A 72089-nucleotide genomic window follows, 5' to 3' on the forward strand; every position below is an offset into this window, starting at 1 on the left:
AGCTCCCATTTGTCAATTCTTGATCTTAGAGCATAAGCTATTGGTGTTCTGTTCAGGAAAATTTCCCCTGTGCCCATGTCCTCAAGGGTCTTCCCCAATTATTTTTCTATTAGTTTCAGTGTGTCTGGTTTTATGTGGCAGTCCTTGATCCACTTGGAATTGAGCTTAGTATAAGGAGAAAAGAATGTATCAACTTGCATTCTTCTGCATGCTAGACTACAATTGAACCAGAACCATTTGTTGAAAAGGCTATCTTTTTTTCCACTGGATGGTTTTAACTCCTTTGTCAAAGAACAAGTAACTACAGGTGTGTGGGTTCATTTCTGGAACTTCAATTCTATTCCATTGATCTACCTGCCTGTCGCTGTACCAATACCATGCTGTTTTTATCACTATTGCTCTGTAGTATTGCTTGAGTGACAGGATACTGATTCCCCCAGAAGTTCTTTTACTGTTGAGAATAGTTTTAGCTATCCTGGGTTTTTTGTTATTCCAGATGTATTTGAGAATTGTTCTTTCTAACTCTATGAAGAACTGAGTTGGGATTTTGATGGGGATTGCATTGAATCTGTATATTGCTTTTGGCAAGATGGCCATTTTTTTTCAAAGAACCATCTCCTGGTTTTGTTGATTCTTTATATAGTTATTTTTGTTTCAACTTGGTTGATTTCAGCCCTGAGTTTGATGGTTTCCCACCTTATACTCCTCTTGGGTGTATTGGCTTCTTTCTGTTCTAGAGCTTTCAAGTGTGCTGTTAAGCTTCTAGTGTATGCTCTCTCCAGCTTCTTTTTGGAGGCACTCAGAGCTATGAGTTTTCTTTTTAGCACTGCTTTCATTGCGGCCCATAAATTTGGGTATATTGTTCCCTCATTTGCATTAAATTTTTAAAAGTCTTTGATTTATTTCCTTATTTCTTTCTTGGCCAAGGTGTTGAGTAGAGCATTGTTCAGCTTCCATGTGTATGTGGGCTTTCTGTTGTTTTTGCTGCTACTGAAGACCACTCTTACTCCATAGTGATCTGATAGGAGGCATGGGATTAGTTTGATCTTCTTATATCTGTTGAGGTCTGTTTTGTGACCAATCATATGGTCAGTTTTGGAGAAGGTACCATGAGGTGCTGAGTAGAAGGTATATTCTTTTGATTTAGGAAGAAATGTTCTATAGTTATCTATTAAATCCATTTGGTCCAACACTTCTGTTAGTTTCACTGTGTCTTTGTTTAGTTTGTATTTTCCTGATCTGTCCATTGAGGAGAGTGGGGTGTTGAAGTCACCCATAATTATTGTGTGAGGTGCAAAGTGTGCTTTAAGCTTTAGTAAAGTTTCTTTTATGAAAGAGTGTGTGCCCTTGTAGGTGGAGCATGTATATTCCGAATTGAGAGTTCAACTTGGTAGATTTTTCGTTTGATGAGTATGAAGTGTCCTTCTGTGGCTCTTTTGATGACTTTTGGTTGAAAGTCTATTTTATTGGATATTAGAATGGCTACTCCGGTTTGTTTCCTGGAACCATTTGCTTGGGAATTTTTTTCCAGCCTTTTAGTCTGAGGTAATGTTTGTCTTTGACACTGAGATGCATTTCCTGTATGCAGGAAAATGTTGGGTTCTAATTACATATCCAGTCTGTTAGTGTATGTCTTTTTATTGGGGGAATTGTGTCCATTGATGTTAAGAGATATTAAGGAATAGTGATTATTGCTTCCTGTTATTTCTGATGAAATTTTTATGTTTGGGTGGTTGTCTTCTTTTGGATTTGTTGAAAGGAGATTAATTTCTTGCCTTTTCTAGTGTGTAGTTTCCCTCCTTTTGTTGGTGTTTTCCATTCATTATCCTTTGTAGGGCTGGATTTGTGGAAAGATACTGTGTAAATTTCTTTTTGTCTTTGCATACCTTGGTTTCTCCATCTATGGTAATTCAGATTTGCTGAGTATAGCAGCCTGGGTTGGCATTTGTGTTCCCTTAGGGTCTGTATTAGACTTGCCTAGGCTCTTCTGGCTTTCATAGTCTCTGGTGAGAAGTCTGTGTAATTCTGATAGGTCTACCTTTATATGTTACTTGGCCTTTTCTCCTTATTTTTTTTAATATTCTTTCTTTGTTTAGTTTACTTGGTGTTTTAATTGTTATGTGTCGGGAGGAATTTCTTTTCTGGTACAAACTATTTGGAGTTCTGTAGGCTTCTTGTATGTTTATGGGCATCTCTTTCTTTAGGGTAGGGAAGTTTTCTTTTATAATTTTGTTGAAGACATTTACTGGCCCTTTAAGTTGGAAATCTTCACTCTCTTCTGTGGGAAGCCATTAGAGACCCTCACTAACAGCCCAGAGGGCAGGCAGGGCAAAGTTCCTGAGTAAAAAAAAGAAGAGCCTCTCCCTATGATCTGCTGGTGGAAGGAAGTCCTGAGATAACTGAAGGATGCTCCAGACTATGCAAACATCAGATGTCTCCACTGGAGGACCCTTATCTCTTCCTGCTGAAACTGCCAAGATTGCCCCTCTCTCCTTTGTTCTTGCCTTGAGACAAGCTCTCTCTCTGAGAGCTTAAAACCTGTGTACCCCGGAATATTAAATGAAGCCTCGACAATTGAACCCCACTTGCCTGGCTTCCTTCTTTCTCTCCCCCTCTTTGACTTTCAGGTCACACCCCTTTGGAACCCTGAATAACTGGACCTGCTGGACGGGTCACTCTTCTATACTTATAATCCTTAGGTTTGGTCTTCTCATTTTGTCCTGGATTTCCTGGATGTTTTGGGTCAGGAGCTTTTTGCATTTTGCATTTTCTTTGACTATTGTGTCAATGTTTTCTATTATATCTTCTGCATCTGAGATTCTCTCTTTTATCTCTTGTATTCTGTTGTTGATACTTGCATCTGTGACTCCTGACTACTTGTCAGGGTTTTCTATGTCCAGATTTATTTCCATTTGTGATTTCTTTATTGTTTCTACATCTATTTTTAGATCCTGGATTGTTTTGTTCAATTTCTTCACCTGTTTGCTTGTGCTTTCCTGTAATTCTTTAAGTGCTTCTACCTGTTTACCCGTGTTCTCCTGCATTTCTTTAAGGGAGTTATTTACTTCCTTCTTGAAGCCCTGTATCAGCATCATGAGTTATAATTTTAAATCCAAATCTTGCTTTTTTGGTGTGTTAGGGTATCCAGGACTTGCTGTTGTGGGAGAATTGGGTTCGGATGGTGCCATTTTGCCTTGATTTCTGTTAGTAACATTCCTACATTTGCCTTTTGCCATCTGGTTATTTCTGGTGTTAGTTGGTCCTGTTGTCTCTAGCTGGTGCTTGTCCCTCCTGTGTACCTGCAAGCCTGTCTCAGCACTCCTGGTTGGCTGGGTCTCTACTGGCAGAGAGTGCTGTGGCACTGCCCAGCTCCTGGGTGCAGGTGGGGTCCTGGCAGACCCTGCCCCAGCTGTTCTGACACTTGGATGTTCCCTGTGTTCCTGGGTGTACCTGCTGTCTCAGTCAAAGGAGCAAAGATGGCGGCCACACCTCTAAACACAGGATTCTCTTTAAATGTGGGACTCCCTGCAGAGCAGATGTCCCCTGGCAGGACAGGTGCTCAAACAGCTGTGGTGCTGCCCAGCTCCTGGGTGTAGGTGGGACCCTGGCAGACCTTGTTCCAAGTGATCTTACACTTGGGTGTTCCCTGCATTCCTGGCTGTACTCTTCTGCTCAGTCACAGGAGCAGGAGCAAAGATGGAGGCCTCACCTCTAAATGTGGGACTCACTCTGTAGCTCCTATTTCTTCCCTTGTTTTTCAAACTCAATTATTCATTCAGTTTTTGTTTTCTTTATTACTTCTGCTTGTTTCCACTTTCAGATATTGAGGTGTTTTATGCACTCCTTGTACATTTTGATTGTGCTTTCCCATTTCTTTATGGATTTATTAATTTCTTCTCAAAAGGCCTGTATGATATTTATAAGTTTGAATGTAAGGTTATCTTTTTTGTCCTTTGGCTCTAAGTGGATAAAAAAGTAGAGAGCAGACATTTTTTGTCTCACACAGATTTCAAAGGATATATTCTGCGTTTTGCCATGTAGGATATAATGTTGGCCTTAGGTCTGACATATGAAGACTTTATTACATTCCAGCATGTTTGTTCAATTTATAATTTGCTTGGAATTTCATCATTTAAAGTATGTTGAACTTTGTGTGTGTATGTGTGTGTGTTTGTGTGTGAGGGAACACACAGGGTCTAGAAGGGGATAATTGGAGTCCTTCCAGCTGGAATCACAGGCAGTTGTGAGCTGTTTGATGTGGATGATAGAATCTGGTGTTATGGAAGAGCAGCAAGTATGAGTACTCTTTTTTCTTTTAAATTTTTTAATTCGATATAATTTATTTACATTTCAAATGATTTCCCCTTTTCTAGTCCCCCCACTCCCCGAAAGTCCCGTAAGCCTCCTTCTCTTCCCCTGTCCTCCCACCCACCCCTTCCCACTTCCCCATTCTGGTTTTGCCGAATACTGTTTCACTGAGTCTTTCTAGAACCAGGGGCCACTCCTCCTTTCTTCTTGTACCTCATTTGATGTGTGGATTATGTTTTGGGTATTCCAGTTTTCTAGGTTAATAACCACTTATTAGTGAGTGCATACCATGATTCACCTTTTGAGTCTGGGTTACCTCACTTAGTATGATGTTCTTTAGTTCCATCCATTTGCCTAAGAATTTCATGAATTCATTGTTTCTAATGGCCGAATAGTACTCCATTGTGTAGATATACCACATTTTTTGCATCCACTCTTCTGTTGAGGGATACCTGGGTTCTTTCCAGCATCTGGCAATTATAAATAGGGCTGCTATGAACATAGTAGAGCATGTATCCTTATTACATGGTGGGGAATCCTCTGGGTATATGCCCAGGAGTGGTATAGCAGGATCTTCTGGAAGTGAAGTGTCCAGTTTTCGGAGGAACCGCCAGACTGATTTGCAGGTTGTACCAATTTGCAACCCCACCAGCAGTGGAGGAGTGCTCCTCTTTCTCCACACCCTCTCCAACACCTGCTGTCTCCTGAATTTTTAATCTTAGCCATTCTGACTGGTATAAGATGAAATCTTAGGGTTGTTTTGATTTGCATTTCCCTAATGACTAATGAAGTTGAGCATTTTTTAAGATGCTTCTCTGCCATCCGAAGTTCTTCAGGTGAGAATTCTTTGTTTAACTCTGTACCCCATTTTTAATAGGGTTGTTCGGTTTTCTGGCGTCTAACTTCTTGAGTTCTTTATATATATTGGATATTAGCCCTCTATCTGATGTAGGATTGGTGAAGATCTTTTCCCAATGTGTTGGTTGCCGATTTGTCCTCTTGATGGTGTCCTTTGCCTTACAGAAACTTTGTAATTTTATGAGGTCCCATTTGTCAATTCTTGCTCTTAGAGCATACGCTATTGGTGTTCTGTTCAGAAACTTTCTCCCTGTACCGATGTCCTCAAGGGTCTTCCCTAGTTTCTTTTCTATTAGCTTCAGAGTGTCTGGCTTTATGTGGAGGTCCTTGATCCATTTGGATTTGAGCTTAGTACAAGGAGACAAGGATGGATCAATTCGCATTCTTCTGCATGCTGACCTCCAGTTGAACCAGCACCATTTGTTGAAAAGGCTATCTTTTTTCCATTGGATGTTTTCAGCCTCTTTGTTGAGGATCAAGTGGCCATAGGTGTGTGGGTTCATTTCTGGATCTTCAATCCTGTTCCATTGATCCTCCTGCCTGTCACTGTACCAATACCATGCAGTTTTTAACACTATTGCTATGTAGTATTGCTTGAGGTCAGGGATACTGATTCCCCCAGATTTTCTTTTGTTGCTGAGAATAGTTTTAGCTATCCTGGGTTTTTTGTTATTCCAGATGAATTTGATAATTGCTCTTTCTAACTCTGTGAAGAATTGAGTTGGGATTTTGATGGGTATTGCATTGAATCTGTATATTGCTTTAGGCAAAATGGCCATTTTAACTATATTGATTCTACCGATCCATGAGCATGGGAGGTTTTCCCATTTTTTGAGGTCTTCTTCCATTTCCTTCTTCAGAGTCTTGAAGTTCTTGTCATATGGATCTTTCACATGTTTGGTAAGAGTCACCCCAAGATACTTTATACTGTTTGTGGCTATTGTGAAGGGGGTCATTTCCCTAATTTCTTTCTCAGCCTGCTTATCCTTTGAGTATAGGAAGGCCACTGATTTGCTTGAGTTGATTTTATAACCTGCCACTTTGCTGAAGTTGTTTATCAGCTGTAGGAGCTCTCTAGTGGAGTTTTTTGGGTCACTTAGGTAGACTATCATCATCTGCAAATAATGACAGTTTGACTTCTTCCTTTCCAATTTGTATCCCTTTGACCTCCTTATGTTGTCGAATTGCCCGAGCTAGTAGCTCATGTACAATATTGAAAAGATAAGGAGAAAGGGGGCAGCCTTGTCTGGTCCCTGATTTCAGTGGGATTGCTTCAAGTTTCTCTCCATTTAGTTTGATGCTGGCTACCGGTTTGCTATATATTGCTTTTACTATGTGTAGGTATGGGCCTTGAATTCCTGTTCTCTCCAAGACTTTAAGCATGAAAGGATGCTGAATTTTGTCAAATGCTTTTTCAGCATCCAATGAAATGACCATGTGGTTTTTTTCAGTTTGCTTATGTAGTGGATTGCATTGATGGATTTCTGTATATTGAACCAACCCTGCATTCCCGGGATAAAGCCTACTTGATCATGGTGGATGATCGTTTTGATGTGTTCTTGGATTCGGTTGGCAAGAATTTTATTGAGTATTTTTGCATCGATGTCCATAAGGGAAATTGGTCTGAAGTTCTCTTTCTTTGTTGGGTCTTTATGTGGCTTTGGTATCGGCGTAATTGTGGCTTCGTAGAAGGAATTGGGTAGTGTTCCTTCTGTTTCTATTTTGTGGAATAGTTTGAAGAGTATTGGTGTTAACTCTTCTTTGAAGGTCTGGTAGAATTCTACACTGAAACCATCTGGTCCTGTGCTTTTTTTGGTTGGAAGACTTTCTATGACTCCTTCTATTTCTTTAGGCATTATGGGACTGCTTAGATGGTCTAGTTGGTCCTGATTTAATTTTGGTATTTGGTATCTGTCAAGGAAATTGTCCATTTCCTCCAGATTCTCCAGTTGTGTTGAGTACAGGCTCTTGTAGTAGGATCTGATGATTTTTTGGATTTCCTCAGTTTCCGTTGTTATATCTCCCTTTTCATTTCTAAGTTTGTTAATTTGGATACTTTCTCTGTGCCCTTTGGTCAGTCTGGCTAAGGGTTTATCTATCTTGTTGATTTTCTCAAAGAACCAGCTCCTGGTTTTGTTGATTTTTTGTATGGTTCTCTTTGTTTCTTCTTGATTGATTTCGACCCTGAGTTTGATGATTTCCTGCCTTCTAAGTATGAGTACTCTTAACCACTGGGCTTCCTCTCCAGTATTTGAATTTTGGACAGGATTTCACAGTGGAACACTGCAGCACTGGTTGGCTTAGAACTCACTCTATAGACCAGGTAGTTTTCACACTCACAGAGACTGGCCTTCTTTGTATCCAAGCTACTACTGATATTAAAGGCATGCTCTACCATGCATGGTCCCTAAATTATTTTGATATGCCATAGTGGATTTTCTGTTTATTCGACATTTTGAGTTTTCTTACTATATGTATTTCCAACATGTCCCCCAGCATTCCCCTAGATTTTATCAGAATCTGTTGTAGCATATATCCTGTCATGTCTAATTTGCTATCTAGGACTCTACATCTTGGTTAATTTGGGGGGGGGCTTTCAATCCTATTTATTTTCCAAAGAACTAAACTCTTGTTTGACTTATTTTTTATATTATTTATTTAGTCTCCATTACATTTGTTTCTGTCCCAAATGCTAGTATATCTTACCATATGATGCTTATAGTTGCTAGCTTGACTTCTTTTACTAAGAAACTAACATAGATCATTAGGTCATTTGTTTGAGATTGTGCTAGGCGTTTTCTTTTTTGTTGTGGTTAATGCACACACATTACCACAGATTTTGCTCTAAGAACTGTCTTAACTATATTCCAAAGGTTCTTATAAACTGTGTTTTTATTTTACTTGGCTTCTAAGATTTTAAAATTGTGCTCCTGAGATTTTTCAGCAACTCACTGATCATTCAAGAGCATAACAGTCATTCTCTAAGAACTTGTGTAACTTCTCCTGTCATTGGTTCTGGTTTTATTCTTCTGTTCTTTGGTGTGATATATGAAATTACCCATCCCCTTTCTTCCTAATTTTTAAGACTTTACTTTGGCCTAGAATATGACCACTTTTAAAAATTACATAACCTATTTATAGGAATATGTACTGTTGTCTTGTTGACAGACTAATCTATACATATCTGCTATGTCTATTGTAATTTGTAGTATAGTTTATATCTACAGCTTGTTAATTTTTCATTTGGGTGTCCTATCTAACAATGATACTGTAGTATTGAAGCCATCTTGTTTCTGTTCGAAGTCAGTTTTATTAATTTTTGTTTTAAATAATTTTATTTGTTCTCTTATTATGGAATATATCTGACCTCGGCTTCCCCTCCCTCCACTCCTCTCAGTTCTTTCTCCTCCAATGTCCCACAGGTCAAGCCCCCTTGTCCCCCCAGAAAAGAGGAGGCCTCCCATTGTTATCAACCTAACATAACACAATACTCAATAAGACCAGGAACAAACCATACATCAGGGTTGGTTGTGGCACCTTAGTAGGTGGGGAAAGGTCCTAGGATCAGGGAAAAGAGTCAGAGGTAACCCTACTTTGACTCTATGACCCACCCTACCAAATCATCAGTCAACAATAATTACATATACATATACATTACATATACAACAATAATTACATAGAGGGATGTCTTGAGATGTAACTATGGTTTGATGGTAGGAACCTTTCAGATCTAAACGATAATCAACACCCCATGCAAACAGGAAGGTTCAAAATAAACAGATTCTGCAGGCTGAGTGGAAAGAGGAAAAATGGCCAACTCCCCAGTTACTAAGAGGTTGGAGCAATGTGAGTCTGCACTGACTTCTCAGGTCAAGGTTCACTCTCCTGTCCAAGTGTAACTGTGTTGGATGAGTTTAAGTGCAAGCTCTTCCATGAGGTCACCCTCTCTGTGGCACTGCCATATTTCAGCAGTACCTTGGTAGGGATGGCTGGTCCCTGTGGAAGCTTCATACTGCTCCCTGAAGAGATTTCCACATCTTCATGACTTGCAACTTCATTAGTGGAATGTTACAGCAACTGGAGAAACTGAGGAAGAATACTTTTGCTGGTATTCTCATCTCTGCAACCCACAACAGCAGCTCCACTTCTGGGTGTGGGTCTTCCAAGGGTGAGAGATTGCCTTTCTGCTGAGACTAGATTGGTGTGTGGACTATGAATCATATACATGACAGACAGTGAAGTCTGGCACCACAGAACAACAAGACTGGTTTGAGAGTCCTTTTCCTGGCAACGGGTCTTCCAATGTGCGGGCAAAGCCTTCAGTGAAGACAACATTGTAAGCAAAGCCTTCAGTGTAGACAACATCATCAAGTGAACATCTCTGGCAGATGCAGGCTGTCTACTCTCACTGTGGTGGTGTGAATAGGTTTGGCCCCCTTAGACTCATGTGTTTGAATGCTTGGCCAACAGGGAGTGACATTATTAGGAGATGAATCTTTGTTGGATTAGGTGTTCTTGTTGGAGGAAGTGTGACACTTTATGGGTGGGCTTTGAGACCCTCCTCCTACCTGCCTGCACCAGTCTTCTCCTGGCTCCCTCCTGATCAAGACATAAAACTCTCAGCAAATTTTCCAGGACCATGCATGCATGAAAGATTCCATGCTTCTGGCCTTGATGATAATGGACTGAACCTCTGAACCTGCAAGCCTTGTTCATGGTGTCTCTTTACAGCAATGGAAATCCTAAGACACTCACCTTTCAGAGAGATGGAGACCATCAAAAGGAAATCGATCATTGACAATACACCACACACACACACACACACACACACACACACAAACACACACACACATTGACACACAGTCATACTCACACACATTTGTGTGCCCAAGAGTATTCATGATTTAAAAACAGTTGTGACACTTTGGTTGATAATGATTATCCTAAGAGGCATAGTTAGAACAATCTTGATGCCTGGGAAATCTCCCTTTGTGTGATAGAGCAGAGCCTAATAGTCTCCCTGAGCAAGATGGGCTGTCACTATTGCTTCTTGCTCTCTCCCAGAACTTGAAGGTCAGACCATGAAGACCATGTAGTAATTTCACACACACACACACACACACACACACACACACACATACACACACACCAATAAATTACCAGTTGATTGGAGGATGGGAGAACTTGAGGGGCAGGGGCATGACTGAAGTAGACACTGTTCCCCTTTATGGAGTTCTAAAAAATATGAAATCATTAAATTAGCCAAAACTAAAAACTGAAACTTTGAAGGAAACACAAAAAGTGTGCAGGGACTGTGAGGATTAGTTAGAAAGTGATGGAAAGTATGTTTCAAAAGTACCAGAGAAATTATGGAAAAAATTGGGGAAGTTGCAAAAGCTCAGCAAAAAAAATGTGGATTAAAATTATCACTAAAGCAGTGCAAAGAATGATGGGAAAAGGCAGTGGAAAATACCGTTTAATGTTAAGATATTTTGGGAGCAAAACCAAGTATGTCAAGCCATGACTACTCTATGATGCACCTTTGGAGCTCACTAGTTAATGGTATTTGCACACACGGAAGCACAGGCATGAAGGAAGAGCCTCATCTCTGAAGTAAAGGACGGTACACAGTCTAGACGTGGACACTGATTAAAAGAGACTCGGTTTTTCCATTAGACTGTGAGTTTCTGGAGGACAGGAATTCCTTCAGTCTCTGGACCCAGTAGGCGACTCCCAGTGAAAGGGGAAGGGTCACTGACTAAATACCTAACTCAAGTCCCTTGTGCTCAGGGAGGACCCGCAGCTGGGTGCAAACCCAAAATCTGACCCTCAGAAATAAGTCTGCATTTCGGGACCTGAGAAAGGAAGTGCAATCGGGAGTTCTCCTGGGACAGAGGCAGTGGGGTGGGGGAGGTGCACCCTAGCTGGCCCAGCCCTGGAAAGGAAGCACAGAGCTTGTGAAGCCTTGTTCCTTAACCCTGCTGTAAAAAGACTGTCCACCCACCTGTGGTCAGAATGTGAACCTTCTCAGGAGAAAACAGGAGTCACATGAACTCAAAAAGTCCAGTCAGGAGAGTCCTGGTTGGCTAGCCAGTCTGATTGGCCGAGTTCTGGACATGTGACCAATTAGGTCATAGATCAGAGTTACAGTTGGTGCGAGGTGGCTGAGACAGCTGGTAACTGTCGTGCTATAACTGAGGTTAAGTTTTCACTCCGGGACTCCAGAGGCAGACACAGTGTGCTCAGGCAGCGCATGACATCAGGATTTCAGGGAAGCGGCTCCTGTCTACTCCTCCAACCTTCAGGTGCAGCCTCGGCTCCCCAGCCTTGCTGATGATGTGGGTCGCTCACCTGCCTCCCCAGCTTCTCTGAACCACTTTGGTTGGGTTGTAGGCGCTGACCTTTTCTTCCCATGGCTTAGTTAATGGAGGCCTCTGGGCTGCAGGAATCTGGATTCTGAACCTCCCAGGGCGCCTCTCAGTGGACAGTCTGTGAGGACTGAGACACCCAGGGCCAGGACCAGCACCAGCACAAGCCCCGTGGACCACCCCAGGGAAGCAGAGCCCTGCCCTGGCCCATGTCCCCTGTTATGTCCAGTCTCCTGCAAGCCTGCAGATTCTGCATAGGAATGAGAACACAGCACATCTGTCTTTAGAGACTTGGCTGGTCACATGTAGCATTATCCTTGGTTCCACCTATTTTCTGGAGAATGACAAAATGCCACTCTTAAGGCTAGGTGCTTCATCTGTGTACTCTCCACATGCCTTTATGTAAGGATCTGCCTATTTCAAACTCACATTATATTCACGAGTGGACTGATCTTGATCATGAACATGAGCTTTTACGTGTTGTTCAACTATTGAAGTATCAAGGAGTCTAGGTAAGTTTTGTTGCATCTTTTAAATGAAAATATTGGCTTAGTTTTTGGTTTATTGTCAATTTAATTGTATGGGTGTTTCTGCATACATGTGAAGGTCAGGGGCCAATTTGTGAGGCCAGTTCTCTCTTACACCATGTGGGCTCGAGGAATAAAACTTCAGTCATCAGGTTTGGTGGTAAGCAGCTCTACCCACTGACACAGCCAGTTTTCTGTTTGTCTGGTTTTGGTTACAGGGTAACATTGGATTTCTGGAACACATTGGAAAGTGTCCCTTTCCTTCTGTTTTATGTAATTATTTTAGGAACACTGATGTTCTTTAAAAGTCTGGTAGAATTCATTTATAAATATGTCTGACCTTGGACTTTTTTTTGTTGATTTAGTTTTGGTTATTGAACTTTTAAGTTCATTGCTTGTTATTGACCTATTCAAGCATTTCATAGAGATTCGGAAATTTGCCCATTTCTCTGTGTCAAGATTGATTGGAGCATCTGTTTCCTATATCTGCTGAATAGAATCTTAGATCTGTTCTAATAGTTCTTTTTACATTTATTTATTTATTTTTTATTTATTCAATGTGTGTGAGTACACTGGTGCTCTCTTCAGACACACCAGAAGAGGGCATCAGATCCCATTATAGATGGTCGTGAGCCACCATGTGGTGTCTGGGAATTGAACTCAGGTCCTCTGGAAGAGTAGTTAGTGCTCTTAACCCCTGAGCCATGTCTCTAGCCTTGTTCTGATGGTTCTTAGAGCCTTTCTGTATTGCTACTGTATCATATTCATTTGTCTCTAGTTTTACTCTATCTTCTCAGTTGGTTAGTTTTGGTGATACTTCTTAGTTTCCTCTCTCCTTTCCAAGGCCCATGGTTTCCCATTGTGTGTTGTGGTCAGTGTCCATAGGGGGTTAGGTTCAGCTATCACCATCAGTGTGTTTTTATCAGGTACTGCTTTGGGGTTGTGTTTATTGTTATTTTTCTATGACCTTGAAGTGCACTGTGGGATCCTCTAACATCTCTCTAACTTTTCCATGTGGGAACTGTGAGCAGTAAATCTTCCTCCTGCCCTGCTTCTCTTGTGTGTAATATCAGGGTTTTCATCTCATTGCTTTGTCAGCTGGTGTTAGGATGGAAATTGTCAAGAGATTTTCAGGGAAGTGAGGAGAGTGGGTAATATGCAGCTGGACCTGGAGGACAGGCCCTCCACAAGTGTGACCTGTTGGGTCTCCTCAGGACCCTTGTCAAAGGCAGGTTTACATGGCTGTGGCCTCTCCACAGAGGTCTAGGCTGCTGTCAGGATCCTGGAGAGGTTGAGAACAATGACACAGATGACAGGACTGAAACTGGCATTAATCAATTAAACTTCTGGACCATCCAGACCTACATCATCACAACCAGAGAACACATGTTGACGGTGCTAGAACATGCTGCTGAGGGAGATCTGGTGAGCCACGCTGAGAAGCCAGACTGCCTACAGGAGGAACACACTCAGCACATCTTCACACAGATGGCATGTTAAGTTCCGTAAGCCATAAGAACAGCATTGCACACAGGGACATCAAACTGTGTGACTCTGGCTTGGCCATCAAAGTGCAAAAGTTCCAGGGTGGTGGTGGTACAGTGTGTCTCATATACAATTGCAGGTACCGGAACCTGTTAGACCACCCCGACCCCATTATCACCTGAGTTTCAGGGATATTCATCAGGGCTTTCTTGACATTCCACCTCCTGTCATTGATGCACATCTCCTGCTAGATGCACATCTTGTGGGACACCTACTGTCCTAGCATGTTCCCCAAGGTATAATGTACTGTTAAATAGCACTTGTACTGGTAGGTGCCAGGAATTACTGTACAACCTCCCCACTGCCTGGAACACATTCATAAGTATTGGGTCCTACGTGACTTCCCACTAAATACCACACTGACTGCTAGGTATTGGGCCATGCTCAACAGGCCCCCAACATATGCATCACATTAGTTCTTGGTATCCAGCCCTTACTGACCCCTGACAAACCTCACATTAACTGATAATCCTCAGGCCATGCTGGATACTCCCCTACCACTGTACCTTCAACACACTGCTATGTCCTGGGTTCCATTTGTCAGCCTTACCCTAATGAAGCTGGGTGTCAGGACCTTCTTAAGACATCAGCCCCCATCACAATGTTACCAGGCCTTGTTTGATACTCACATACCCCTGTCACAGACTATCATCTACTGTCATAGGCTCTGCTGTACACAGATCTGCAGCCTGACAAACACTGCTATAAAGCAGATGCTGCTGGAACCCTAGCCTCACTGTTGGGTGTTGGGCTGTGTATCTGACCCTGCTGGACACACTTCCTCACTCCCCTCATCACCTGTAAAGATGCTGCTAGGTTCCAGACTATACTGGTAAACCACTGTGCCTCACCGCACATACAGTGCTAGGTCTCACACCCTGTGAGACTCTCACCTCACATATAGTACTAGGAATCAGGCCCTGCTGTCCCTAACCTCCTAGGTTCACTGCTAAGGTTTAGTCCTGTTAGTCACTTGACTACTAACCTCAGGGAACTCTGAAGAGTCAGGGCACACAGGACACCCCTTGTCCTGCCACCACTGTGCCATGTATAGTATCAGGTCTTCCTGGGCCTACCCCATACACAAAGTGTGGAGGGACAGGCCCTAGGGATGCATGTTCCCATTTCCCAGTCAATTCCATCTGTACACATGCATGTTGTCAAGCCATGCTGGACACTGTCCTGCTGTTTCCCCAAAGAATCTCCTGAGAGAAATCCAGCCTTTCCCCAGCTGCTCAGTTTCACAATGTGCACAAATATATCAGACCCTATTGGACTCCCTTGATCTCTGTAGCAAACTCATACCCCCTGCCATTTGTCAGACTCTGCATGGCTTCCCTCTGTAGAACTCCATTCTCTGCTATGTTACATACTGCTGTGATTCATGAGTTGTTATTCATCCTCTGACAAGCCTTCCCTTCTCCCTTCAGAGCTCCATTCCTAGATGTAGTAGGCCAGCAGCAGTTGGTGGTATCCAGCCTCATATTACAGCTAGCTCGTGTGTGTGTGTGTGTGTGTGTGTGTGTGTGTGTGTTTGTATGTGGGTGTGGTGCTAGCATCGTTTGCCCTGATGGTTCTCATATCTACTGGATCATGTTGGAAGAGGGTGTCTTTCAGACATGACTTTGGGCAGTGGCAAAGTGCAGTGAGTTCACACATGTGCTTGTGCCATCAGTACTGTCACAGTGATTTTTGTTCAGTAAGGAGAAGCAAACTTGCTGTCAGTCACATTGAACACATGGCAGATGGTAGAGATGCTGACATGTTTTAGACAGTCTCTAGGGACTTAAGGCTTCAAGGATTGAATGCAGAGTTGTCTGAACTCCTGACCTTCCTGTAAAGGCAAACCGTTCTGTGTCCAGGTGGAGGAAGCCACAGTTGCTGGATTTTGCACGAACCGACCAGTCCTTCACAATTGCTCATGTATTCTCAGATTCTGGAGGAGACCGTTGTCATCTCTCTCTTTGGTCTGATCCATATGGATAATGGCTTTTCCTGGCCCAAAATGCATTTACAAGTGGGTTAGGAGATGCTGTTGGTACTGCTCATGGCTACTCAGTAATGATCAGTGAGGTATTTTAACCTTTCTAACAGAGTCTCTTTCCTGTGTCTCCAAGTGATGAAGGCGAGAAGGCCATCTCTGTGGTTGCTGAACCATGGGAGCAGGGAGCATCCTGACCAGGACTGAGAGGTTCAGGAAGGAGCCTGGCCTAACATATGGAGATGTATGGCTGGATGCCTATCAGATAACAATTTCTGGGTGCAAGTGCCTGTACCCTTCCTCCTGTTGCTGGAACTTAGCTGCTAGCTCTCTGCTCCATCAGCTTCCAGGAGCACCAGCCATGATGACGTGGTCAAGCTGGCCAAGCAAGGTGCCCTCTTCCCATCCTGGCTTGTATTTGGGACATGTCCTGGAACCTTGACCACCAGCACAGGTGAGCCACACGTGGGAAACAGTACACTTTGGCCCCTTTGCACATTTATCAGAGTTAATGGTTATGTCCTCTTCCCCCTGGAGACGCTGCCACAATCCTGAACAGGATGCAGACGTGTTTCAGCTGAGCCTTGAGGGGTGAGCACACCTTTGTGCCTGTCCCTTGGGTGGGACAACATGAGAAACATATTCCTGTTCCCTTTCCATGCTGAGGTGCATGTGAGGAATAAGTCCATCACCGCCCTGAAGTAGGCACAGCTGTGTAGGCCCTGCAGGTGATGTCACTGATGCAGAATAAATATAGGGAGCAGCATGGCCGATGCCTGCTCTGTGGGCTACACTGATTGTCTAAACTCGACCAACACCAAGGGCTCTCAAAGACAAACTAAGCAGATATGAGACAAAAGAGAGGAGAAAGGATTATTATCTGATGGTGGTGAGGAGAGCATTGACATTCTATTTGGAGCAGCCACATCCTGCTATAACAAAGCATGGGGACTTCACTCCAGGAGCCTGTGCATATGGTAGACCTGTGGGTTGGTTCCTGCGCATGCTCCATGGAGGAAGCCCCTAGTGTCTGAGCATGCTCAGTACAGGAGTTCACTAAAATAAGCACGCGTAAGGAAGATGTTACTACCCTCCTCAGCACGCTCAATTTATGTTCATGCAGCACATACCTCAAAAATTTAAATGACAGAAGAGAGGACATTACCTTTTAACAGATTCCAGAAGGTACGGTCCTCACAATGTGGCTAAGAATACCACAGAGTGCAGCTAAGAACACCACAGTGGACACTGAGGCTTGTTGCCTGCCCCTGGGTACAGGGCACCCCTGGAACAGTTTGAGGATTGAAGCTGTTTCTTGTAAACTTGTTGTTCCAGGACTGCTGGGAAGTTGTGAACAATTCACTCAGTGCAATCAGGAGCCACTTATGAAAACAATATAGAATTACATAGTTGCTTGTCCTTTTGGCCTTCCTGCCTGATCTCCTTCCTATAATCCAATGGTTTTCAACCTTCCTGACTCTGCAACCATTTAGTACAGTTCCTCGTGTTGTGGTGACCCCTCCAAACATAAAATTACTTCATTATTACTTCCAAATTGTAAATTTTCTACTGTTATGTATCATAGGTAAATACCTGATATGCAGGGTTTCTGATATGCAACCCCCAAAGATGATGTGACCCACAGGCTGAGGACCATCACTCTAAGCAGCTCTAGCAGGGCCATCAGCTTGGTCCTGAACCCCGAGAGGGCCTGGTGTCCAAGGGTGGTGCCCATCTCCCCGCCACAGGCTCTGTCCTCTGTGATGACCTGTCTACACTGCTGAAGTGTGAGGGGCAGGGATATTCCCAGGTCCACCTCCTCCTTTGCCCTGGGTGGAGCCTCCATGTGTGTGGTGACAGATTGTGTGTAGAGGGCATTAGCCAGGCTGTGCACTCACTGTTCTTGTGTTAGATAGGAGGCTAGTTCCAGGAAGGAGCTGCAACCTAGGCCCCCATATAGGACCTAATTGATAATGGTTGTGTTTGCTCAGGGCCCACAATACAGGACTAAGTTAAGGGTCGCAGTCCACTGATGGTCAAGAGTGAATGGCAGTGCAGTGTTAGACCCCAGGTTCATCAGCATGCGTCCAAACAGGATGCAGAGGAGGAGGTAGACAGCCTCAAGACCCTCAGGTGCTTTCTGGTTCCCCTTCCTCCAATAAACGTTTCACCTCTGGGTGTACTTAGATCCCTGTGCATATTTTTGTAATATATACATATATTCATATATTGCATTGTAATATATATTTTATGACATAATCATATATAAATATTTAGACTTACTTCATGGTAAAATGGGATTTCAAGAGAAGGACACATAGGTACTTCATGTGCCCACTCTGAGGGAAGCACTGAACAATTTACAGAGACAGGAGAGGAGAAGAGAGGAGTGAATCCATTCTGCTAGGTCCACTTGTTTTTTAAGTGTGTACTTGATTTCCTGTGCTCACTCACTAAATTCTGCGTGTGTGATCTCACACTGAGTCTCATCTGGGTTTCCTCTTTCAGGAGCACAAGAACCCAACCAGCTGCAGGGTGGAGAGCAGAGACAACTGGAGCCCTCCCCATAACACTCGTGCACTCCGTCTGCAGGCTTCAAATGGCTAATCTGTGATTCTAGACACAGGACAGGAGGAGACTGAGAGGTGAAGGCTGGCCACCTGCGTGTTCTGCCAGGGCAGTGACCTGCAAATGATGTTCTGATGACTAAGTTGTAAGCTAGTAATTGGTGAAATCTAAGGGGATCTTTGAAAGTAGAAAGTGTGTGCATCTGGAGCATGCTGGGAACATAATTTTAATAGTAATGTTATTTCCATAACCTGTAAGACTATTTAATAGTTGTAGTTATTTTATTTACTTAGGTTTTTAAATTTTGTTTGATGATCTTGCTGGGATTTTCAACATAGTGATTCATGTCTTCTAGGAATGAAACTTCTGCTGGTAGTCCCTCCTTACTTCCCTCCCCTCCCCTCCCCTCCCCTCCCCTCCCCTCCCCTCCCCTCCCCTCCCCTCCCCTCCCCTCCCCTCCCCTTCCTTCCTTCCGTCCTTCCTTCCTTCCTTCCTTCCTTCCTTCCTTCCTTCCTTCCTTCCTTTTCACACATCTGCCTCCTTTTTGCAGTTCTCGACGTCTCCAACCTCCCTCTCCTTCCCTGGATATTACATAAAACCATTTTTCTTTATCTTGGCCTGGTAGCAATGCGAACATTCCCAAAACCGAGGAAGATGACGCTAGAGAGTTGTGATGTTATTGGCCAACCTGAGCTGCATTAAATACAAAACAAAACAACAAACAAAATAACAATCAAACAAACTCCTTCTCAAGAGGATTCCTTTTTAAGTTTATCACTCGTCCCCTCTAAAGCACATGGTCATGACTGTTCACTGGTGTAGTTAGCCTTGCATTTTTCTTTTTAATAATTTGTTTCATTCTCCAGCTCATGTTCCTTACTCACGTGCTTCCTTTTGTCCTCTATAGATATTTTATTGTGTTACCTTAACTATTTTGCTGCTTTTGTACCCACTGTGACTAGATGCTCTAATTATATACCCAAATCTATTTCAGATTAGTAGTAATCTAGCTTTGATAAAACAGAAAAACTGCTTCAAAACAGCTGTTTTCTTTCCCCGCTCTGGCCATAATGACCATTTTTATTACATATCTGTGATGGAAACACATCAACACATTGTTTCATCACTTCATAGGACCCCAAATACTCTTCTGTCTGTTCATTTCTACACAGACCCTATCACTCCAGTCCCTGACATTTATCTGTTTGAATTTGATGTACCATCTGGTTGCATTTCCTTCCACACTGGGACTTTCCTTCCCCACTGTGACTTGTAAGGCAGTCACAGCCCATTCTTTCTTTGTCCTTTGCTGGGTCAAATTACCTGGAGCCTGCACAGCTGGTCACAGAGTCTGATGCAGGTGTGTCTTTAAAGACTGATGGTCTCCAGGTGTTCTTGCTCTCTGACTATACTGCATGATTGCTGACAACTTCTAGAAACTCGTAAAAATATTCTTCCTCATTGTGAGGGTTAAAAACAACTAGGTTAGGCAATTAACACATGCAGCACAAGGGCAGGGCATTAAGTAAAGTAGCCTTTGGTCCTTCTCTACCCGAACGTCTCAGATCTAACTCCTAGACTTCTAGTGGAGTCCCAGAAGAAAGGGATTTTAATCTTTATTTGAAAATTCTATATCTAAAAAATTCTCTGAGAATCCATAATCTCTAAAAATTTCTCCAAAAAAGGTCTGAAGAAAGAAAGATTCTGTTTTCTCCGTATCCTTAGCACTTAAGTATCTTTCAGAATGTATGATCACGTGGTAAAGAGTTCACCACAAGTTTACACATAAATCACAAATTGAATAAAAATTTTGCAACAGAGAATGTTTACATGCATATCTGTAAAGAATAATTCTCTGGCTAAACATTCATTATCTGTCACAAGATCAACAGGTTCATTGAAAGTGAAAAACCATAATTGTGTGACTAAGTTGCTATTGAAGTTTTCTACAGATCAACCCAGTCAATTTCTTCTGTCCTTGCACCTATGAGAAATTGTTAGTTCCATTTTTATAAGCATTGGTTAATTGTTTTATAACCTCCTGAAAGGACTTAGTAGCAGTCCCACTATTATTGATCTTATTAATTCCTAATATTAGGAATCCATTATATGTTCATCATTAAAAATTAAGAAATCATCTATTTGTCCATATACCATCTCTACAAGTTAGTACATTTTTGTTGCTCTGCAGAAATGTGCTCAAAAGAGTGGGCTAATGCCTACTGCTTGTTATATAAATTTAATAATAACCAAAAAGCACTTAAATAGCAGGAATCTTTACTCCAGTGTAATCTTAGCCTTGCCTATAGAAGCAAATCTGACATCCTTTACAGTTCATGAGGAAACCATCTCAGGAAGATCACCTGCTAGGTTTTAGCTTCTCCTAGATGGCTCCTGCCATCAGTGGCTTTATGTCCAACTTCTGGCTGCTGTCTGTCCCAATTTCACCGTATCTGAATGAATGTTTATGTCCCTCAGGATTCTGTGTCAACAGCTGCCCATACCAATCTTTGTTTTAAGTTGACCTGGGTCACAGACACGCTGGTCAGCAAGACTTGGCTCCTGCTCGTCTCCAGTTCCCCTGTACTAACATGGATGGCTACTCCCTTTGGGAGTGGGGAGCTGGTCAAAGCCCATTCCTCTCTTCATTTGGTTCAGATGATGGTCACAGGCCCTCTGACATCAATGTCTGACCACAGTTTGTCTCTAATACCACTGTATGTGAATGGATGGTTGTGCTCCTCAGGGCTGGTGTGGCCACAGCTCATTCTGCTTGCTGTTCTGCTATGGTGTGAGTCATAGAGACCCTCAGATGTGTGGGTGAGGCACCCAACTGGGATGTCAGTGATTCCAATTACACCCTTTACCTTTGATGGGTCCCCTATGTTATTCACTAGGATATGGATCAGAACACTCACGAGGGCTTGCAGTTCAGTCAGTATGGATGGCCTTTTCTCTTGTTAGTGAGTCCTGTGTCTGATCTGTAGCTGGTACTATGCTTTTCTTTTTCAAAGAATTCCCCTTCTGCTTATATTTTGTGTTGAGGTTTTCATATTGTAAAGCATTCCTTGTAATGTTTTTCAAAGAGGTATTAGGAGAAGACTCTCCTTTACCTGATATATACATATATATATATGTATGTATATATATAAAGAGAGGGAGGGAGGGAGAGAGAGAGAGAGAGAGAGAGAGAGAGAGAGAGAGAGAGAGAGAGAGAGAGAGAGAGAGAGGACTGATTCCAGGTCTTGGCTGTATCCTTGAGTCTGGTTGAGCTCTGAATAGAAGGCCTTACTCTCCAAAGCCATATGCCTCTAGATCTTTTTTTGAAAAGCATCTTCTTTTATTGAAAAAGGAAGTAAAAACATTTTATGATAAAATTGAAGATTTAAATGGAAAATAATTCTGATAAAATAGAAGAGATATATAGAAAAACATTAAAATTGATGATTTTCATGGAAAATTAGAGAGTAAAATGGTAGACATAAAAACATTGCTAAATTAATTGAAAATGGAAGTAGAAACATTTTATGATAGAATTGAAGATTTATGTGGAAAATATTTCTGATAAAACTTTAGAAAAATGTAGAAAACATGTTAAAATTGAATATTATAGAAAATTTTATATAGATATAATAATGGTAGGCATAAAAGTATTTCTAAGTTGATTGAAACTAGAACTATAAACATTTTCTGATAAAGTTAAAGATTTACGTGGAAAATATTTCTGATAAAATTGAAGAAATATATAGAATAACATGTTAAAATTCAAGATTATCATGAAAAATTATACAGATAAAATGGTAGGCATAAAAATAATTCTAAGTTGATAGAAAATGGAATTATAAATATTTTCATGTAAAACTGAAGATTTACATGCAAAGTATTTCTGATGAAATTCAAGAAATACATAGAAAAACACGTTAAAGTTGACTATTTCATGGGAAATTATACAGATAAAATGACAGACATACAAAACCTTTCTAAATTAATTGATGATGGAATTAAAAACATTTTGTGATAAAATTAGAGATTTACATGGAAAATATTTCTGATAAAAGAAATATATAGAAAAACATGTTAAAATTGAAGATTATCATGAAAAATAATGTGAATAAAATGGTAGCCATAAAAACATTACTAAATTAATTGAAAGAGGAATTATAAACATTTTCTGATAAAATTGAAGATTTACAGGAAAAATATTTCTGTTAGTCTATATGTCTTTTTATTAGAGAATTGAGTCCATTGATGTTATGAGATATTAAGTAATAGTGATTGTTGCTTCTTGTAATTTTTGATGTTATTTTTATGTTTGTGTGGTTACTTTCTTTTGGGTTGGTTGGAAGATTACTTTCTTGCTTTTTCTAGGGTGTAGTTTCCTTCATGTTGGTGTTTTCCATCTATTATCCTTTGTGAGGCTGGATTTGTGGGAAGATATTGTGTAAATTTGGTTTTATCATGGAATATCTTGGTTTCTCCATCTATGGTGATTGAGAGTTTTGCTGGCGATAGTAGTCTGGGCTGGCATTTGTGTTCTCTTAGGGTCTGTATAACATCTGCCCAGGTTTTTCTAGCTTTCAGTCTCTGTTGAGACGTCTGGTGTAATTCTGATAGGTTTGCCTTTATATGTTACTTGACCTTTTTCCCTTATTACTTTTTTTTTAATTTTTTTATTCAATATAATTTATTTACATTTCAAATGATTTCCCCTTTTCTAGCCCCCCCACTCCCCGAAAGTCCCGTAAGCCCCCTTTTCTTCCCCTGTCCTCCCACCCACCCCTTCCCACTTCCCCGTTCTGGTTTTGCTGAATACCGTTTCACTGAGTCTTTCCAGAACCAGGGGCCACTCCTTTCTTCTTGTACCTCATTTGATGTGTGGATTATGTTTTGGGTATTCCAGTTTTCTAGGTTAATAACCACTTATTAGTGAGTGCATACCATGATTCACCTTTTGAGTCTGGGTTACCTCACTTAGTATGATGTTCTCTAGCTCCATCCATTTGCCTAAGAATTTCATGAATTCATTGTTTCTAATGGCTGAATAGTACTCCATTGTGTAGATATACCACATTTTTTGCATCCACTCTTCTGTTGAGGGATACCTGGGTTCTTTCCAGCATCTGGCAATTATAAATAGGGCTGCTATGAACATAGTAGAGCATGTATCCTTATTACATGGTGGGGAGTCCTCTGGGTATATGCCCAGGAGTGGTATAGCAGGATCTTCTGGAAGTGAGGTGCCCAGTTTTCGGAGGAACCACCAGACTGATTTCCAGAGTGGTGGTACCAATTTGCAACCCCACCAGCAGTGGAGGAGTGTTCCTCTTTCTCCACACCCTCTCCAACACCTGCTGTCTCCTGAATTTTTAATCTTAGCCATTTTGACTGGTGTAAGATGAAATCTTAGGGTTGTTTTGATTTGCATTTCCCTAATGACTAATGAAGTTGAGCATTTTTTAAGATGCTTCTCCGCCATCCGAAGTTCTTCAGGTGAGAATTCTTTGTTTAACTCTGTACCCCATTTTTTAATAGGGTTGTTCGGTTTTCTGGAGTCTAACTTCTTGAGTTCTTTATATATATTGGATATTAGCCCTCTATCTGATGTAGGATTGGTGAAGATCTTTTCCCAATTTGTTGGTTGCCGATTTGTCCTCTTGATGGTGTCCTTTGCCTTACAGAAACTTTGTAATTTTATGAGGTCCCATTTGTCAATTCTTGCTCTTAGAGCATACGCTATTGGTGTTCTGTTCAGAAACTTTCTCCCTGTACCGATGTCCTCAAGGGTCTTCCCCAGTTTCTTTTCTATTAGCTTCAGAGTGTCTGGCTTTATGTGGAGGTCCTTGATCCATTTGGATTTGAGCTTAGTACAAGGAGACAAGGATGGATCAATTCGCATTCTTCTGCATGCTGACCTCCAGTTGAACCAGCACCATTTGTTGAAAAGGCTATCTTTTTTCCATTGGATGTTTTCAGCCTCTTTGCCGAGGATCAAGTGGCCATAGGTGTGTGGGTTCATTTCTGGATCTTCAATCCTGTTCCATTGATCCTCCTGCCTGTCACTGTACCAATACCATGCAGTTTTTAACACTATTGCTCTGTAGTATTGCTTGAGGTCAGGGATACTGATTCCCCCAGACTTTCTTTTGTTGCTGAGAATAGTTTTAGCTATCCTGGGTTTTTTGTTGTTCCAGATGAATTTGATAATTGCTCTTTCTAACTCTGTGAAGAATTGAGTTGGGATTTTGATGGGTATTGCATTGAATCTGTATATTGCTTTTGGCAAAATGGCCATTTTAACTATATTGATTCTACCGATCCATGAGCATGGGAGGTTTTCCCATTTTTTGAGGTCTTCTTCCATTTCCTTCTTCAGAGTCTTGAAGTTCTTGTCATACAGATCTTTCACATGTTTGGTAAGAGTCACCCCAAGATACTTTATACTGTTTGTGGCTATTGTGAAGGGGGTCATTTCCCTAATTTCTTTCTCAGCCTGCTTATCCTTTGAGTATAGGAAGGCTACTGATTTGCTTGAGTTGATTTTATAACCTGCCACTTTGCTGAAGTTGTTTATCAGCTGTAGGAGCTCTCTAGTGGAGTTTTTTGGGTCACTTAGGTAGACGATCATGTCGTCTGCAAATAATGATAGTTTGACTTCTTCCTTTCCAATTTGTATCCCTTTGACCTCCTTATGTTGTCGAATTGCCTGAGCTAGTACCTCAAGTACACTATTGAAAAGATAAGGAGAAAGGGGGCAGCCTTGTCTGGTCCCTGATTTCAGTGGGATTGCTTCAAGGTTCTCTCCATTTAGTTTGATGCTGGCTACCGGTTTGCTGTATATTGCTTTTACTATGTTTAGGTATAGGCCTTGAATTCCTGTTCTCTCCAAGACTTTAAGCATGAGAGGATGATGAATTTTGTCAAATGCTTTTTCAGCATCCAATGAAATGACCATGTGGTTTTGTTCTTTGAGTTTGTTTATGTAGTGGATTGTATTGATGGATTTCCGTATATTGAACCAACCCTGCATTCCCGGGATAAAGCCTACTTGATCATGGTGGATGATCGTTTTGATGTGTTCTTGGATTTGGTTGGCAAGAATTTTATTGAGTATTTTTGCATCGATGTTCATAAGGGAAATTGGTCTGAAGTTCTCTTTCTTTGTTGGATCTTTGTGTGGCTTTGGTATCAGCGTAATTGTGGCTTTGTAGTAGGAATTGGGTAGTGTTCCTTCTGTTTCTATTTTGTGGAATAGTTTGAAGAGTATTGGTGTTAACTCTTCTTTGAAGGTCTGGTAGAATTCTGCACTGAAACCATCTGGTCCTGTGCTTTATTTGGTTGGAAGAATTTCTATGACTCCTTCTATTTCTTTAGGCATTATGGGACCGTTTAGATGGTCTAGTTGGTCCTGATTTAATTTTGGTATTTGGTATCTGTCAAGGAAATTGTCCATTTCCTCCAGATTCTCCAGTTGTGTTGAGTACAGGCTCTTGTAGTAGTATCTGATGATTCTTTGGATTTCCTCAGTTTCCGTTGTTATATCTCCCTTTTCATTTCTAAGTTTGTTAATTTGGATACTTTCTCTGTGCCCTTTGGTCAGTCTGGCTAAGGGTTTATCTATCTTGTTGATTTTCTCAAAGAACCAGCTCCTGGTTTTGTTGATTTTTTTGTATGGTTCTCTTTGTTTCTACTTGATTGATTTCGGCCCTGAGTTTGATGATTTCCTGCCTTCTACTCCTCCTGGGTGAAATAGCTTCTTTTTGTTCTAGGGCTTTCAGGTGTGTCATTAAGCTGGTAATGTATGCTCTCTCCATTTTCTTTTTGGAGGCACTCAGGGCTATGAGTTTTCCTCTTAGCACTGCTTTCATTGTGTCCCATAGATTTGGGTATGTTGTGTTTTCATTTTCATTGTGTTCTAAAAAGTCTTTAATTTCTTTCTTTATTTCTTCCTTGACCAAGGTATCATTGAGTAGAGTATTGTTCAGTTTCCACGTGTATGTGGGTTTTATGTTGTTTCTGTTGCTATTGAAGACCACTTTTATTCCACAGTGATCAGATAGGAGGCATGGGATTAGTTCGATCTTTTTATATTTGTTGAGGTCTGTCTTGTGACCAATTATATGGTCAATTTTGGAGACGGTACCATGAGGTGCTGAGAAAAAGGTATATTCTTTTGTTTTAGGATAGAATGTTCTATATATATCTGTTAAATCTATTTGGTCCAAAGCTTCAAATAGTTTCATTGTGTCCCTGTTTAGTTTCTGTTTTCCTGATCGGTCCATTGAGGAAAGTGCAGTGTTGAAGTCACCCACAATTATTGTGTTAGGTGCAATGTGTGCTTTGAGTTTTAATAAAGTTTCTTTTACGAAAGAGGGTGCCCTTGCATTTGGAGTATAGATGTTCAAAATTGAGAGTTCTTCTTGTTGTATTTTTCCTTTGACCAGCAAGAAGTGTCCCTCAGTGTCTCTTTTGATGACTTTGGGTTGAAAGTCAATTTTATCTGATATTAAAATGGCTACTCCAGCTTGTTTCCTGAGACCATTTGCTTGTAAAATTGTCTTCCAGCCTTTTACTCTAAGATAGTGTTTGTCTTTGCCCATGAGGTGTGTTTCCTTTAAGCAGCAAAATGTAGGGTCCTGTTTATGTATCCAGTCAGTTAGTCTATGTCTTTTTATTGGGGGATTGAGTCCATTGATGTTAAGAGATATTAAAGAATAGTGATTGTTACTTCCTGTCATTTTTGACGTTATTTTTTAAATTTGATTGGTTAACTACGTTTGGGTTTGATGAAAGGTTGCTATCTTGCTTTTTCCAGGGTGAAGTTTCCCTCCTTGTATTGGTGTTTTCCTCCTATTATCCTTTGTAGGGCTGGGTTTGTGGATAGATATTGGGTAAACTTGGTTTTGTCATGAAATATCTTAGTTTCTCCATCTATGGTGATTGAGAGTTTTGCTGGATATTGTAGTTTTGGTTGGCATTTGTGTTCTCTTAGAGTCTGCATGAGATATGCCCAGGACCTGCTAGCCTTCATAGTCTCAGGTGAAAAGTCTGCTGTGATTCTGATAGGTCTTCCTTTATATGTTACTTGGCCTTTTTCTCTTACTGCCTTTAATATTCTTTCTTTGTTTAGAACATTTGGTGTTTTGATTATTATGTGACGGGAAGTATTTCTGTTCTGGTCCAGTCTGTTTGGAGTTCTGTAGGCTTCTTGTATATTCATGGGCATCTCTCTCTTTAGGTTAGGGAAGTTTTCTTCCATAATTTTATTGAAGATATTTGCTGGCCCTTTAAGTTGTAAATCTTCACTCTCATCTATGCCTATAATCCTTAGGTTTGGTCTTTTCATTGTGTCCTGGATTTCCTGGATATTTTGGGTTACAAGCTTTTTGCATTTTGCATTTTCTTTAACTGTTGAGTCCATGGTTTCTATGGAATCTTCAGCATCTGAGATTCTTTCTTCTATCTCTTGTATTCTGTTGTTGATATTTGCATCTCTGTCCCCTGATTTCTTCCCAAGGCTTTCTATCTCCAAAGTTGTCTCCCTTTGAGTTTTCTTAGTTGTTTCTACTTCTGATTTTAGATCCTGGATGGTTTTGCTTAGCTCCTTCACTTGCTTGTTTGTGCTTTCCTGTAATTCTTTAAGAGATTTTTGTGTTTCCTCTTTCATGACCTCAGCCTGTTGACCAAAGTTCTCCTGTATTTCTTTAAGTGTTTTTTGCGTTTCCTCAGCATTGGCTTTTGTATTCTCCTGGATTTCTTTCAATGATTTTTGTGTTTCCCTTGCAAGGGCTTCTAACTTTTGATCCATTTTCTCCTGTATTTCTTTAAGTATGTCCTTCATGTGTTCCTGTACCAGCATCATGACCAGTGATTTTAAATGCAAATCTTGTTTTTACTGGTGTGATGGGGTATCCAGGACATGCTCGTAAAGGAGAATTGGGTTCAGATGTTGCCATATTGCCTTGATTCTGTTAGTGATGTTCCTGCGTTTGCCTTTTGCCATCTAGTTCTCACTTGTGTTTCCCTTGCAAGGGCTTCTAACTTTTGATCCATTTTCTCCTGAATTTCTTTAAGTATGTCCTTCATGTGTTCCTGTACCAGCATCATGACCAGTGATTTTAAATCCAAATCTTGTTTTACTGGTGTGATGGGGTATCCAGGACATGCTGGTAATGGATAATTGGGTTCAGATGTTGCCATATTGCCTTGATTCTGTTAGTGATGTTCCTGCCTTTGCCTTTTGTCATCTAGTTCTCACTGGTGTTAGTTGGTCTTATCAATGCTGGACTCACCAGTCCAAGCTGCCCCTTCCCAGGTGGCCTCTGGGTGCACACCAGGTCTCCTGCACTTTCTGGAGACCGAGTGCTGTGGCCCAGGCTGTTCAGATCCCAAAGCAGGCACCTGAAGGCTCCTGCTGGGGCCTGCTGGTTTCACTGGAGCACACTGACTTCTCCCCGCTGGCCGCCCGGAAGCCCCTCTTGCCTCTTGCAGGACCTGGAGATGTGGTGTTGCTGCCCAGGCTGATCTGGATCCGGAAGCGGAGAGGTCTGAGGGCTACCGCCAGAGGCCTCCGGACTGGAGCCTAAGCTCTGTGTCACAGGAGCAAGCTGTGCTGTGAGCTCCCAGACTGCCTCTGGGTGCTCACCAGATCTCCCGTACTTCCTTGAGACCGAGTGCTGTGGCCCAGGCTGTTCAGATCCCAAAGCAGGCACCTGAAGGCTCCCGCTGGGGCCTGCTGGATTCACCTGAGCACACTGACTTCTCCCCGCTGGCCCCCCGGAAGCCCCTCTTGCCTCTTGCAGGACCTGGAGATGTGGTGTTGCCACCCAGGCTGATCTGGATCGGGACTCTGTAGGCTTCTTGTATATTCATGGGCATCTCTCTCTTTAGGTTAGGGAAGTTTTCTTCCATAATTTTATTGAAGATATTTGCTGGCCCTTTAAGTTGTAAATCTTCACTCTCATCTATGCCTATAATCCTTAGGTTTGGTCTTCTCATTGTGTCCTAGATTTCCTGGATATTTTGGGTTACAAGCTTTTTGCATTTTGCATTTTCTTTAACTTTTGAGTCCATGGTTTCTATGGTATCTTCAGCATCTGAGATTCTTTCTTCTATCTCTTGTATTCTGTTGTTGATATTTGCATCTATGTTCCCTGATTTCTTCCCAAGGTTTTCTATCTCCAAAGTTGTCTCCCATTGAGTTTTCTTAGTAGTTTCTACTTCTGATTTTAGATCCTGGATGGTTTTGCTTAGCTCCTTCACTTGTTTTTTGGTGCTTTCCTGTAATTTTTTAAGAGATTTTTCTGTTTCCTCTTTCATGACCTCAGCCTATTGACCAAAGTTCTCCTGTATTTCTTCAAGTGATTTTTGCTTTTCCTCCTTATTGGCTTTTGTATTTTCTTGAATTTCTTTCAATGATTTTTGTGTTTCCCTTTTGTAAGGGCTTCTAACTTTTGATCCATTTTCTCCTGAATTTCTTTAAGTATGTCCTTCATGTGTTCCTGTACCAGCATCATGACCAGTGATTTTAAATCTAAATCTTGTTTTACTGGTGTGATGTGGTATTCAGGACATGCTGTTAAAGGAGAATTGGGTTCAGATGCTGCCATATTGCCTTGATTTCTGTTAGTGACATTCCCGCATTTGCCTTTTGCCATCTCGTTCTCACTGGTGTTGGTTGGTCTTGTCAATGCTGGACTCACTAGTGCAAGCTGCCTCTTCCCAGGTGGTCTCTGGTGCACAGCTGGCCTCCTGCACTGCCTGAAGACAGGGTGCTGTGGCCCAGGCTGTTCAGATCCCGAAGCAGACACCTGAAGGCTCCCGCCAGGGCCTGCTGGACTCACCAGAGCACACTGACTGCTCCCAGCCAGCCTCTGGATGCCCCTCTTGCCTCTTGCAGGACGTGGAGATGTGGTGTTGCAGCCCAGGCTGTTCTGGATCCCGAAGAGGCGATCCGAGGGCTCTCACCAGAGGCCTCAGGACTGGAACCTAAGCTCTGTGCCTCCAGAGCAAGCTGTGCACTCCCAGTCTGCTTCTGGGTGCACACCAGGTCTCCTGTACTTCCTGGAGACCGAGTGCTGTGGCCCAGGCTGTTCAGATCCAGAAGCAGACACCTGAAGGCTCCTGCTGCCAGGACCTGCTGGACTCACCAGAGCACACTGACTCCTCCCAGCCGGCCTCCGGATGCCCCTCTTGCCTCTTGCAGAACCTGGAGATGTGGCTTTGCAGCCCAGGCTGTTCTGGATCCCGAAGCAGCAATCTGAGGGCTCCTGCCAGAGGCCTTAGGACTCGAGATTCTTTCTTCTATCTCTTGTATTTGGTTGTTGATGCTTACATCTATGACTCTGGATTTCTTTCCAAGGTTTTGCATCTCTAGAGGTGTCTCCCTTTGTGATTTCTTCATTGTTTCTACTTTCATTTTTAGATCCAGGATGGCTTCATTCAATTCCTTCACTTGTTTGTGTTCTCTGATATTTCTTTAAGGGATTTTTGTTTTTCCTCTTTAAGGGTTTTTACCTGTTAACCTAAGTTCTCCTGTATTTCTTTAAGGGAGCTATTTATGTCCTTCTTGAAGTCCTCTATCAGCATCATGAGACGAAAAGTTAAATTGAACTCTTGCTTTTCTGATGTGTTGGAATATCCAGGACTTGCTGTGGTGGAAGAACTGGGTTCTGATGTTGTCATTGAGGCCTTGGTTTCTGTTGGCAGGGTTCTTGTGCTTGCCTTTCACCATCTGGTTGTCTCTGGTGCTGGTTGGTCTTGCTGTCTCTGGCTGGAGCTTGTCCCTCCTGTGGGCCCCTAAGCCTGTGTCTGTACTCCTGGGAGACCAACTCTCCTTTCTGGCAGGGTCTGTGCACAGAAAGCTGTGGAACTACCCAGCCCCATGTTGCAAATTGCGGCTGGAAGACTTCTGTCCCAGCTGATCCACTGATCATATATCCCGTGTACTCCTAACTATTCCCTGCCATTGAGAAGGTGGAGACCTCACCTTTAAGCTCAGAAGTGAAAACACTGCTGGGGATCACTTTATCCTGGCGGGCTGTGCAAAGAATGCTGTGGAGCTGTCTGGCTTGCTGAGGCAAATGGCGGCCGGAAGACTTCTGTCCCAGCTGCTCCACTGATCATTTGTCCTGTGCATTCCTAGCTCCCATTTTTTTTTCTTAATGGGAGGAGAATAGGCCTCATCTTGCCTTTCCCTCATCTTCACAAGCGTAGGCCAGGGGAGTCCAGCTGGGAGGCTGCAGTGGAGCCAGGCTGTCAGCCATGTTTGAAGTGTCCTAGGGATCACCATGCCTCTGGTTATCCTCTTCCTCAGGGAGTCCTGTTAGTCCTCTGGGTCTGAAAGTTAGCATAGCTCTGTGCGAACCCCAGCTCTCTGTCCTGGGTTTGCAGGGAGCCCACAGGCCTGTCCTGGGCAAGAACATTGATGACCTGGAAGAGCCTGGACTTCCTTCCTGTGCCACATTTATCGAGAGAAACCAGGTCCAGAGCAGGGGAAGGACTCACCCTGGGTCTCTTAAATTGCATGTCTAGATGTAGCCTCCTGTTGCAGACTCATCTCACTCCTGACTTCCTGGAATAAAAGTGTGACAGTGTATTCCACACCAGCATCCAGTGCTGCCAATGCCAGGGGAACCAGAGATCTGCCTGCCAGGGCACCAGAAAGCTCTTCACTTACATGTTGCAAAATTTTAGTTTACAACAACATCCAGGTGTTGTTGCTGCCAGGTCCACCTCTCCTGATCCAAAGCAGGCTTCTGCACACTAGCAAGCAATTCATATTCCTCCCATCTCTTAATTAAAGAAAAAGAGAGACAGAACCAGGTCCCCCAGTAATCTGCACTCCTCAACATACACACATTTGAGGTCTACTCTCTGCTCTCTCTCAAGGCAGTCTGACAGTCTGATGGTCTGGAGATCCCACACTCACATCTGCTGGTTAAGAGCCAGGCCTGTTAAAGAGTCTTTCCTCAGGGTCCGTAGACAAAGAGATGTCTGGGACAGAATTCTATATATGGATCTTCCTGGATTCCTAAAATCCAAGGCAAACTTACTGAAGGCAGAATTGGATTGCCTTATGTGACCCCAGGCTAATAAGCAGGTATCAGAAATCCCTGGGGACACAGTGACAGTTTCTGCTGTATACACATTAACTCTACTGTGTTCCCAGGTCCAAGGGTCATGCAGAAAGGTATGCCAGCCTGAGAGAGCTCTAGATGCATCCAACAATGGGAATGCTTCCATGGTAACTGTCATTGTATTTTGTTATCTTGAATTATGCATGTGTGCACGCGCGCATGTCTGTGTGTAGAACTTTAGCTCCTACATTGCACTATTTTTAGAGGACAATGTGTCTGCTCTTTTCTTTTCTTTTTTTATTCGATATATTTTTTATTTACATTTCAAATGATTTCCCCTTTTCAGCCTTCCCCCCACTCCCTGAAAGTCACATAGCCCCCTTTCTTCCCCCTGTTCTCCCGTCCACCCCCTCCCACTTCCCTGTTCTGGTTTTGCCCTATACTGCTACACTGAGTCTTTCCAGAACCAGAGGCCACTCCTCCATTCTTCTTGTACCTCATTTGATGTGTGGATTATGTTTTGCATATTCCAATTTTCTAGGCTAATATCCACTTATTAGTGAGTGCATACCATGATTGATCTTTTAAGACTGGGTTACCTCACTTTGTATGATGTTCTCCAACTCTATCCATTTGTTCCAGAATTTCATGAATTCATTGTTTCTAATGGCTGGATAGTACTCCATTGTGTATATATACCATATTTTTTGCATCCATTCTTCCGTTGAGGGATACCTGGGTTCTTTCCAGCTTCTGGCTATTATAAATTGGGCTGCTATGAACATAGTGGAGCACATATCCTTATTACATGTTGGGGAATCCTCTGGGTATATGCCCAGGAGTGGTATGTGTCTGCTATTTTCAATGACCCTGATGGAGAGGATTTCCCACCAGCTTTGTCCCATTTGGTTTTTTGTTTTTAGTTTTTTGTTTTGTTTTTTTGAAGTTTCAATTCTTTCATTTTGCACTACTTCCTATCTAGCAGCAGGTGGCAATAAGAGATAGCCAGACACTAGCCAAGATTGGCAGTGAGGTTTAGACCTGGTGCTGCCACAGGACGGATGCAAGTAAGGCAATAAAAGGATAAAAGAAGATTCAGGAGAACCCCTAGGGGTGCTGGGCAGAGGAGGGTCAAGCAGGCTCCTGAGAAGACTTCTGTAAGGACAGCTGTTCTCCTCTCAAACACGGAGCAGCAGCAAGGAGAGATTCCCCACAACACAGTGAAAATGAGGAGTCTGCGACCTCTCTATGTGATGGATTCTGGGCAGCTACGGGTGTTTCTCAACAGAGGAGCAGAGTTTGGTTGTTCTGAGGGCCACGTGACAGTGTCCTTTATGTTCTGTGAACCTGGCTGGAGATGGAGCAACCTCCCAGAGCTGTGGGGGAAGGGAGCTTCCCCTGAGTGGAGAGAAGCTGAGCCTGGGCTGCAGTCTCGCTAGTGAGGTGGGTCCCCCACCTGCCTGCGCAATGTGTCAGGACCACCGGATGGGTTGTAGGCACTGAGCCTCTCTTCCCTCTGCCTGGCTAATGGAGGCCTCGGGGCTGCAGGAGTCTGGATTCGGAATCTCCTAGGACCCTGGGTAGCACTCACTGGACAATCTCTACTGACTGAGACACCCAAACCCCTGTCTAGCACATGCCCTGTGGACCAGCCCAGTGAATCAGAGCCCTGCACACTTTCATGTCATGTTTTATGTCCAGGCTCCGCCAAATGTGCACATTGTGCCTAGGACCACATTTGTCTCTAGAGATTTGCATTGTCACATGTAGCATTATCCTTGGGTGCACCTATTTTCTGGGAAATGACAAAATGTCATTCTTAAGGCTAGGCGCCTTTTTGTCTTGTATACTCTTCACATGTTTTTAATTTACCCACCTATGTATTTCAAACTAATCCTATATTAGTGAATGAATTGATCTTGATCATGAACATGAATTTCTCAATGTGTTGTTGAATAAATGTGAAGTATCAAGTACTCTTGCTGAGGTCTTCGCATTTTTAACATGGAAATATTGATGCAGTCCTTGGTTTACTGTAGTTTTAACTGTGTGTGTATGTGTGTGTGTCTGCACACATGTGAAAGTAAGAGGACAAATTGTGGGGCCAGTTCTCTCCTTCCACCATGTGGGCTTGAGAAATAAAACTTTGGTCATTTGCTCTGGCGGTCAGCAGCTCTCCCCTCTGAAGCACCTATTTTCTGTTTGTCTGGTTTTGTTTACAGAGTCACAGTGCCTTTGTAGAGCAGATGGTGAAGTTTCCCTTCTCTTCCATTTTATGGAATTCTCTTAGGAACATTGGTGTTAACAGACCGGGAGATTTCATCCACAAATATTTCTGGTCTCGGGCATTTTGTTAATTTGTTATTATTATTATTATTATTTGTTCAACTTTGTTGATGTCACTGAACATTTCATATGTATCTGAAAAATTTCCCATTTCTCTGTGGTTCAAGATGGATTTCTGTATAAATTTCCTCTGCATTCCATAGATTCTTACATCTGTTCTAATGGTTTTTAGAGCCTTACTGTATCTGCAAAAGTATGTCCAAGTGTCTCTGGTTTTACTCTGTATCTTCTCATTTGGTCAGTTTTGGAAATGCTTCCTCAGTTTCCTCTGTCCTTTCCAAGGGCCATGTATTTTGTGCATTTTATTTGTTTTATTATAATTTGGTTTTTGGTTTTATTCATTGTATGTTATGGTACCTTGGTTAGGTTCAGCTTTTACCTTCAGTGTGTTTTATCAGCTACTGCCTTGGGGGTTTGTGTGTGGTTATTTGTCTATGAACCTGAAGTGCCCTGTGGGACCATCTCACCTCTCTCTCTCTCTCTCTCTCTCTCTCTCTCTCTCTCTCACTCACTCACTTTTCCATTTGGGAACTGAGAGTGGTAAATCTTCCTCCCAGACCTGCTTATCTGTGTGTAATATCATGGTTTTTCACCTCAGTGTTTTGTCATCTGGTATTAGGATGGAAATTGTTAAGCAACTTGCAAGCAAGCGAAGAAAGCAGGCAATGAAATAGCTAACCCAGAGGCCAGGTCCTCCAAAAGTGTGACCCTTTTAGATATCTCATCATCTTCAGGATCCTTGGCAAAGGCAGATTTCCAGAGCTGTGCCACCTCAAGGAGATGCAGGCCACTTTCAGAATCCAGGAAATGGGTGAGGAAAATGACTCAGGGAGTCAACTGGATTGAAATTGACATCATTAAGCTTCTGGATCATCCAAACATCATGAAGCTGTTTCACATCATCAGAACCAGAAAAAGATCTTTATGGTGCTGGAATGTGCTGCTGAGGGAGATCTGGTGAGCCACATTGCAAAGGCCAGCTGTCTACAGGTGGAGCAGTCCCACCACATATTCACACAGATTGTGTGTTCTGTTCACTAATTAATGAGAACAGCATTGCACACAGCAATATCAAACTGTGTGAATTTGGCCTGGCCATCAAGTCACCTCTGGAGAGAAGTGCAAGGGTGATGGTGGTATAGTGTGTGGTGTGGTGAGGAAAGATTCCCAACATATTATGTGTGGCAGGGAGGAGCTCTCCAGCTGGATCTGATCATAGCACTGCATTGTCACCTGCAGTTGACTGTGGTATGCAACAGGGCCTGATATCTTACAATCTTATATATGTACAGAGCATGCATCTGTCACACAGTTAACAACATACAGACATTGTTAGCTTACGAACACTTAGGACACTCACAAAACAAATTTCTAGATATCAGTCCTGCCTAGACAGCATCTCTTCTAATGTGGCATGTACAGTGCCAGGTACCAGGACCTGCTAGACCTCCTGACCCCAGTGCCACCTGATACAGGGAAAGGTATCATGTCCTGCTGGACATCCCACCTTCTGTCATTGACCCACATATTCTGCCAGATTCTCATCTTGCCCACAACTTCTGCCCTGACATAAGAAAGCAAGTAAAACTCTTCCTTTCTTCTTGTACCTCATTTGATGTGTAGATTATGTTTTGGGTATTCCAGGTTTCTAGGTTAATATCCACTTATTAGTGATTTCTTACCATGATTCACCTTTTGAGTCTGGGTTACCTCACTTAGTATGATGTTCTCTAGCTCCATCCATTTGCCTAAGAATTTCATGAATTCATTGTTTCTAATGGCTGAATAGTACTCCATTGTGTAGATATACCACATTTTTTGCATCCACTCTTCTGTTGAGGGATACCTGGGTTCTTTCCAGTATCTGGCAATTATAAATAGGGCTGCTATGAACATAGTAGAGCATGTATCCTTATTACATGGTGGGGAATCCTCTGGGTATATGCCCAGGAGTGGTATAGCAGGATCTTCTGGAAGTGAGGTGCCCAGTTTTCGGAGGAACCACCAGACTGATTTCCAGAGTGGTTGTACCAATTTGCAACCCCACCAGCAGTGGAGGAGTGTTCCTCTTTCTCCACACCCTCTCCAACACCTGCTATCTCCTGAATTTTTAATCTTAGACATTCTGACTGGTGTAACATGAAATCTCAGGGTTGTTTTGATTTGCATTTCCCTAATGACTAATGAAGTTGAGCATTTTTTAAGATGCTTCTCCGCCATCCGAAGTTCTTCAGGTGAGAATTCTTTGTTTAACTCTGTACCCCATTTTTTAATAGGGTTGTTCGGTTTTCTGGAGTCTAACTTCTTGAGTTCTTTATATATATTGGATATTAGCCCTCTATCTGATGTAGGATTGGTGAAGATCTTTTCCCAATTTGTTGGTTGCCGATTTGTCCTCTTGATGGTGTCCTTTGCCTTACAGAAACTTTGTAATTTTATGAGGTCCCATTTGTCAATTCTTGCTCTTAGAGCATACGCTATTGGTGTTCTGTTCAGAAACTTTCTCCCTGTACCGATGTCCTCAAGGGTCTTCCCCAGTTTCTTTTCTATTAGCTTCAGAGTGTCTGGCTTTATGTGGAGGTCCTTGATCCATTTGGATTTGAGCTTAGTACAAGGAGACAAGGATGGATCAATTCACATTCTTCTGCATGCTGACCTCCAGTTGAGCCAGCACCATTTGTTGAAAAGGCTATCTTTTTTCCATTGGATGTTTTCAGCCTCTTTGCCGAGGATCAAGTGGCCATAGGTGTGTGGGTTCATTTCTGGATCTTCAATCCTGTTCCATTGATCCTCCTGCCTGTCACTGTACCAATACCATGCAGTTTTTAACACTATTGCTCTGTAGTATTGCTTGAGGTCAGGGATGCTGATTCCTCCAGACTTTCTTTTGTTGCTGAGAATAGTTTTAGCTATCCTGGGTTTTTTGTTATTCCAGATAAATTTGATAATTGCTCTTTCTAACTCTGTGAAGAATTGAGTTGGGATTTCGATGGGCATTGCATTGAATCTGTAGATTACTTTTGGCAAAATGGCCATTTTAACTATATTGATTCTACCGATCCATGAGCATGGGAGGTTTCCCCATTTTTTGAGGTCTTCTTCCATTTCCTTCTTCAGAGTCTTGAAGTTCTTGTGATACAGATCTTTCACATGTTCTACACATCAAATGAGGTACAAGAAGAAAGGAAGCCCCTTGTTCATGAAAGACTCAGTGAAGCAGTATTCAGCAAAACCAGAACGGGGAAGTGGGAAGGGGTGGGTGGGAGGACATGGGGAGAGAAGGGGGCTTACGGGACTTTCTGGGAGTGAGGAGGCTAGGAAAGGGGAAATCATTTGAAATGTAAATAAAAAATATATCAAATAAAAAAAATAAAGCTGAAAAAAAAAAGCAAGTAAAAGCTTATCAGCTTAGGTGTCAGTAGAATTCTTCCCAAGGGGAGACTTAACACCTACCTTTCTTCCTAAGTTCCCAGTGACAAACTCTGAAAGGATCCACTCTGGGAATCAGTGAGTGCATAGACTTTACTTATAGAACATAGTTTATGAGTTACCTACGGAGGTGAGGTGTTCCTCCCTGCCAAGTTATACCAGGAAAGTTATTATGCAGTGAGGCTGACATATTCCACATATCTACAGAGATAGAGGTCCCCTCCCCTAGTCTTCCCTGGTTTGTATACTCTAGCCCCTCCCCCAGATCAAGATCTCTGTCTTGATCCTTCCAAACAGAACTCAAATTTTGCCCCTTGAATCCATGGCCCCTTTATCCCAAGTAATCGTTACCATAAGGGGTGCTTCATTGGCATCATTTGGAATCTTTCTTAAAAAGAGCATCTGTTACTCTGCTCCAGAGAACCATGAGTCCCTCAGTCTTCCATACATCTGCTCGACCTGGCTCTTACACATTCCAGAAACCTCAGACGAACAAGATAAAGCCTAAACTCACCATTTCCCCATCTGACTGTCTCTGTCTTTCTGTCTCTTTGTCCCTCTGTCTCTGTTTCGGTCTCTGTCTCTCTTCCACTGTCACTTTCTCCCTCTGTCCCATTCTATCTCTTTCTCACCTTCTTATCTCTGTGTCTTTCTCTGTCTCACTTTCTATCTCTCCCTGTTTCTTTCTGTGTGTCTATCTCTGTCTCAATCTCCAATCTTTGTCTCTCCTGCACACACATAGTCTCTCTCTTTCTCTCTCTCTCCCTCTCTCTTTCTCCCTCTCCCTCACTCTCGCTCTCTTTCTCCACCACCCCTTTGTGGTTCTGAGTGACCTGAAACTGGCCATGTAGACACACTGATCTCAAACTCACAGAGATTCATCTGCCTCAGCCTCCTGAGTGCTTGGAACACCACTACACCTGGCTTCTCAATTGACATTTAAAATACCTTATATTTTGGCCACTTCTCAGCCTAAGAACTGGGCTCCCTGTATTTAGCCTAACACTGAATCTATGTATGCTCCCCATACCTTAGAATTATTTCCTTTGCCCATCTACATCTGAGTAGCAACCCACTACACCATATAGCAACTCTTCATTGACTCTACCAGTTGGACTACCCACCACAAAGACCACGCACTGGTTATCTCTCCTTGTCTACCTCATGCATCTTTCTCAGAGCTTTGAAAATTGGATAAACCTGCTCAGTGTTCCCACAAGATTTTTAGACAGCTAAATTACCCACAATCCTCTTCCTGCTGTGTCTGTCTACCCAACTCTAAATTCCATAGCTTTTCCTAGTCTTGAGTCTTTGAGGGTATTCTCTCAAATGAAAAGTCTTATTTGCAGGACATGGTCCATCCTTGATTTCCACAGGGTGCTTAAACTTCTCCCAATTTTCACTCCTTGTTCTCTTTACAGCCCAGGTCTGCAGGGTGTGTCCCTCTAACAGCTCATTAACTGTACTGTGTCATTCTCGTCCTTCCCACCTCTCAGCTGTTAAGTACAGGGAACCTCCCAACAGCTGTCTGGAATCAGCTCCACTTCCCCTGGAGGATCCTCTCTGTCCAGACTGTCCTTTTCTCTGAATCCCTACTTTGCATCTACTTTAGAATCCCAGCTTCTAAAGTCTTCCTTCAAAGTCTTTGTGAAAAATCTATTCTCAGCTTTGTATGGTGGCATATTCCTTTAATCCCAACATTTGTGAAGCAGAGGCAGATGAATCTCTGAGTCTAACATGGCCTACATAATGAATTCCAGGAGAACCAGAACTCTCCTATAGAGTGAACATGTCTCAAACAAAAACCAAACAAGTAACCAAACAAGCAACCAACCAACCAACAAACTATGGACTGGGCATTGTGACCCAGGCCTATAATCCCAGTACTTTCCAGGCAGAGACAAGAAGAGGAAGAGTTCAAGGTCATCCACAGATACATTGAGAGTTCTCGACAACCTGGGCTACTGAGACCTACTGGGTATCTTTCTCAATTTCTCTCTACCTTATGTCTTAGACAGAGGTTCCCAGCAAACATAGAACTTGCTAACTTGATTAGACTGTGCAGCAATCTCCATAGAGTGCCTTGTCTTACCTCCTCTGCACTGGAATCACAGGTTTATAGCTATAGATTTGTGCATGTGGGCATCCAACTTAGGGTCTCATGTTAATGCAGCAAGAACTTTAATGACAAAACTGTCTCCCTAGCCCCAGACCTAGTTTTCCTTCTTTTCTTTCAATTGAATATATTCTTCATTTACATTTCAAATGTTATACCCATTCCCGATTTCCCCCCTCCCTGAAAATCCCCAACCCATCCTCCCACCCCTGCCTCCAAGATATGCTCCTCCACCCAAACCACTCCCATGATCCGCACTGTTCCCCACAAGCACCAAATATAATAAAAGTCCCTAAACCCATCGGTTAATACTACAGTTTCTGAAGAGTTCAGAGCCTCAAGGGGCCACAAAATGAACCAGCCCTTGTGTCAGTGGAACCTCTGCATACCTGAGCTGGAGCCCTAGAAGCACACAAGCTATTAATCGAAGCATACAGGGAGGAAGCAGGTCTGAGGGCAGTCAGACAATCAAACAAGGGATTGTGAGCATCTGTCAACTTTGTAATGAATAGGGAAATCTGGGTACATTAAAATAGTGTGAAACTACTTAATACAAAGATTCAGATGTGTCTCTACTGAGCAAGGACACATCATCCTATGATGCAGTGTCAAATGGACGATGCCAGACCGAGAGGAGACCGAGTGTGAGCCGGCCAGGCTGCTGCGTTGAGCAGTACAGGCCCAGTGAATCAGCATTCTACTTACAAAAGGAGATTCCTAAGTCAAGGTGGCATCCCTTGTGTTTGGTAGCCGTGATGATGGAGGAGCACATGGGCTGTGAGGGGCTGACACCATCCTGCACCTTTACGCTGGACGTTGGTGTACTTGATTGTATTGTAGTAACAAATTGACATCACATATATGTTTTGCTAGATTTTCTTTATTTTACACTAAAAACAAATATATGAAGAAAATATAAAAGAAGTAGTGGAGATGAGATCTGGTGAAGCAGTGGGGGATGAGAAATGGCTTGTTTCATTTGGGGCTTTGCAGGAGGGATGCAGAATTGAAAAAATATTGTAAGAGAGAGAGGAGGTTGAACTTTGACAGACAACGGATGCAAATAGGGTCTGTGGTCTCCTCAGAGCTCACAGGATTGTAGAGTAGGAATGTAGGTTTCCAAATTATCTACAAAGAAACCTTCCACCAGGAAACAATCTGCCAGCTTACAGGCACTCCCTACACCAGAGTGGCACTGGTGCAGCATCACGTGAGCTGCGTGTCCACATGTCAGCAAAGTGATGGCCTGGACAGTATGGTCCAGGTCTCCAGGGAGGGCACTGAGTGGACTCAATGCCATGTCTGGTTTCTCTACAGGCTCTGCTGTGTTACTGGGCAAGGCTGTGTGACATGGCCCTCAGTAATGATCCATGGTCACACACTGCAGTTTCTACTGGACTGTGCTCTAGTCAGACAAGAAGGCAGACTGTGGACAGCCACTGTCCTATCACCCAGGCTGAGGTAAGTGGTGATGGGGGCTCAGCCTGCATCAGAGTGAGTAGGGGCTCCTGGGATAGGTGTTCTTTATGTTTGTCCTGGAGATGCAGGTAGAGATTCTCCTACCTTGGAACTGGGGATGAAAGTTTGTGATTGTTATCTCTGCACATCATTCTGTACAGTGATGCATACATCAAGGTGGGACAGTGAAGGGAACACATTGGGCCACAGACCTTTACACGGTTGACTCATCCTGAAAAATTGTACCATTTTGTTGTCTCTGTTATGACAGAAGGATCAATACTAACTGGACAGCGATGGGACTGTGTAGGGCTGACACCTCAAAGTGACCGTGCCTTCCCATGTGCCCTGTCCCTCGATCAACCACACTGAGGCTGAAGCAATGCTGACCTTCCCCTGCTCCATCACTGTAGGACAGAAACCACTGTGCTCAAAGGCAGGAGCATGAACCAGGAAGCAGCTCGCATCTGGGAAGGAGCCATGAGCAGGGAGGGAAGAGCTCCAGGAAGAAGAAGAGATTCCTTGCAGGGACAAAGCAAGTTTATTACCAGGAGGCAGGGGGGACACAATGGCTGGGCAGATGGGACATCTTCTAGAAAATCCTGGTGTGTGAAGGCAAGGATGGCCTGAGCCACCTGCTCCTTGACCTATTCTGGTCAGGTCTACCTGGGGCCAAAGGCTCGCTGGGCACCAATTGAAGGCCAGAGGCAGTTGGTTCCCCTGTGCTTGACTGGATAGTTCTCTTTGGGCCTCAGAAAGCAGTCACTGCACATTTCTTTCTTTGTACTTTGGTGTGGGTCAAAGTCAACACCTGACTGCTGTTCATCTTCAATTTCTCTGTATCCGAATGACTGCTTGTGCCCTTTGGGGCTTCTATGTGGACGGTGGTCCATTACAATATTTGTTATAATTTTACCTGGGTCAATGTCTCTCTTGTCTGCAAGACGAGATGCCTGCTTGTCTCCAATTCCCCTGTACCCACATGGAAGTTCTTTTCCCTTGGACATGTGGAGCTGGTCAAACCCCTTTTCTCTCTTGTCTTTGTTCAAATTTTGGTCACAGACTCTCTGGACTTCAGTCCTTGTCAGCAGTTCATCTCCAGTTCCTCTATACGTAAAGGGATAGTTGTTCTCCTCAGGGCTGGCGTGGCCACAGGTCCTTCTGCTTGCTGCTCTGCTACGGTGTGTGTCATAGAGACCCTCAGATGAGTGGGATGAGACACCCAGCTGGGATGTCAGTGATTCTCCTTTACACACATCTACCTTTGATGTGTCCACTTCAGGGTTCTCAACGATACAGAACAGTATATTCACAAGGGACTGCAGTTCATATATCATACTGCAGATGACCGTTTTCCTTGTTAAGTCTTCCTGTGTCTGCTCAGCCGCTGCTGGGGGGCGATCATTCCCTAAAGAATACCCTTGCCTTGTATAGTTTGTGCTGAGGTTTCTTTCTTGTACAGTACTCCTTGTGGTGTTCTCCCAAGAGCTTTTACAAGTAGCCTCTCCTTTTTCTGCTATCTGAGTCTTGGTTGTATCCTTGAGCTGTGTGGAGCTCAGAATAGAAGGCCTTACTCTCCCAAGACTTTCTCCCTGGCTTATGGCTCTAGATCTTATAGTACTCTGCCTCCCTTCATGGGGCTGAACCCCCTTGAGACCCTTCACTTTGATCTTATCTTTCAGGACTCTGTTGTCTTGAGTATCCACCCTCTCAGGTCTCCTCATGGAGACATCACATAAGCCCTGGGAAGTCTTGGGCTTTTGGTATGTATTCTGGAAGATGGGCAGAGAGTTCTGTGAAGGCAAGCAGACCTCAGCAGAGTATACTGTACTGGGGCCATCCGGATGATGTCTCACAGGCCAGGCATCTGGCTGCTTGTCTGAACTCAAATTCATCTTACTGTACCCTTGTGTTTTTCGAGTTGCGTCCTGTGAGTGTTGTGGGGTAGGTGTTTGGAGATGAACTGGGCTTCTGTTGGACTGTAAAGACCCAAAGACTCCGGGACTGATACTGATGTCCTGGCTACTGTGAATCTCACTGGATCCCAGACTCACTTTCCATGTACAAGGTGGCTCTTCTTTCGCTTCACCTTTTTTAGTTTGTTTGGCTGCTGAAGGTGGGACCCTTTCTCCAGGCCTTACCATTGTCAAAATCTGGGTGTGATGTGCTGTGTCCACCTCCTGAAAATTCTTCTGTGGTACATGCTTGGCCATTTTGGGATTGGTATTTGGTTGTGGGCTGCCTTTTCCAATGCCTCGGATAGTCCTGCTCCGGTGGGAATTTGCTGCCTGGATGTAGGAAGCAGGTCGCTGAACACTCAGGTATCTCAGCAGTGGATCTGGATAGGCCTTTGAGGCCCCATGGCTGGCAGCAGGTGGAGGGGCTCTTTGGGTCTCCTGAACCTCTGCAGGTATAGATCCAGCTCTCTGTAGCCTGGCAGTTGATACATAATCTATCAATGTCCCTCCTGGATCTTGGTGATGCAAATTTTCCAGGACCATGGTAGCCTTGGAATAGTATTCAGCCTTGGGATCACAGATGGGTGAGGAGGGATGCGCAACCTGTGGAAGATTTGGGGCTGGGACCCCTGGTGAAGCAAGATCCCTTGCCTCAAATATCTGCAGATATGGATCCATTCTGCGTTTTACCGGAAATGCTGTGATATTTGGTGCCAGCCTTTTTTCAGTCTTGGTGTTAAGCATGGAACGAAGCTCACCAGGGTTCATGCAGGACAGCTTGTCTGTCCTCAGGGCAGGTTTCATGGGTGTCAGCCCCTCCCCAGGGCTGCTGCTTGAAGTGCAAGGCACCTTTTTCCCCCCAAAACCAAGGAACTTCTTGATGGTGTTATACACATTACCCTTTGCTGTGTCCCTCTTTAAGGGCAGCCCTGTGGGTACAGACCCCATCATTCTGCTACATTTGTAGTTTTTGGAGTTGAGGATGGAGGGCTGGTCAGGCTTGGAGAGTTGAGGTCTGCTCATGGAATAATGATCTCTGTTTGCTGGGAAATGTCCCTGAAACTGGGTCAGTTTCCTGGATGGGAGGAATCTGTTGGGGGCTCCTTGCTGTTCTCCCACATTAGTTGTCTTGTGTATATTCTGTGGCTCTTCATGGTGCTGGAGTATCTGGTAATGCTCAGGATGGATGGAGGCTGACCTGATAGGTTTAGTGGGCAGGATGCCCCTGGGCAAGTTCCCAGTGGGTGTGCTAATGGGTTTTTGATGTTTTTGGTTATCATAACCTTTGGTGTAATAATTTGAATGCAGTCCATGTTTTTGGGATAGGCTTTCAATTGGTAGGGATGACTGTATCCTTCTCTCAGTAGGATAGGACACTTCACAGGCCCTACTCTTGAGGCAAGGAGGTGTTTGTTTTGGGGTAGAGCTTGGGAGGATTTTCTTTTTTTGGACCTGTTTCTCACCTATCAATTTTGGTGTCACACGTTGGTGAGGTAATGGCTGGTACCTGGAACTCTTTGGAGTTTCTTTAGCCTGTGATGGAGCTTGGGCAGGGCCAGGTGCATCAATAAACCTCACAGATTTATGTTTTGCCATGTGAGGGCTTCTGAAGACATGGGCAGTAGCAACAACCGATTCAGAGACAATAGAGGATATGCCCCAGAAAAGTCTTTTGAAGTTGTGCTGCATAATGTCCTCCAGGACCTTGAGGTAAGACAACAGGTGAGGGAGTTGAAGGCATTCCATTTTCTGATTAGGGTACCAAAAGGGTTTTGGTGTGGAGTCCTTGACAAGTTGCTTGGTGACACTGCCAAAGACAGGAGACAAAAGCATCATCACCAAGCAGAGTATCACGTGGCCCCTAAGTCTTTGTAAGTATGGTACTTACACTCTTATACTCCCCCCCCCCTCCATGGCCCTTAGTGTCATATCCACCAGGGCTGTCTTCCAATCCCACACTGCATAGCAGCTTCAGTATGAAGATCCCTAGACCCTGAGCTCACATTCTAGTATGCAAAATTCTATAAGACAAAGATTTCTTACTTTTTTGTAGGTTGTGAAGGAGTCTTGGTCTCTTCCACATCTTTCCCTCCATCTCTACAACCTGGAGATAGTTATGTAGGATCAGGATGAGAATCAGAACACAGCGGACTGATGAATCTCTTTTATGGCTGCACATGCTTGGACTCTAATGCTCAAGCACCATATTCCAAGGACACTGAATGTGAGCAAGGGGGATGGAGGGACCTCATCTCCACATTTACACTTTGCTTGCTTTTCCCTCAGCCGTTGTAAATCCACTTACAACATTCTAATGGCCATGGGATTAGTTATGGAAAGAGAATTGCCTATGAGAAAATTGAAGCTACCTGCTGTTGGGTGGACCTGGGTTCCCCCATACATGGGCTCAGCATCACTCCAGTGCCTTGAACAACACTCCCGTGTGTAGCACCCATCCCAGACCAACCACAGCTCCTTTCTATCCTCAAACCTGGGGATTCCCTAATTCTACTTTCCTTCCCAGAGGCCCCCTCTTCTTTCCTGCATCTCATGTCCTCTTCACTAAAGTGCAGGCCACAGGGAATTTCTCTCCACAGGACTGCAGAAGCCTACCTTTTCCAGCAGCAGTTTTCTTCCTGGTCTTCTTCTGCCGCCTCTGTACATCCTGCCATTTAAAAACAACACAAATGAGATGGCGACCCTTCTTCCTCTCTGTTAGACAAGCTTCCTGCTCTCTGTGTTCATGGGTAACATGAAACCTGCATTTTCCAGGAAGTGTTCTCTCATCCATCCTTCACTCATTCACACTGACATAAACACAGTTCTTGTGACCTTGGTGGAACAAGAGAAGAAGGCACTGTCTATGTCACAGTTCCCACACGTGTCCTCAGTCAGTTTTCCTCAGACAGGATCCTACCCAAGGCTGAGCTCTGCAGCTGCCTCTGGGCAGTCAGGTGATACCTGCTTCCTCAGACCAGAGGAGATTCAAGCCTTGATCTTAGGACCTTGGTCTCATCACCTGCTTCATATCAGCTCAGCCCCAACAAAAACAATCACATGAATGGAGGACAGATCATCTTTTTCTAAACTTGTCCTGTGTCCCCACCTACTCAGAAATGCAGTCTATCTGTGGAGCCTCATTCATCCTTCGTGGCCTCTCTGCCTGCTTGGACAAATGCCACTCCCCTGTCTCTAGCTTGACTTAACTAAATTGTAGGTTCATCATTTTTCTATCCTTCTTTACCCATTTTCTTCCACCCATTCTATCCCCTAACACTTGATAGGAGAGAAAAAAGGATAGAGGGGAAAGGGGAGAGATGTTATTGTTAGAGTACTTTCTGCTGATTGGGGGGGCCTGTTGAGTTGCTTGGGGAAATTTCATCTTCACTGTCAACCTATCAAATTCCTTTTCCTTCTTTCTTGTGTGAACACAACTACTGAAAAATCCACAAAGACCAGCAAGCGATAACAACCAACAGGATAACCCACTGTGTCTCCCAGGGACCTAGCATTCGTATATCCGCTGAAATTTCCCCAGAATTCCAACAGTTACAAGAACAGAGAAAATAGCAGCTACATGCAAAAATCATGCCCCAGATGCTGACAATTTGAGGCAGCCCCATTTTTCATCCCTGAGAGTATAACAAAAGAATATATTCTCATGTTAATGTTTTTTTTAAATACTAAAATTGTCACTAAACCCGATTTCTTAGGAAATGTGAGAGAAGCAGTCATAAATAACAGACTGCTGCTCCATTGCTCTCCTCACCTTTGGGATGTCAGTTTTGCTTCCAGATGTTGGTGACACTGGATACTCCTTCAGGAATGGGATTAGTAGCAGAAAGAGCCCAGCTCCACACATAATGCCAATGATCATGTCCATTACTATGGCCATGGTGCTGGGACTCATCCACGAATCAATAACGCTATTCATCAGAACGAGAAAATTCTCCATCTTCTGAATCTCAGTGCGGCTCTCAGGCCACTGAGTCCTGGGCTGCAGTGTGAGATGTAGTAGGGGAGGGCTCAGGCCACATCACACAGCTATGGCTTCCTCATCACAAAGGGCTCCTGGCAGTAGCCTGTCCCTAGCCTCCAGCTGAGCAGCCCCTCCTGTGTCCTTTCCCTGCTTCCTCCTTCCCCATCCTGCTGCTGAAATCAGTCACAAATAGACCTCTGTCCATGTTTTGTTCCTTATCTCTGAGCCTTAGTACTCCTCTGTGTAGGCATACATTGTGTTCAACCTACTTTAACGGGTTAAATTCCCCTCTAGCCCACCAGCCACCAGAGAAAGTAGGAAAGAAAGGCTATTAGGATAAGGGGGAAGTGGACCTGTATAGAAAGAGTTTACCTGGGCAATTACAGTCTTTGTTGTTCTCAGTCCATTCCCCTAGCAAATACCAAACAGTCAGCTCCTGCAGACCAGTCCAATGGGAAGATACCACTCAGGAACCATCAAGGGCAGTTCCATGCCTATGAGTCTATGATGCTCTCCAATGGGGCCTGAGTACAAGGAAGCAGTAAAAGTACTCAGGAATCTCACTAGAAGTTCTTAGCTGAGTTTCCCTCTAAGAAGACTCCCCAGGTGAAGTCCAGCAAGGCAGTGTAAGGTGAACAAGCTTCTCCACAGCAATGAGTCGCAAAGTAGAGCATGGCGAACCAGAGCTCAAGCTCCCACTGTCTGGGTAATGTTCCTTCTAAACATCATGAATCCTTACGCGTGGTTGCTATAGAAAAACATCCTTTCACTGTGTCTGCTTCAGTGTCACAGAACGGTCCCAGCCGGGAAGACTTAGATCTGAGGAGGAACTTTTGGATCTCAGGAGAGGAACAGGTTCGGCGGGATGACAGACAGAAACAACCACACACACAGAGGCGGTTTGAATCTGAATGTATTTAGGAGCTCTAAAGCAAGGATTTTTATACACGAAGAATTGGTATTACCATTTCAAAAGATGTATCCAGTAAAGCAGGCATGATTATAACCATTTGACTCAAGAAAATGCAAAATCAATCAGGTACAATGTTTCTTGTGTAACAGATTCAGATGATCAATTTACAGATGCCATCAAACTTCCTGATTAGAATACAGAGTCACTTATAGTTTACCGTAAACCTTCAAAGAGTTTGAAGTTTCTTATACCCCCGGAGTCTTAACAAGTTTTTGTGAGAAATCCTTATCTAACATTTAGCTTCTACCTTGTAAAAAACTTCCTGACTTAATGCTTTCCATACCAGAGTGCCAGAGCCACCCTCATCCACATATGCACAGCCATATGATCCTGCATGTGGCTGGAAGGTTGTAATTATGTAAATGACTATGAGGCAAAGCATTGCTATTCTTAAAAGGGAGCTTGTAGTCAATAAGTAGACTTCAAAGAATGGATTATCGGCCAGGCCATAGAAATCCCCATGAAGAGAGAAAAGTCCAGAGCAAACTGCTTCTTGAGAACTACTGGGCTCAATGCAATCCACTACATAAACAAAGAAAAAAACAATATGATCATTTCATTAGATGCGGAAAAAGCATTTGACAAAATTCAGCATCCTTTCATGCTAATAGTCTTGGAAAGAACAGGAATTCAAGGCCCATACCTAAACATAAATTAAAACAATATACAGCAAACCAGTAGCCAACATCAAACTAAATGGAGAGAAACTTGAAGCAATCCCACTAAAATCAGGGACTAGACAAAGCTGCCCTCTCTCTCCATATCTTTCAATATAGTACTTGAAGTTCTAGCTAGAGCAATTAGACAACATAAGGAGGTCAAAGGGATACAAATTGGAAAGGAAGAAGTCAAATCATTACTATTTGCAGATGATATGATAGTATATATTAGTAATCCAAAAAACTCCACCGGAGAACTCCTATAGCTGATAAACAACTTCAGCAAACTGGATGGTTATAAAATCAACTCAAGCAAATCAGTAGCCTTCCTATACTCAAAGGATAACCAGGCTGAGAAAGAAGTTAGGGAAATGACACCCTTCACAATAGCCACAAACAATATAAAGTATCTTGGTGTGACTCTAACCAAACAAGTGAAAGATCTATACGACAAGAACTTCAGATCTCTGAAGAAGGAAATTGAAGAAGACCTCAGAAAATGGAAAAATCTTCCATGCTCGTGAATTGGCAGGATTAATATAGTTAAAATGGCCATCTTGCCAAAAGCAATATACAGATTCAATGCAATTCCCATCAAAATACCAACTCAGTTTTTCACAGAGTTAGAAAAAGCAATTCTCAAATTCATTTGGAATGACAAAAAACCCAGGATAGCTAAAACTATTCTCAACAGTAAAAGAATTTCTGGGGGGAATCAGTATCCCAGACCTCAAGCAATACTACAGAGCAATAGTGTTAAAAACTGCATGGTATTGGCACAGTGACAGGCAAGTGGACCAATGGAATAGAATTGAAGACCCAGAAATGAATCCACACACCTATGGTCACTTGATCTTCGACAAAGGAGCAGAAAACATCCAGTGGAAAAAAGATAGCCTTTTCAACAAATGGTGCTGGTTCAACTGGTGGTCACTATGCAGAAGAATCCAAATTGATCCATTCTTATCTTCTTGTACTAAGCTCAACTCCAAGTGGATCAAGGACCTCCATGTAAAACCAGACACACTGAAACTAATAGAAAAGAAACTGGGGAAAACACTTGAGGACATGGGCACAGGGGAAAAGTTCCTGAACAAAACACCAATAGCTTATGCTCTAAGATCAAGAATTGACAAATGGGACCTCATAAAATTACAAAGTTTCTGTATGGCAAAGGACACTGTCAAAAGAACAAAACGGCAACCAACAAATTGGGAAAGGATCTTCACCAACCCTACATCTGATAGAGGGCCAATATCCAATATATACAAAGAACTCAAGAAGTTAGATCCCAGGGAACCAAATAACTGAATTAAAAATGGGATACAGATCTAAGCAAAGAATTTTCACCTGAAGAAATTCATATGGCCAAGAAGCACCTTATGAAATGATCAACATCATTAGTCATTAGGGAAATGCAAATCAAAACAACCCTGAGATTTCACCTCACACCAGTCAGAATGGCTAAGGTGAAAAACTCAGGAGTCAGCAGGTGTTGGTGAGGATGTGGAGAAAGAGGAACACTCCTCCACTGCTGGTGGGATTGTAAGATGGTACAACCACTATGGAAATCAGTCTGGTGGTTCCTCAGAAATCTGGACATGACACTTCTGGAGGACCCTGCTATACCTCTCCTGGGCATATACCCAAAGGATTCACTGGCATGCAATAAGGACACATGCTCCATTATGTTCATAGCAGCCTTATTTATAATAGCCAGAAACTAGAAAGAACCCAGATGTCTCTCAATAGAGGAACTGATACAAAAAATTTGGTATATTTACACAATGGAATACTACTCAGCAATTAAAAACAATGGATTCATGAAATTTTTAGGCAAATGGTTGGAACTGGAAAATATCATACTAAGTGAGATAATCCAATCACAAAAGAATACACATGGAATGCAATCTCTGATAAGTGGATATTAATTAGCTCAGAAGCTCTGAATACCCAAGGCACAATCAGCACAACAAATGACTCCCATGAAGAAGTAAGGAGAGGGTCCTGATTCTGGAAAGGCTTGATCTAGCATTGTAGGGGAGTACCAGGACAGAGAAAAAGGAGGGAGGTGATTGGAGAATGGGTGGAGAGAAGAAGGCTTATGGGACATATGGGGAGGGGGGAACTGGGAAAGGGGAAATCATTTGGAATGTAAACAAAGAATATAGAAAAAAAACTTGGAAAAAAAAGAACTACGAGCCCTGAATTTTCTGGTTAGCGACTTACTACAATATGGTTCCTTTACATCTTAAATTGCTTGGTATTTCTTAGTCCCTGCTACTAGAAGATACATACTTGAGTCTATCAGGCTCTTAGTTTTTGACAAAGTAGGCTTCTCTGAAGAACTTGAGTTGTTTCTTCCGGATTGTTGCTCTCAGGTTGTCTTCTGTCTGCAGATCCCTGTCAATTCATTATGTGATCTCAGCTCTTCTCCAGTCAGACACAAAACTTTCTTTTGTTTTTTATTTTTTTAGTTTTGTCATTTTTCAGTATAACCTAAAACAATGTACTTTTTTGCCTTCAGGTATAGAATGGTAAGGAAAATGAAATTCATTTCTTAGCCATAAGAATGCATGTGGCTAAATATGAACTAAACACTTCCCTCATCTTTGCTAGAATATTTGTTTTGATCTCAGTCATTGTCGTTAGGTAAAATGGAATCTCAATGTTGCTCTAATCTGAATTTTCCTGAAGGCAAAAAATATTGAAGAATTCTCCTTTGAGAATTCTGTTACCCCCTGTACCTTATTATTTGATTGGGTTATTGTACTAGCTAGTTTTGTGTGTCAACTTGACACAGACTGGAGTTATCACAGAGAAAGGAACTTCAGTTGGGGAAGTGCCTCCACGAGATCCAGCTGTGGGGCATTTTCTCAATTAGTGATCAGGTGGGGAGGGCCCCTTGTGGGTGGTACCACCTTTGGGCTGGTGCTCTTGGGTTCTGTAAGAGAGCAGGCTGAGCAAGCCAGGGGAAGCAAGCCAGTAAGAAACATCCCTCCATGGCTTCTGCATCAGCTCCTGCTTCCTGACCTGCTTGAGTTCCAGTCCTGACTTCCTTTAGTGATGAACTACAATGTGGAAGTGTAAGCTCAATAAACCCTTTCCTCCCCAACTTGCTTCTTGGTCATGATGTTTGTGCAGGAATAGAAACCCTGACTGAGACAGTTATTTTGTTTGATGCTGGCTAATTTCTTTTATTCTTTATATATTCCAAACCTTAATTGACCTGAAAAGCTAAGAGTGTTGAAGAATAGGTAGAATAATTATCATCCTCTGTGAATTAGCTTTTAAAAACTGTCTTTAATCCATTTATTTATTGGTTGCTCTTTGATAGTTAATAATCACCATTGTTTGTACAATCTAAATGTTAAGGCCCCACAGAGCATTTCACTGGTGGGATGATCTCTGATCCTCTAGGCCTGAGATACAAGTGTCTTTTTCTGCACAGGGCCTTTTAATTTCACGTAATTTCATTTTCAATTCATGGGCTCCTTTCTGTGCTATTTGAGTTCTTTTTCCCCCATTAATTTTTTATTCACTTTACATCCTGATGGTAGTCCCTTCTTTCAGTCCCAACCTCAAAAATTGCTGCCTCCATTACTCCCTTTCCTTATCCTCAGAAAGGGGAGACCTACCGCCTTGATTACCAACCAGCCTCAACAATCAACTGGAAGCAGTGCATCCTGTCCCACTGAGGTTCACCCAGGGAGTCCTGCTGGGGGGGAATGGAAGCCAAAAGCTGGCGAGACAAGACCAGACCATACAAGTCAAGACAAGACAAGGACAGCTCCTGCTCAAATTTTAGGGTACCCACATGAACACTAAGTTACACATCTGCTACAAATATGTAGGGGGCCATCTTCCAACCTCTGCAAGCTCTTTGGTTGGTGGTTCAGTCTCTGTGAGCCCCCATGGGACCCAGTTAATTGACTATGTAGGTCACCTGGTGGTTTTCTTCACCCTTTTGTTCCTTCAATTCTTAACCCCAATGCTTCCACAGACTCACCAAGCCCTGCCTAATGTTGGACTATGGGTGTCTGCATCTGGTTCCCTCTGATGCTCCTCAACCCCTTTCCTATCCAGTTTTCTCCCTCCATCCACCTCTGATGTCTATTGTATTATTTCTCCTGAATGAGATTCAATCATCCTTGGGCTCTCCATATTCTTTAGTTTCTCTCCGATTCTAGATTGAAGAATTGATATTCTATATTTTGTAGCCAACGTCCACTTGTTAGCAGCTACTTACTATTCATGTCTTTCTGAGTCTGGGTTATCTCACTCAGGATGCTATTTCTAGTTTCATTAATTTGCCTGAAAATATAATTGTGTCTTTGTTTTTTATTATTAGTGGTATTATTAGTATTATTATTTAATCAGTTTTTACAGTCAGTTGTTATACCCCTCCAACTCTGCCCTCTGCCAGTTCCTCATCCCATTCTCTCCTTCCACATCTCCGAGAAGATATTCCAATCCCACAACCACACCCCACCAGACCTCCCTACTCCCTGGGGCTTCAAGTATGTCAAGGGTTAGGTGTGTCTTCTTTACTGAGGCCAGACCAGGCAGTCCTCTGCTGTATACATGCTTGGTGATTCATACCAGCTAGTGTATGCTGCCTAATTGGTGGCTCATTGTCTGAGAGATCTTGGGGGGGGGGTCCATGTTAGTTGAGACTGCTGGTCTTCCTATGGTGTTGCCCTCCTCCTCAGCTTCTTCCAGCCTTTCCCTAATTCAACTACAGAACCCTGGCTTCTGTCCTTTTGTTCAGTGTAACTGCATCTGACTCTTTCAGCTGCTTGTTGGGCCTCTCAGAGGCTGCCATGGTAGGCTCCTGTCTGTAAGCACACCCCATAGCATCAGTAATAGTGTCCAGTCTTGGAGCCTCCCCTTGAGCTGGATCCCAGTTTGGTCTGATCACTCCATTTTTGTTCCTTCAAATCTTTTAGACAGGGACAATTCTGGGACAGAGTTTTTGATGGTGGGATGGTAAACCTATTCCTCCACTCAGTGCCTCCTCCACTGTTGTTCTACTGGTGGTGGACTCTACAAGTTCCCTCTCCTCAATGTTGGGATTTCATCTAAGGTCCCTCCATCTGAGTCCTAAGTGACTCTCACCAACCAGGCCTCTAGTATATTCTAGAAGGTCCCCCTTCCACCTCCTACCTCCCGAGGTTGCCTGTTTCCATTCTTTCTGCTGGCTCTCGAGGTGTCACTCCTGTTTCCTGACCCCCAATATATGATCATGTTTCCATTTCCCCCTCCCTGTCTCCTCTCTGAGGAAATCCAGGACACAAAGAGAAGACAAAACCTAAGGATAATAGGTATAGACAAGTGCAAAGATTCCCATCTTAAAGGGCCAGTAAATATCTTCAACCAAATTATGGAAGAAAACTTTCCTAATCTAAAGAAAGAGATGCCCATGAACATACAAGAAGCCTACAGAACTCCAAATAGACTGCACCAGAAAAAAATTCCTCCCATCACATAACAATCAAAACACTAAATGAAAAAAACAAAGAACATTAAAAGCAGTAAGGGAAAAACATCAAGTAATATATAAAGGCAAACCTATCAGAATTACACCAGACTTCTCACCAGAAACTATGAAATCTAGAAGATGCTGGGCAAATCTAATACAGACTGCAAGAGAACACAAATGCCAGCCCAGACTAACCCAGCAAAACTCTCAATTACCGTAGATGCAGAAACCTAGATATGCCATGACAAAAACAAATTTACATAATATCTTTCCACAAATCCAGTCCTACAAAGGATAATAGATGGAAAACACCAACAAAAGGAGGGAAACTACATCCTAGAAAAAGCAAGAAAAGTAATCTTCTTTCAACAAACCCAAAAGAAGACAAAAACACAAACATGAAAATAACTGGATACAACAATCACTATTCCTTAATATCTCTTAACTTTAATGGACTCAATTCCTCCAATAAAAATATATAAACTAACAGACTGGATACATAAACAGTACCCAGCATTTTGCTGAATACATTAAACGCACCTCTGTGACAAAGATAGACACTACCTCAAAGAAAAAGGCTGGAAAACAATTTTCCAAGCAATTGGTCCCAAGAAACAAGCTGGAGTAGCCATTCTAATATCAAATAAAATAATCTTTCAACCAAAAGTTATTAAAAGAAAAGGAAGGACACTTTATATTTGTCAAAGGAAAAATCTACCAAGATGAATCTTCTATTCTTAATATTATGCTCCAAATGCAAGGTCACCCACATTCATAAAAGAAACTTTATTAAATCTCAAAGCACACATTGTACCTCACACAATATTAGCAGAGACTTCAACACCCCACTCTCATCAATGGACAAATCAGGGAAATACAAACTAAACAGAGACATAGTTAAACTAACAGAAGTTATGAACCAAATGGATTTAACAGATCTGTAGAACATTTCATCCTAAAACAAAAGAATATACCTTCTCAGCACCTCATGGTACCTTCTCCAAAATTGACTGTATAATCAGTCACAAAACAGGCCTCAACAGATACAAGAAGATTGAAATAACCCCATGCATCTTATCAGATCACCATGGACTAAGGCTGGTCTTCAGTCACAACAAAGATAAGGAAAAGCCCACATATACGTGGAAGTTAAACAGAGCTCTACTCAATGATAACTTAGTCAAGGAAGAAATAAAGAAATTGAAGACATTTTAGAGTTTAATGAAAAATGAAAGCACAACATACCCAAACTTATGGGACACAGTAAAAGCAGTGCTAAGAGAAAAACTCATAGCTCTGAGTGCCTCCAAAAAGAAACTGGAGGGAGCATACCCTAGCAGCTTGACAGCACACCTGAAAGCTCTAGAACAAAAAGGAGCAAATACACCCAAGAGGAGTAAACATCAGGAAATAATCAAACTCAGAGTTGAAATAAATCAAGTAGAAACACAAAGAACTATACAAAGAATCAACAAAACCAGGAGATGGTTCTTTGAGAAAATCATGACAGATAAATCCTTAGCCAGACTAATCAGAGGGCACAGAGACAGTATTCAAATTAATAAAATCAGAAATGAAAACAGAACAATGAAAACTGAGGAAATTAAAAAAAAATCAGATCCTACTACAAAAACCTATGCTCAACAAAATTGGAAAATCTGGATGAAATGGACAATATTCTAGACAGATACCAGGTGCTAAAGTTAAACCAGGATCAGATAAACCATGTAAACAGTCCCATAACCCTAGATGAAAAAGAAACAGTCATTAAAAGTTTCCCAACCACAAAAAGCCCAGGACCAGATGCATTTATTGCAGAGTTCTATCAGCTCCTCAAAGAGGACCTAATACCAATAGTTTTCAAATTATTCCCCCCCCCCAAATAGAAACGAAAGGAACACTATCCAATTTATTCTATGAAGCCTCAATTACACTTATACATAAACCACACAAAGACCCAACAAAGAAAGAGAATTTTAGACCAATTTCCCTTATGAATATCAATGCAAAAATACTAAATAAAATTCTTGCAAACTGACTCCAGGAGCACATCGAAACAATCACCTATTATGATCAAGTAGGCTTCATCCCAGGGATGCAGGGATGGTTCAATATATAGAAATCCATCAACATAATCCACTATGTGAACAAACTGAAAGAAAAAAAAATCATCTCATGAGATGTTGAGAAAGCATTTGACAAAAGTCAACACCCATTCATTGGAAAAGTCTTGGAAAAGTCAGGATTTCAAGGCCCATACTTAAATGTAGTAAAAGCAATATACAGCAAACCAGTAGCCAACATCAAACTAAATGGAGAGAATCTTAAAGCAATCCCACTACAATTAGGGACTAGATAAGGCTGCCTACTCTCTCCATACCTATTCAATATAGTATTCGAAGTCCTAGCCAGAGCAATTAGTCAACAAAAAAGAGGTCAAAGGGATACAAATTGGAAAGGAAGAAGTCAAAACTTCTTCACTATTTGCAGATGATATGATAGTATACTTAAGTGACCCCAAAAATTCCACCAGAGTACTACTAAACCTGATAAATAACTTCAGGAAAGTGGCTGGATAATCAGTGGTCTTCCTATACTCTAAGGATAAGGAGTACTATACTAAGGATAAGGAGTTCCTATACTCTAAAGGCTGAGAAAGAAATTGGAGAAACAACCCCCTTCACAAATAATATAAAATACCTTGGTATGACCCTAAGCAATCAAGTGAAAGATCTGTATGACAAGAACTTCAAGTCTCTGAAGAAAGAAATCGAAGAAGACCTCAGAAGATGGAAAGATCTCCCATGCTCATGGATTGGCAGGGTTAATATAGTAAAATTGGCTATCTTGCCTAAAGAAATCTACAGATTCAATGCAATCCCCATCAAAATTCCATCTCAATTCTTCATAGAGCTACAAAGAACAATTTGGAGATTCAGTTGGAACAACAAAAAACCCAGGATAGCAAAAACTATTCTCAACAATAAAAGAATTTCTGGAGGAAACACCATCCCTGACCTCAAGCTGTACTACAGAGCAATCATGATAAAAACTGCATGGGGTTGGTAGAGTGACAGGCAGGTAGATCAGTGGAATAGACTTGAAGACCCAGAAATGAACCCACATACCTATGGTCACTTGATCTGTGACAAAGGAGCTAACACCATCCAGTGGATAAAAGACAGCATTTTAAACAAATGATGCTGGTTCAACTGGTGGTTAGCATGTAGACAAATGTAAATTGATCCATTCTTATCCCCTTGTAAAAAACTCAAGTCCAAGTGGATTAAGAACCTCTGCATAAAACCAGATATATTGGATCTAATAGCAAAGAAAGTGGGGAAGATCCTCAAGCACATGGGCACAGGGTAATATTTCCTGGACAGAACACCAGATAGCCTATGCTCTAAAATCAAGAATTGACAAATGGGACCTCATAAATTTGCAAAACTTCTGTAAGGCAAAGGACACTGTCAATAGAACAAAACAGCAACTACCAGATTGGGGAAAGATCTTTACCAATCCTATATCTGATAGAGGACTAATAGCCAATCTATACAAAGAACTCAAGAAGTTAGACTCCAGAGAACCAAATAACCCTATTAAAAATGGGGTACAGAGCTAAACAATGAATTCTCAACTGAGAAATACTGAGTGACTGAGAAGCACCTAAAGAAATGTTCAACTTCCTTAGTCATCAGGGAAATGCAAATCAAAACACCCTTGAGATTCTTTCTCAGAATTGGTAAGATAAAAAACTCAGGTGACAGCAGATTTTGATGAGGATTTGGAGAAAGAGGAACACCCCTCAATTTCTGGTGGGATTGCAAGCTGGTAAAACTACTCTGGAAATCAGTCTGATGGTTCCTCAGAAAATTGGACATAGTACTATCAGAGGACCCAGCTATACCACTCCTGGGCATATACCCAGAAGATGCTCCAACATGTAATAAGGACACATGCTCCACTATGTTCATAGCAGCCTTAGTTATAATGGCCAGAAGCTGGAAAGAACCCAGATTTCACTCAACAGAGGAATGGATACAGATACTGTGGTACATTTTCACAATGGAGTACTACTCAGCGATCAAAAACAATTAATTCATGAAATTCTTAGGCAAATGGATGGAACTAGAAAATATCATCCTGATTGAGGTAACCCAATCACAAAAGAACACACATGGTATGTACTCACTGATAAGTGGATATTAGCCCAGAAGTCCAGAATACCCAAGATATTCACAGACCACATGAAGGTCAAGAAGAAGGAAGACAAAAGTTTGGATACTTTTGTCCATCTTAGAAGGGACTGAAAATACACTTGGGAGGATGTACAGAGACAAAGTGTGGAGCAGAGACTGAAGGAGAGATTATCCAGATACTGCCCCACCTGGGGATCCATCCCATATACAGTTATCAAACTCAGACACTATTGTAATGCTAACAAGTGCTAGCTGACAGGAGTCTGATCTAGCTGTCTCCCTGCCAGTACCTGACAAATACAGAGCGGGATGCTGTCAACCAACCACTGAAGTGAGCACAGGGTCCCCAATGGCCCAAATAGAGGACAGCACCAAAGGAGCTGAAGGGGTTTGCAGCCCCATAGGAGAAACAATAGGAACCAACCAGTACCCGTAGAGCTCCCAGGGACTTAACCACCAACCAACGAATACACATGGAAGGACCCATGGCTCTAGGTGCATGGATAGCAGAGGATGGCCTGGTCAGACATCAGTGAGAGGAAAGGCCCTTAGACCTGTGAAGGCTCATTGCTCCAGTGTAGGGGAATGCCATGGGAGGGAAGTGGGAGTGGGTGGGTTAGTGAGCAGGGGGAGGAGGGTTTGGATAGGGGGTTTTCAAAGAGGAAATGTAGAAAGGGGATAACATTTGAAATGTAAATAAAGAAAATATCTAATTTAAAAAATAGTGCTTCTCAGCTATTCTAGATTCCTATATTGTGAATTCTCTGTTTAGCATTATACCCAATTTTTTGATTGGGTTTGGATTTTTGGAAGTTAGCTTCTTGAGTTCTTTATATATTTTAGTTATTAGACATCTATCAGATGTGGGGTTAGTGAAATTTTTTCCCAATCTGTAGGTTGCCAATTTGTCCTATTGACTATGTCCTTTGCTCTACACAAACTTTTTCAGTTTCCTGACATCCCATTTATCAATTCTTTTTTTATTCGATATATTCTTTATTTACATTTCAAGTGAGTTTCCCTTTCCTGGATCCCCCCTCCCTGAAAGTCCCATAAGCTCTCTTCCCTCCCCGTTCCCTAATCCACCTCTTTCCAGTTCCCTGTCCTGGTATTCCCCGACACTGCTGTACTGAGCTTTTCCCGGACTGGGGGCCACTCCTTCCTTCTTCTTGGGCATCATTTGATATGTGCATTGTGTCTTGGGTATTCCAAGCTTCTAGGCTAATATCCATTTATCGGTGAGTGCATACCATGATTGTTCTTTTGAGACTAGGTTACCTCACTTAGGATGATGTTCTCCAGCTCCATTCATTTGTCTAAGAATTTCATGAATTCATTGTTTCTAATGGCTGAATAGTATTCCATTGTGTATATATACCACATTTTCTGTATCCATTCCTCCATTGAGGGACATCTGGGTTCTTTCCAGCTTCTGGCTATTATAAATAGGGTTGCTATGACTGTAGTGGAGTATGTATCCTTATTACATGCTAGGGAATCCTCTGGGTATATGCCCAGGAGTGGTATAGTGGGGTCCTCCCAGTTTTCTGACGAACCACCAGACTGATTTCCAGAGTGGTAGTACCAGCTTGCAACCCCACCAGCAGTAGAGGAGTGTTCCTTTTTCTCCAAATCCACGCCAACCAGCACCTGTTTTCTCCTGAGTTTTTGATCTTAGCCATTCTGACTGGTGTGAGGTGAAATCTCAGGGTTGTTTTGATTTGCATTTCCCTAATGACTAAGAATGTTGAACATTTCTTTAAGTGCTTCTCAGCCATTCAATATTCCTCAGGTGAAAATTCTTTGTTTAGCTCTGTACCCCATTTTTTAAGGGGAATATTTGGCTTTCTGGAGTCTACCTTCTTGAGTTCTTTGTATATCTTGGATATAAGCCCTCTGTCGGATGTAGTGTGTTGGTAAAGATCTTTTCCCAATTTGTTGGTTACCATTTTGTCTTTTTGACAATGTCCTTTGCCTTACAGAAACTGTAGTTTTATGAGGTCCCATTTGTCAATTCTTGATCTTAGAGCATAAGCTATTGGTGTTCTGATGAGTAAATTTTCCCCTGTGCCCATGTCCTCAAGGGTCTTCCCCAGTATCTTTTCTGTTGGTTTCAGTGTGTCTGGTTTTATGTGGAGGTTCTTGATCCACTTGGACTTGACCTTAGTACAAGGAGATAAGAATGGATCAATTTGCATTCTTAACTCCAGTTGAACCAGCACTATTTGTTGAAGAGGCTATCTTTTTTCTATTGGATGGTTGTAACTCCTTTATCAAAGATCAAGTGACCATAATTCTGTGGGTTCATTTCCGGATCTTCAATTCTATTCCATAGATCTACTTGCCTGTCACTGTACCAATACCAGGCAGTTTTTAACATAATTGCTCTGTAGTACTGCTTGAGGTACGGGATACTAATTCCCTCAGAAGTTCTTTTACTGTAGCTATCCTGGGTTTTTTGTTATTCCAGATAAATTTGAGAATTTCTCTTTCTAAGTCTATGAAGAATTGAGTTGGGATTTTGATGGGGATTGCATTGAATCTGTAGATTGCTTTTGGCAAGATGGTCATTTTTACTATATTAATCCTGCCAATCCAAGAGCAAGGAAGATTTTTCCATCTTCTGAGGTCTTCTTTGATTTCTTTCTTCAAAGACTTGAAGTTCCTGTCAAACAGATCTTTCACTTGTTTGGTTAGAGTCACACCAAGATACTTTATATTGCTTGTGACTATTGTGAAGGGTGTCATTTCCCTAATTTTTTTCTCAGCCTGTTTATCCTTTGAGTATAGGAAGGATACTGATTTGCTTGAGTTAATTTTATAACCAGACACCTTGCTGAAGTTGTTTATCAGCTGTAGGAGTTCTCTGGTGGAATTTTTTTGGTCACTTAAGTATACTATCGTATCATCTGCCAATAGTGATAGTTTGACTTCTTCCTTTCCAATTTGTATCCCTTTGACCTCCTTGTGTTGTCCAATTGCTCTAGCTAGAACTTCAAGTACTATATTAAATAAATATGGAGAGAGAGGGCAGCCTTGTCTAGTCCCTGATTTTAGTGGGATTGCTTCAGGTTTCTCTCCATTTAGTTTGATGTTGGCTACTGGTTTGCTGTATATTGCTTTAACTATGTTTAGGTATGGGCCTTGAATTCCTGTTCTTTCCAAGACTTTTAGCATGAAAGGATGCTGAATTTTGTCAAATGCTTTTTCAGCATCTAATAAAATGACCATGTGGTTTTTTCTTTGAGTTTGTTTATGTAGTAGATTACATTGGTGGATTTCCGTATATTGAACCATCCCTGCATCCCTGGGATGAATCCTACTTGATCGTGGTGAATGATTGTTTTGATGTGTTCTTGGATTCGGTTGGCAAGAATTTTATTGAGTATTTTTGCATCAATATTCATAGGGGAAATTGGTCTAAGGTTCTCTTTTATTGTTGGATCTTTGTGTGGTTTTGGTATCAGTGAAATTGTGGCTTCTTAGAACGAGTTGGGTAGTGTTCCTTCTGTTTCTATTTTGAGGAATAGTTTGAAGAGTATTGGTGTTAGGTCTCCTTTGAAGGTCTGATAGAATTCTGCATGAAAGCCATCTGGTCCTGTGCTTTTTTTGGTTGGGAGACTTCTATTTCTTTAGGGGTTATAGGTCCATTTAGATGGTCTATCTGATCCTGATTAAATTTTGGTAATTGGTATCTGTCTAGGAGATTGTCCATTTCCTCCATATTTTCCAGTTTTGTTGAGTGTAGGTTTTTGTAGTAGGATATAATAATTTTTTTGTATTTCTTCAGTTTCTGTTGTTATATCACCCTTTTCAGTTCTGATTTTGTTAATTTGGGTACTGTCTCTGTGCCCTCTGGTTAGTCTGGCTAAAGGTTTATCTATCTTGTTGATTTTCTCAAAGAACCAGCTCCTACTTTTGTTGATTCTTTGTATAGTTCTTTTTGTTTCAACTTGGTTGATTTCAGCCCTGAGTTTCATGATTTCCTGCCTTCTAGTCCTCTTGGGGGTATTAGCTTCTTTTTGTTCTAAAGCTTTCAGGTGTTCTGTTAAACTGCTAGTGTATGCTCTCTCCAGCTTCTTTTGTAGGTACTCAGAGCTATGAGTTTCCCTCTTAGCACTGCTTTCATTGTGTCCCATAAATTTGGGTATGTTGTGCCTTCATTTTCATTAAATTCTAAAAAGTTTTTGATTTCTTTCCTTATTCCTTCCTTGACCAAGGTATCACTGAGTAGAGAATTGTTCAGCTTCCATGTGTATGTGGGCTTTTTGTTTTTGTTGCTATTGAAGATGACCCTTATTCCATAGTGATCTGATAGGAGGCATGGAATTATTTCAATCTTCTTGTATTTGTTGAGGTCTGTTTTGTGACCAATTATATGGTCAATTTTGGAGAAGATACCATGAGGTGCTGAGAAGAAGGTATATCCTTTTGATTTAGGATGAAATGTTCTATAAATATCTGTTAAGTCCATTTGGTCCAAAACTTCCGTTAGTTTCACTGTGACTCCATTTAGTTTGTGTTTCCCTGATCTGTCCATTGGAGAGAGTGGAGTGTTTAAGTCCCCCACAATTATTGTGTGGGGTGTGATGTGTGCTTTAAGCTTTAGTACAGTGTTTTTTTTGTTTGTTTATGTTTTTTGTTTTTTACAAATGTAGGTGCCCTTGTACTTGGGGCATAGATGTTCAAAATTGATAGTTCTTCCTGTTAGATTTTTCCTTTGATGAGTATAGTCTGTATCTTTTTTGATGACTTTTGGTTGAAAGTCTATTTTATCTGATATTAGAGTGGCTACTCCGGCTTGTTTCCTGGGACCATTTGCTTGGAGGACTATTTTCCAGCCTTTTACTCTTAGGTAGTGTTTGACACTGAAATGCGTTTCCTGTATGCAGCAAAATGTTGGGTCTTGTTTACAAATCCAGCCTGTTAGTCTATGTCTTTTTGTTGGGGAATTGAGACCATTGATGCTAACAGATATTAAGGAACAGTGATTGTTGCTTTCTGTTGTTTTTGATCTAATTTTTATGGCTGTGTGGTTATCTCCTTTTGGGTTTGTTGAAAGATTACTTTCTTGCTTTTTCTTGTGTGTAGTTTCCCTCCCTTTGTTGGTGTTTTCCATTCATTATTCTTTGTGGGGCTGGATTTGTGGAAAGATACTGTGTAAATTTGTTTTTGTCATGAAAAACTTTGGTTTCTCCATTTATGGTGTTTGAGAGATTTGCAGGATATAGCAGTTTGGATTGGCATTTGTGTTCCCTTAGAGTCTTCATGACATCTGCCCAGGCTCTTCTGGCTTTCATAGTCTCTGGTGAGAAATCCAGTGTAATTCTGATAGGTCTACCTTTATATGTTACTTGACATTTTTCCCTTACTGATTTTAATATTCTTTCTTTGTTTAGTACATTTGGTGTTTTAATTATTATATGACAGGATGAATTTCTTTTCTGGTCAAATCTATTTGGAGTTCAGTAGGCTTCTTGTGCATCTCTTTCTTTAGGTTAGGGAAGTTCTCTTCTATAATTTTGTTGAAGACATTTACTGGCCCTTTCAGTTGGAGATCTTCACTCTCTTCTATGCCTATAATCTTTAGCTTTGGTCTTCTCATTTTTTTCCTGGATTTCCTGGATATTTTGGGTCAGGAGCTTTTTGCAGTTTTCATTTTCTTTGACTATTGTATCAATGCGTTCTATGGTATCTTCTGTGTCTGAGATTCTCTCTTCCATTCTATATTCTGTTGTTGATGCTTGGATCCATGACTCCTGACTTCTTTCCTAAGTTTTCTATGTCCTGAGTTGTCTCCCTTTGTGATTCTGTTATTGTTTCTACCTCCTTCTTTAGATCCTGGATGACTTTGTTTAATTCCTTCACTTGTTTTGTTGTGTTTTCCCTTAGTTCTTCCAGGGATTCTCGCTGTTTACTTGTGTTCTCTTGTATTTCTTTAAGGGAGTTATTTATGTCCTTCTTGATGCCCTCCATGATGCACTCCATCAGCATCATGACCTGTGATTTTAAATCCAAATCTTGCTTTCCTGGTGTGTTGGGGTATCCGGGACTTGCTGTGGGAGAATTGGGTTCAGATGGTGCCATATTGCCTTGATTTCTGTTAGCAACTTTCCCACATTTGCCTTTTGCCATCTGGTTATCTCTGGTGTTAGTTGGGCCTGCTGTCATTGGCTGGAGCTTGCCCCTCCTGTGTGTGTGTGGGCCTATCTCAGTAACCATGGGTGAGCTGCTTTCTCCTGGTGCAAATTGCTGTGGTGCTGCAAAGTTTCTGGGTGCAGGTGTATCCCAAGTGATCCTCTACTCTGGTGAAACCAATCTGTTGCACAGTCACAGAAGCAAAGATGACAGCCGAGACCTACTCTCTTGTAGTTGTATTTGGGTATGTACCTCTGTGGCCCTGATCAGCTCTAGATGCAGGCTATGCTGGCTGTCTCCTCCTCTCTGGCTGCTGGGTGTATAGATGGCTTTCTGCACAGCTTGGAGATGGCGTGCTGTGGCCGAGGCTGTTCCTGATCCAGCGGTGGAGACTGGAAGGCTCTTGCCAGAGGCCTCCGGACTGGATCCTCCGCTCTGCAGGACCAGACTCACCCGTGCAGGCTACCTCTTCCTAGCTGGCTGCTGGGTGTATAGCTGGCTTCCTGCACTGCTTGAAGATGGCACACTGTGGCCGAGGCTGTTCTGATCCAGAGGCCCCATTTATCAATTCTTGATCTTAGAGTCTGAGTTTTGTTTAGGAAATCTCACCCCATGCTAATGAGTCCAAGACTCTTTTCCACTTTCTCTTCTATTAGATTCAATGTATCTTGTTTTATGTTGAGGTCCTTGATCCACTTAGACTTCAGCTTTGTGCAAGATGATAAATATGGATCTATTTTCATTTTTCTACATACTGACCACCAGTTAGACCAGCACCATTTATTGAAGATGCTTTCTTTTTTCCATTGTTTATTTTTGGCTTCTTTGTCAAAGATAAAATATCCATAAGTGTGTTAATTTATTTCTCAGTCTCCACTTCTGTTACACTGATCCACCTGACTGTCTCTGTATCTATACAATACTGTTTTTCTCACTATTGCCCTGTGGTGTAGCTTGAGGACAGGAATGGTGATTCCCATAGGGGTTCTTTTATTGTTAAGAATTGTTTAAGCTAGCCTGGGACTATGTTAATCCTACCAAACCAGGAGCATGGGATATCAATTCATTTTCTGATGTCTTCTTTGATTTCTTTCTTGAGAGACTTGAAGTTCTTATCACAGATCTTTCACCTGTTAGAATTGCTCCAAGATATTTTATATTATTTGTGACTATGTAAAGTATGTTGTTTCCCTAAAGTCTTTCCCAGGCTATTTATCATTTTGTATAAAGGAAGGCTATTGATTCGTTTGGGTTAATTTTATATGTGGTCACTTTGCTGTAGAAGTTCTCTGGTAGAATTTCTGGGGCTGCTTACAGATACTATCATATCATATCATCTGCAAATAGTGATATGATATGATACCTTGACTTCTTATTTGTTGATTTGTATCCCCTTGATCTCCTTTTGTTGTCTTATTACTCTGGCTACAACTTTGGGAACTATATTGAATAGATACTGGGAGAGTGGTCAGCCTTGTCCTGTCCCTGATTTTAGTGGGATTTCTTCAAGTATCTCTCCATTTAATTTGGCATCTGCTGTTGGTTTGCCATATATTGCTTTTATTATGTTTAGGTATTCCTGATTTCCTGATCTTAGGTATTATTGAATTCCTGATCTTTCCAGAACTTTTAACATGAAGAAGTATTGTATTTTGTCAAATGCTTTTCCAACATCTCTTGAGATGATCATGTGATATTTTTCCTTTGAGTTTGTTTATATAGTGGATTACATGAATGGATTCTTATATATTGAACAAACCTTGTAACTCTGGGACAGATCCTTCTTAAGGCTGAACTCTGCCGCTGCCTCTGGGCTGCTAGGTCAGACCAGATGGGAGTCAAGTCCTGGCCTGAAGCCCTTTGTCTCATCACCTGCCTCACATCAGCTCAACACAAACAAAAGCAAGCGCCTGAGTCAAGGACAGATGATCTTCCTGTGAGCTTGTCCTGTGTCTCCACCAACCCAGAAGTGCAGTCTGTCCATGGAGCCTCAGTCCTCCTTAGTGGCCTCTCGGCCTCCTTGTACAGATGCTCTGTGAGCTTCAAGCAGACACCTCAGGGCCACTTTAGCTTTTGCTCTGCCTGCCAGTGTAAGACTTGACCAGTCTTACCTTACCAGACCCCCTGAGTGGACCACGTGGAGATGGAGATCAATGCAAAATGCAAGAGGAATATTTATTTATTTATTTATTTATTGTTTTTTGGTATTTATTTATTTATTTATTTTCCTCTATGACAATTTCTTTTTTTAAAAAATATTTTTATTTTCTATATTCTTTGTTTACATTCCAAATGATTTCCCCTTTCCCGGATCCCCCCTCTCCATATGTTCCATAAACCTTCTTCTCTCCATCCCTTCTCCAATCACCTCCCTCCTTTTTCCTCTGTCCTTATATTCCCTTCCCATGCTAGATCAATCCTTTCCAGGATCAGGACCCTCTCCATACTTCTTCATGGGAGTCGGTTATTCAGAGCTTCTGGCTAATTAATATCCACTTATCAGAGATTCCATTCCATGTGTATTCTTTTGTGATTGGGTTACCTCACTTAGGATGATATTTTCCAGATCAAACCATTTGCCTAAAAATTTTGTGAATTCATTGTTTCTAATTGCTGAGTAGTATTCCATTGTGTAAATATACCACATTTTCTGTATCCATTCAAGAGGAATATTTATTAAAAATATTAAAAAACTAGCATGCTAGGGCTGCTCTGCACATGAGGAGAGACTGTCTCCACACCTTGTGCTAAGGGCGTTTATCACCTCCTCAGGGCCGTCACCATTGAGTGCAATGTGTTTGGCAGAACAGTGTTACATACAGACTAATTGGCTGTTAGGTGATGAAGTTGGTGGCCAACTGTCAGTCTGGTCAGTACTTCGGAATGCGTCCCCACCCTTAGGTCAGTCTCTCCCTCCCCTTTGTAGACTGAGGAATGTAACTCAGTCTCTGACCTTCTTAAAGTTTTTGAGTTAACTCCTTCACCAGCCCCTGCAGACTGAGGTGCTGCTCTTTCTGGTGATTTCCCATCACCAGTCCAGCTACTTGACTAAGGAAATATGAGAGTAAAGTTGTGAACAACAGACTGCTGCTCCATTGTATGTGAGCCAAGGCTGTCCTCACCTTTGGGATGTCCCTTTCACTTTCAGGTGGTGCTGACACTGGGCGCTCCTTCAGGGAGGGGAGCAGTAGGAAAACGAGCCCAGCTCCACACAGAAAGGCGATGCTCACGTACATTGCTATGACCACGGAGCTGGGGCTCATCGAGTCACTAATGCTTTTCATCAGAGCGAGAAGATTCCCCATCTTCTGAATTGCAGTGCAGCTCTCAGACCACTGAGTCCTGGGAATGCAGTGTGAGACACATCAGGAGGGCTCAGGCCACATCACAGTGTGTTTGACTTTTCATTACATGTCCAGGATTACAAGTTCAGTTACAATTAGAAAATACAGACAGAATAGATTTTATTATTATCAGCCCTTAGAGAATCTAAAGAATGTCTCCTCCAAAGCAAACATGTTTATTATCTTATGACAGTTGGCTTTTAGGATAGCAGTGTCTACAGTTTGAAAGCATTCCAGACAAACAAAATATCTGAACCGGTCTTTTTATGAATGCAAATATTGAAACCTAACTCCATTTACTACATGTTTCATCATCGAAGTCATAAAGTAGGAAAAGTTAATTTTAGTCAATCTACTTTACTGAATTCTATTCCTCCAGAGATGTACCCTGTATGACCCCCATCTATAAACTACATTTTTTTTTAATAGAAGTGTAAAGGGAGGCCTTGAATCTGTAACCTATTCTCCTGGCCAGTCAGAGTTTATATACAGTTTGTGTTAGCTAAGGGATAGAAGCCCAAGAAGATTCTTGGGATAGTAGCGAATATAGGGATACACTTATCTGTGCTTAACAGTCTCCAGAGCATAAGGAAGACTTCCAAATCGGCCAGATAAAGTTAATTTTAGGATTTTTCTAAAGAGACTCAGACATAATTTGTCTCACAAAAAGGCATGAACTGAATCGTAATGCAGAAAGTCCCCAGGAATGCAGCACACAGAGACCAAACCCCAAAGTGACAGTGACAGCTACAGCAACGCACGGCTCAGCCTTGCTGGGCTTGTGCCACATGGTTACAAGCGCTCTGTGACTCCCACCATTTCCAGTGCCACATTTCCTTTTGAAAACTGTTCAGTTCATTAATCCATTTATAGACCACATGTCTTTCAGTGTTTAATATTTGCAACTCTCTGTACATTCTAGATATTAACACCGAACAGCGATGATCTTATCCCCCTAATGCTCTAGGAGATCTGATCCCCCTAAAGGTAGCATCTTTTTGTGCAGAAGCATTTTAATTTCATGTCATCTCACTTTTCAACACATGGGGCCCTCTCCTGTGCTCTCCGTGTTCCAGTCCGTTCTCCCTCTGCCTGTGTATGTAGTGCTTTCCTTCTTCCCCCTCCGGCAGCTTCAGCAGTCAGGGCTTAGTTCAGGTCTCCTGTGTATTTTGAACTGGTACTTGTACCGGGTGAGAGAAGCAGATCTGTCTCAATTCTTCTTCAGGTTTGAGGCTTCAGTTGATTGTGCAACCAGCCCCAGCCTTGTCTACATTTGTCTGGGCTCTGGCCCTGGCAGACAAACCTTACCCCCACCACCTCCTACACACGTGACCTCACCCTGGCCCAAAAGCACAGCCTGAGTTGATCAGATAGGTCCCATCCCTTTCCCACAAGCCCCAGACACAAAGACCAGCCCCAGTGGCTCAAGTAAGGTCTGCCCACTGGGCCCCTGAAGTGTGGCATGTACCTGTGGTCACTACGAGTCAGGAGGATGAATCAGGAGGAATTCCTGAGCCTCAGGGTGCAAGATCAGCTTGGGAAGCATGTATTCAGACAAACTTCAGATTTAGCTCTCTGTGTGTGCGTGTGCGTGTGCGTGTGCGTGTGCGTGTGCGTGTGCGTGTGCGTGTGCGTGTGTGTGTGTGTGTACGCGCGCGCGCCTGGCATTTCATCACCAGCTCCAAAGAAGCTGAGGATAGACACAGCATGTAGTAGAGCTGCCCAAGGCTGCTCAGACAGGAAGAGGGATGGTCTCCTCCTGAGCTGGGGCCCACACCTCTCCTGCCCATGGCAGGAACAGTTTTCCAAGGCTGCACCTTGACCCTAAGCACCCCTCATGGCTGCCCTTGCCTTGCCCCATCTAACCCCACTCTTCAGGCACTTGCTCCAGCTTATCCATGGCCTCTCTACCACCCAGGCATCTCTTTCCCTCACCTCAATACCTAAAATTTCCTCAGGACAGATCCTCCTCCTCCCCGCAATCCCCAAACCCCATTCTCCACCCTTCGTCTCCCTTCTCTCCTCCCCTAGCCCTCCTGCTCCCCATCTCTTCCTCTGTATTTCCTCCTCGCATCCCCTCCTCTGTTTGGACTTACATGGTTTCTGTATTTCTCCTTTGCTGGTCAGAGAGAAGACTGTTAAGCCTGAAGGGACCAAGCTGGTGAAAATCTGAAGCTTGTAAGGCCCTCAGCTGTTTCCAGAGGTGACTGACAGGGACTTTAGGGGTGCCCAGTCCACAGGTGCTTCAGGAACTAGGGGTGCGATGATGATGAACCTTCTCTCTCTGGCTCCAGCGTGTAGGACTGGGACCAGGGTGAGCTGAAGTGGGCAGGCAGTGTTAGCTCAGGCCCAGCAGCTGGAGGAGTGATGGGATGCAGGGTGTGTGTCTAATGGCTGAGGAGAGAAACACACTCCTGCAGTTCTGGTCTGGATCCTTCCTATAGCGCTCAGTCCACACCAGGTGAAAAACAGACTCGTCTTTCAAGAACCATAGAACTGGGCATGTTCTTCACCCCTTAATATACACAGAAAGGACCCCATTAGAGACTTTGACAGACAGGAGTTATCACGGGGCTACCCTGCTGGACCACAGCTCTCCACCTGAGTCCTGCTTTCTGAACCTTTGCTATCCCTTTTGCCAAACCCTCCTCCCTCCCCACCCCCAGCCCCCCAGCTCACCTCAAGTCCCACCCTGCACTGCCCACTCTGACTCAGCTTTCCCAGATTCTACATAAGGGGGAGTTTCAGGGAAGAAGCTCCTTCTAAGGTGAAAGACATCACAAGTTTCATGTCCTGTGATGGGTGCAAACTGCAAATGCTATTTAAAAGGCAAATACAGAACAAAAATGAAATATCATGATCGCCTCAGTTATTGGGTTTCCTGCAGGCTCCATTCTTCTTTCCTCTCACTATAGCCTCTTACCTTGGGGATCTAGCGCTGCTGTCTGGGTCTGGGAGGCAGCAGCGTAATGTTCCAAGCACATGGGTCTATCTTCCTAAACCCATCCAGCCCCTGTGTTAGCTGGACTCAGAGGCTAGAGGCACAACCTGAGGCTGGCACTTGGTGATGTTTGGCTCAGGATGATTCCAAGGAAGGAAGACAGACCTGTGTCACTTTGACTGGCCCTGTGGTTTTCATGGGTCATCAAGTGGGGTGTAACAGGATGCCCCAGACTGTTGGTGATGATACTGTACCCACAGTGTCACTCTGCAGGCCTGGATTGCACAGTTGTCTTCTCTAGGCACGCTGTATGCCAGGAAGCTTTTGCAGTTCTTCTAATTCCCCTTTTTTATCTTCCTCTTCCTTCAATTGGCTCCTCCCAGATGATAGGAGAGTAAGAAAAGCAGGTTTGCTTCTCCTCTTCCCTGGAGAAAGGGGTGCCAAAGGCCTGCAGGGATCACTTCAAATCAGGGCTTCAGGCCTCTGCTGACAGGTGTCTGAATAGTTCAGACATATTGTATGCTGCTTTACCTAACTAAGCTTGCTGTTCCTTGCAGATGATTTCCCAGATGATTTCCCAGAGTTGTATCCCATGGTGCACAAGGTTTCCACAAAGCTAGTGATTGGGATTCTTGGGGGCTGTTTCTATGGAGGCCACTAGTGAATCTTCTGGACAATCAGATAGCCATGAGTGCCCCTTGAACTGGCCTATAGTCATCCTGCCCTTGGCACACCCACACAGAGAACGTACCCAATGAGATATTGCATGATTTTAGATGGTTTTGGTGGAACCTGATAGTGTTGGGCTGTGATCAGCCAGTTCAGGCCTGGAGG

At 42.6% G+C, this 72089-nt stretch overlaps 1 protein-coding gene across 1 annotated transcript; it reads right to left on the reverse strand.

The window, feature by feature from the left end:
* Positions 1 to 42171: 42171 nt before the first annotated feature.
* Positions 42172 to 47492, reverse strand: LOC127665217 (uncharacterized). The gene is given in 5 exon segments (XM_052157642.1): positions 42172 to 42245; positions 42367 to 45220; positions 45568 to 45641; positions 46151 to 46202; positions 47307 to 47492. Coding segments are annotated over 5 exon segments (3240 nt in total).
* Between the last annotated feature and the right edge of the window lie 24597 nt (positions 47493 to 72089).

The sequence above is a fragment of the Apodemus sylvaticus genome, chromosome 14 (assembly GCF_947179515.1).
Source record: "Apodemus sylvaticus chromosome 14, mApoSyl1.1, whole genome shotgun sequence".
NCBI lineage: Eukaryota > Metazoa > Chordata > Mammalia > Rodentia > Muridae > Apodemus > Apodemus sylvaticus.